This window comes from Netta rufina (assembly GCF_964035555.1).
Source record: "Netta rufina genome assembly, chromosome: 29".
Classification (NCBI taxonomy): domain Eukaryota; kingdom Metazoa; phylum Chordata; class Aves; order Anseriformes; family Anatidae; genus Netta; species Netta rufina.
In genome coordinates, this window is record NC_140153.1 from 1,903,227 (window position 1) to 1,974,856 (window position 71,630).

A 71,630-nucleotide genomic window follows, 5' to 3' on the forward strand; every position below is an offset into this window, starting at 1 on the left:
GGACTGGATAGGGTGGAGGTAATGAGTCAGGACAGGGTCTTTGAGACTGGAGGTTCCTGAGAGCTCCACCCCACTGATGACCTCTTTACCAAGTTTTTCACAATACTTTTTGCATGAGCCATGCAAACAACATAAGCTTAATATCTCTGTACTGCCTCCTTTCTTATCTAGGGTGTGACACCGAGACACAGTTCACAAGCTCATCTTCCGAGATACAGTAATTGATCCATATCGGATCAATAAAGTAGGGCACAAGGTAACATCTGCAAGACAAGTAAATTTGCAAGAGTTCCCGTCTTATAAAAGGAAAACTTCAAATTGCTCCAATTTCTGCCCTTTTAGGATTCCCTTGGCATGCAGAAAATCAGAGGAGTGATGAATAAATGTAAAGAGATGAATTTTTAAGCTCTTCTTGATTAGAAGGATGCAGCTAGGCATGCCTGCAGTGAGCAGGTCTGGTCTTCTAGGCAAGGAACTACCTTACATTTGGGGGGGGCTCGTTTCAGGAAATGCAGATTTACAGAGGGGTAGGGGGCATGCATGGGCTGCTCATCTCCTAGGTGGACATCCATGCAAGCAGACCACAGTGAGGATGAAATTCCAGAGGCAGCATCAGACAGACGGACAGACGCTGTCTTCCCAGAGCCTGGCAGCTTCCCAGGGAGACAGGGCAGGGTAAGCTAGGAGACTGGCAGGGATCCAGGCTGCTTCGCATGTTTTCACCTTGCCGTAAAGTTTCCTGCAATTCCGTTTGCCTTTGAAGTCTCTGGAAAAACAACTGTGTTTGGATGGGACTGCACAGGCTGCTTGCAGAGCAAGGTGCACACCCCGATGTTCACAGAATCTGCCCACGGCTCACTGGCCCAGCAATGGGGAAATAGCATTTAGCCAGCTTTCACATTTCACTGGGGTTAAACAACTTTATGTTGGGTTAGAAATGAGTTTGTCTGAGAATTTTCTCTCCCTTGGGTTAAAATGGGCTGGTAGCTTGTGAGGGCTGGTACCATGTTCCTGGGACCCAATGGGCAATGCGTGTGCTTAAATTGTGTAGAAATCATCAGTGGAAAATAAGCATTGAACTGGGGGGAGCTGATTATTTTTTCCTGGACCTAATAAATAAATAAAAATTTCAGTATCACCCCCTTCATTTTACTGCTTTCAGCTGGCAGGTTAAGCTATGAACGCTGAAAACCACAAGCAACAGGATGAGGGTTGAGTGAAAATGTTTTGTGCACAGAGCTGGGGACTGCAGAGGGAGTTGATTATTTTCTCACTTCATGGGTGAGCAGGACTGGCAGACTTGGTTTTGATGTTTGCCATCTAAATTTCACCAGTAGGTGTGTGAAAATCAGGACACGAAGAGAGAGAAAATGAGAAAATGACAATAATAATGCAGAATAACTTTAATGTGAAGGGAAAGGACAGGACAAGGCTTCTGGAATAAGTAACAGATGGAGTAACACAGTTTGAGATGCAGATTCTGTCACTCTCATGCTGCACTCAGGCTTCTCCTAGATGCCAGTGACACATATCACCAAATTTTTGTTGTTGTTGTTAAATAAAAGTAAAATATAAATACAGGAGTTGTTCCCCACTAGACTCTTTCCTGCAGTGAAGTTGAAAGGCAGAAATAAATGGCATATGTTTATATTATATATGTGTGTATATATTTATCAAAGGAAAAAGTGAAGTGACTAATTCTCTTAAGTGCAAAGACCAGTCTAACTAGCTTTAGCAGGGGAAGAGTTTATAATGTCTTAACTGACTACATTTGTGTTGATCTTGAAACAACTGCTGCCTGTATTTTTCTGGCAAAGCAATGCAAAAAGAGCAAAATGTTTCTGAGAATGAAATAATGTATGTTTCATGTTAATGCAAATTAGCATTGGGGCCATTTTTTGGCCAAATTGCCTGTTGGCCTGAGAATGTACTTGAGGAAAAAAACATGAACTTAGTGTACAGCATAATTTAAGGAAAACATAGGTAAATCTGCTTGAGAGAGGCAGTAGGAATCCACAAGACCCTTGGAAATGCTTGTTGGGGTTGGTGCTGCTGTGCTATGCTTCTGAGGTCTCTTTTTCTTCATTTGCTGCATTTGTAGTTTCTGTTTCTGGTTTCTCCTTCTCTGGAATGTGTTCTTCCCTCTCTCTATCAGGTGGTCGGTATCGTCTGTAGCTGGGCCTATTGCAAGGATGAATCCAGTGGGAAGAAAACACATAGGAGCACCTTGAGGCACACTGAGGCAGGTAGCTGGGGATGAACCTCCCTGCAGATGGCTCGGAGTGCAGGATTTCTGCCCCCAGAGACGTCAGTGAGGCTGGTGCACATCCCTGTGAGATGGCAGAACTTCCCACCACTGTCTCCTGTGGGCAGGTGCTGAGGATCGGCCCCGGGAATGTCACGACGACGGGAGGGGGGAATATAATGACTCTGGAGGCAGCGCAGGATACAACACAAGGGTCATTGCAGGTGGTAGCAAGTGGCTGTGGGCACTGCACGTCGCATGGATAGGAGCAGCATCCTGTGTGCCACCCCCCACCGAAGGACATCTGGGAGAAATGGTGGCAAACCTGCAGCACACAGTGAGACCACAGCAGTGTTTTGGGAAATGTTGGCACCCCACGCCCTGCTCCTCCCCACACACACACAAACAATGCAAGCAGGTAAGGGCCTAGCACAGGTATTTTAGTTATAGGGGTTGTGTAGGAAATGTAGATGCTGTCACAGAGGAGATATGAGATTCCAATTTCAGGAGATGATACTCCCATGTCAGTCCAGGCTCCCCGTCCTATTTCCTGACCCCTTGCTTTGCTAATCATATCCCCATCACCCTGACTCCTTCTCATCTTGCCAAAAGGACACCTAAGCCTGGATCCAACCATTCTCCACCCCAGTTAGTTCCCTCCAGCCCTTGCCCACAGGCCATTCCCACAGGCTCAGCACCTCTTTTCTCTCTTCCAGGCACACATGCTGACTGGGCAGCTAAGAAGGACAAGTGGAGAGGCACTGCAGCCATGGCTGGGGGCTTCAGCACAACCACTGCTGGTGCCATGAAGCCACTGGTCTTATGGGAATGGGTATTTGATATCCCTGTGATGGAGAATGGATAAATGTCCTTGTCTGGGATAATTTTGGTGTCTGTGATAGAGCACGCCCAGCCCTCGTTTGGATAATCACTTGTAATAGGATTCCTGCACCTCTGCTGAGATTGCGCCGGGTGCTGTTATCAGCACAAAGCTACGGAGAGGCTCTGTTCTGAGAGGCTCACACACACTGAGGAGCCTGCACAGGACAGGGCTGGGAGGAAAGGCCATCACCCTAGTCCTGTGAGCTGGGATTGCTGTGCAGGAGGTGGAAGGACTGAGCTTCGGTGCCCCAAGCTCTTAGGAATATCTCACCTCCAGGTACTTCCAGGCGGTTTGCAGAGAGCATTGGCGGTACAGCCAAGAACTTCTTGGAGATTGTTGGTGCCTACTTTATTGCCTAGACCCTGAATCCATCTTTTAAGCCATTCACAGGAAACTATATAAACACATTGTGGGATTCATCTGTCAAAGTTAAAAACTGCATGATATAGAGAATTATCTATAAAGTAGTCACTTCATTTCTGTCCTGGAGAGAAACAGGCACTTCCAGAGTGTGATCAAGCTCATTCAGAGGTAGGTGTTTAAATAGATCATGTGAAATGTCTGTTTCTGTCACTGATTAGGATGAAAAGTTTGGGGAATCCCCTTGCTTTTCTTGTCTAGTGCTTCTTGTCTTTCAATGCTCAGCGTCAGATACTCTCATCAGAAAAATCCTAAAATCATTCAGCAGGAAAACAATTGTCCTTGCAGAGATCCTTCTCCTTCCTAGCACTACTATGAAGGTGTCTTAGCCCAAAGAGAGAAGCTCTGGTTATGAACAGAGTTGCGAGGATAACTGATAGAGAAAACCAGTAGGCATCAATTTTTAGTGAAATGAATTCTTGGTTCTATCCATGTTTTGGGTGCAAACGTAGTTGTTATTCAACACTGGCTGGAATAGTTCAGATCTTTTACATTTTTTAATGAAAAAGGAGGAAAATTTTCCTAGCCAAAACCAGGACAATATTACCAAAATTCTAACTGAGTTTAGGTTAAAATGCCATTCATATTGGATAACGTATAGATATATACAGTTATCTGATAATAAGAAAATTACATTTCATTTTTAATAAGGATTACAATCCCCATATATGCATTTTTACAGCTGAACACAGTCCAAGAATACAACTAAATAATTTCTAGCAGACTCTTCTATAAAGAATCCCACTTGTAATTTTAGAAATTGCAGAGTGCTTTGCTATTAAATCCCAGCTCACATTAAAGCAACATCTTGCTCGATATAATTAGATTGAGGTGAATGGGACTTACCAGTTGTCCAGGAGGTAGTCAAGAGAAATGGCCAGAGGAGCCCTGAATCCTGTGAGTTTTATATAGTTTCTCCAACTTCCAGGAAGATGAGACAACCTTTGTGCATGAGGTCCTAATTACTTCCCAAGCAATTTTTCCCGCATGTGTAACACTTATAATTACTATAATTATTTTAAGATTGTTTACCAACATTATTCAATTCTTGACAGTACATACTGTTACATGCTGTGGGGTTCCCTTGTATTATATCTTTATGGTCTAAATTCGTTGCTGATGTGATTCTACCACTTCCGTCTACCACTGTGTTAGTGTGGGAATGCATCTCGCTCCAGTTTGTCCAGCTTCGACTTAAGCAGTGACCATGCAAGCAGTGGTTTGCAGATGGTAACTGATGTATTGCAAAGACGCAATATGATATGAAGATATGCCCAGATGCTTCTAGGTATGGGATTTGTAATTCAGTCCCCCTAAATCCACCCTAGCATTTAGATGGAGGTACCATGGTGTTCACCCTGTAAGTGCCTCAGTGGAGTGGAGAACAGAATTTTGCACACTACACATCCCCCCTTTTTGTCAGCAATGAAACAAATCTGGTTATTTGGTTCCTGTCATTTGTCAAAGAGTTGTCACAGCTTTGTAGACAGAGGATGACATTCTGCTTGGGGATCCCCTCTCCTGCTTTAGGTACTGACCAGTTGGTTAGCATCTGGCACCAGTCACCAAGTGAGATCAGAATGTTAAAAATCATAATCTCCTAATTATGTCCGCTTACAAAAGAGATGACTGAGGGGAGATAAGGTAAGAATTTCTGCAGATAAAAGGTAGATACCAAAGTGAAAGGATTTAGCTGTGGCTTACACATGCTGAGGACGAGAATAATAGTCATGAGCTAAAAGTGCTTCAAAGGAGACTTAAACACGGGGAAATAATTTTATCATGTGGTTACTGACATGCAGGAATGGGTAAGAGAGGTTGTGGAATCTCTATCATTGGAGACTTTTAGCAGTGGATGAGACAAACATTTGTCAGGAATGGTTCAGATGAACAGCCAGGACTTAGGGCAGGGAGATGCAACAGTTGGCATCCATGGATTTTGGCCATCAATTTACACAAAGGTTCTCAAACCTTTGCAGATAAACTTGGTGTCTACACGAAGGACCATCTCATGCCTTGCTCATTTAAGATGTCTTGAAAGAGGTTGCTTAAAATGGCCTCAGGCTGGGTACCAAAAAACACTGAAAGTCACTTCTAAAAACTTTGATCTACCTATTTGGTGTATAAATTGTCAGGTTTGTCTCCATTTTTCTTCCTCTGCTGAGGCTGAATCCGTTGGAGAGCAGGAGACAACACAGAGATGCTCACTCTGGCAGATCAGTGCATCGACAGGCATCGCTATGTCCATAAAGATTTAAGAGATGACTGAAAGTCAAGAGAGATTCGTTCTGGAGGCTTAATGTGTTCAGAAATTTACCTAAAGAGGGAACATCTGTCTGTAATGGGGTCAAGGAAAACCTCTACATCAACAGGCTGAAATACGTAATAGGCCCTCAGAAACTTTCTGGAATAGGAGAGCCATGTTCCTGTTTGGTATTTCTGAATTTTGTGGAGCCTCACTAATTTCCCAGGAATTCAGTTGGATTCTCAGATTTAAGAGTCATGTGTTCAACTTGCACAGGCTTAGCAGAAGCTGCCTTCCTAACCTATGTTGAAATTATTGCTTTTGAATGCAAACAGAAATGCAACATTTAATGAAAATGCAAAATGCTATGAGTTATCAAGGCTTGAAACAACATCCTGTTTGTGAGAACAACTTAGGCACTTCAATCAAAAAATGCATATTCGAAAGGTGCTATTACTCAGCCCTGAGGTGTTTCTCAGCTAACATACTATTAATATTATAATGATAAAACTCTTTGCATGTATAAACTGATAATGAATATTTTTGAAATGTTCTGACATTCCTTGCTGTGTGGAAACTTCACATCACCAATCTTCATTGTCAGGATTATTTTCCCCATTCTTTCATAAGAGACAATGAAAAGTACACACAAAGTTATCTGAAAAAACAGACCCAGAATTTGTAGTTCGTGATGGAGAATTGCCCTGCTAAGCTCTGTTATTAGAGACTGATGATGTTTTATGTAAAAAAAAAAAAAATGTGCTTCACATTCTTTGCCAATTTCAGCTTCTTATGGATTTCTTGGTGACATCTGAATCAATTTCTGATCATACCCTTCTTTAAAAAGGAGAAAGTATCCAGAAAAATGGAAATTCTTGTTTCTAGGCTACTTTACCTGCAGAGCACCTACTTGCCCAAACTGGAAACTCATTTACACCTCCCAGTCTTCCTTGCAGGGAGAAAGGAGAGCAGGGTTGCTGTGTAATTTCTAGAAGTTATAATGCTGCCTGCACAAAAACACCTTGGGGATGGGGTTAGCAACACAGTTTTAAATGTCTCACACCTCTTACTAATGCAGCACTGTGGAGCTTGCCCCGATGGGATGTCCCCGATGGGATGTAGAACTGTTGCATGGGGAAAACTGTGCCAAGAAAACACGAAGACAGACAAAGGTCCTTTGTAGCCCACCCTGTTGCAATGCACATCAGAGAAGAGCCTGTCCTCACTCTAAACACTCATTCAGTGGGTAGAAGCAGTAATAAGCTGTTCCTTCATTGCTTTCTTCTCCAGGGCAAATCTGCCCAGCTCTCCCAGCCTTTTCTCTTACAACCAGTGTCCCAGCAGCCCAGGCAGCTGCCACCAGGCTTGCTCGCAGCTGTCCATGGCTGAGCACCAACGCCAGACACGGAGGTCTGGATGCTGCCTCCTGAGTGCCAGCTGCAGGGGAATAATCACTTTCCTCCTGCTGCTGCCTGTGCTCTGGCTCGCACAGCCTGCGGTTAGCTTTCACCGCCGCAAGGATGCAGCACTGCCTCACGTCATCTTTGGGATTACCAGATCCATGTCAGATTTGGGGCTGCCTGCTCATTACTTTGCAGAGCTCCTGACCTCTCTGTAAGCAGATCCAGCCCACTAATGATAATGGAGCATGGATCTGCTGCCAGGGCGGCTTGGGGAAAAGAGGGGACAGTGCTGCCTTACCAGCTTGGGGCACAGCAGTGGCAGTCTGAATGTGAGCAAAGTGGGCAAAGGCATGTGAGGGTCTTTGGACTCTTCAGATGGTAGCTCTGAGACAAAGTTGCATTACTGACCATGGCCAACAAAACATAAAAAAAAAAAAAAAAAATCTTTGTGAAGAGAGCTGGTAAAAGCCTTGCATCATTCAGTGGCTACCTGGCGATCTCAGCTGTTTATTTATCACATCAACCCCATTCTTTGTCAAGAGCAAAACTACAGAAACAGAACCTCGGATTCTTAGAAGGGAACCATTTCTGCTGCTCAATGCCATCTTTCTCATGCTAACCGAAGGGGAAGCTAGATCCTTTGGGAAAAAGAGCAGCTGACACCAGCAGAGCCCTTTTAACCATGCAAGTGACATAAATGCAGGTGGGAGAGCTGCCCCACGGCCTGGGCTGTGCCACCCTCATGTGCAGTTGTGAAGCTCCATCTCCCTCTAACAGTTGCAGACCTTGGGGCCCCTGCATCATGCCAGGGTGGAAAGGAGCCAGGTTTTACACAGAACTGGGATAAGAAAGGGGCTGATCCCAGGTGAGGTTATCAGGAGGGAGCTATTTGCTCAGCCTCCTCTTTTCATTTAATTCCCCAGGGTTAAAGGTAAAATGAATTCTCTCTCCCCACAGGACTCCTCCTAATCCTGGAGGACTGCTGGTAGCATCGGTCTCTATTTTTACAGCCAAATCTATTACTTCGTTAGAAAAAAAGGGTCTAAGAAAATCCTGCTCTCTCTGTTTGGGGTGCTGCAGAGGAAGCTGGGGAGCTAGGAGGGAGTTTTCCTGCTGGGAATTGCCCAGGGAGCCAGCTCAGCAGTGCAGGGCAACAAAGCAACGCCAGGAGGAGCCACCAGGTCTCGCACTGCACCTTTGTGTGCTGACAGAAAGCTGCCACTGACCGGCGCTGCACCTCCTGTGAGGGACACGTGGTGTAGGGCAGGTGTGCAGAGAAATGTGCTCTGGGAGTTTATTTATACATATTAGGAAATGAAAATATCGACCAAACAAGATAAATATTTGCTGTTCTCTAGGAAAACGTTCTCATCTAGGAACAACTGGAGCTGGAAGTTGCTTTCCCTCTGCTTGCACTTTTATAACCACAGATTGATGCTGGTCATCCTTGATGTGAGCTGGGACAGCTCGGGGTCCCACCATCACAAGGGACTTTATGCATTGTCCTCCCTCCTCCTGCTATCCCAGGGGCTATCCCACATAACCCATTTCATAATCTGCCCAGCAGTGTTTTGTCTAGGGATGAACTTGCTGTCAGAGCAGAAGAGAACTGCTAATGAGTCTCATTGCATTAATCAAGCCTTCTTCTAAATGCCAGCCCTTGCTGCTCTTTTTATGTGTCTCTGGCTAAGCTTTCGACACCAAGATCTGCTCCCACAGCTGGTAAATCTTTCAAGTCCTAAAAGTGAGATTACGGGCATTATTTTACACAAAGGAGTGGCACAACAGCAGGGAATAATTTGACTGCTAGTATTAGAAATAATTTTTAAAAGATGGAAAATGAATCAGACACCAGACAGCAGGAATCCAGCTGCAACCTGAGATTTAATACAACGGGCACAACCGGTGAGTATAATTGATCCAGTAACAGTAAAAACCTCTTGGGGGTGCAAACATTACCACAGAGATATATCAGCTTAAAGTTCAAAGTCTGAGCACCTGCTCAGATTTACTTAACTTCTCACTAACATCTTTTCTGTTGCAGGAGTAACTAAAGTGTGTAACTAGAGTTATTTAATAACTAAAGAATAACCATGAAAGGAAGGCAATGCACCCTACAAGTTTAGCATTGATTAAAATAAGGGGAACATGCGGGCAAAGCATCTCCAGGAGTTAGGAATGGGGGAAAATAAACCTCAGGCCCCAGCTATATAGCTTGCAGTTTTCATGGATACATTTTCAGCTCCTTCACCAGAGCCACTTTGAAGCACAGCGGCTCTTCTTGGTGTGGCTCGAACGCTTAACCCCCCCTGAGTGGTGCCGTGGCGAGTGCTGGTTGGCACACGAGTGGAGGCACTTGGACTTGCTGATGTGCTGCATGGACGAGCTCTTGTGCTTGACCCCCTCCTGCAGCAGCGAGCACTTGGTCACACGTTGCTGCGACGAGCTCTCCTTTATTCCGGTGCCGGGGGGGCACTTAGGCACCTGTGGCTGCTGCAAGCTCTTGGTTCCATTCTGCTGCGAGGTGTAGGTGGTGATGCACTCCTGCGTCGGGTACCCCTTCATGCACTTCTGGTGAGGGAATGTGCTCACATACTCCTGCTGGAAGCACTGGGTCACGTACTGCTGTGGGGGACACTCAGTGACCCCCCGCAGAGGAGGGGAATAGCCACCGGTCATCCCCTGCAGGGACCGGAGCTCCGTGCCATACCGCTGAGATGAGCATCTGGATATCTTCTGCGATGCACGCTCATCCTTGCAGGAGGACGAGTATTTGATCCCACATGGTGGGAACCTCAGCTTGCCTGGCTCTGGGCACCTGGGTGCACAGGGTGGGAGGCTCTTGGCCACGCGCTTCTTCTCATAGTGGCCATTCTCACAGGTCTGGAAACTCTGCGTCGTGCTCAGCTTCACACTGGGCTTTCTGCAGGGTAGCAGGCGAGTGGTCTCACAGGGCTCAGGGCACAGCAGGACGCATGGCTGGACATAGGGCTGGCAAGACAGCAGCTGGCTCTGGGTCACGGTTGGCTGTGAGCAGACATAAGTGAAAGGTTGCACATAGCTTTGCCATCTGGGCATCGGGCTCTTGATCACGCTCAGTGGGTGGCACGTGGTGCTGCACGCATCAGGCTGGGGCATGCACTGCTGGAGGCTTTCAGTGATGTAGCTCGATCCCGGCAGGTATAGGTGTTTATACCGCTCCCCATAATAGTGCATGGTCTTGCGAGGTGCTTATGCCTGAAAGAAGCAGGAAAAAGAGGGACAGTTCACACAGGCACTGTCTGGTTCTTTGTGATGCAGGGCTCTGAGTTTCCCACAGGTGTCCCCATGCAGTGAGAGGCTTGGGGTGACTTGGGACAAGGTTGGGATTACTGAGGAGAGGAGAGGAGAGGAGAGGAGAGGAGAGGAGAGGAGAGGAGAGGAGAGGAGAGGAGAGGAGAGGAGAGGAGAGGAGAGGAGAGGAGAGGAGAGGAGAGGAGAGGAGAGGAGAGGAGAGGAGAGGAGAGGAGAGGAGAGGAGAGGAGAGGAGAGGAGAGGAGAGGAGAGGAGAGGAGAGGAGAGGAGAGGAGAGGAGAGACAGTTTTCCACTTCTGCCCCCATACTCTTCTCATATGAGACCAGAAACAACCTGGGATCACAGTCAAGCAAACCGGAGAGTTTTCATGCTGCCCTTCAAAGGTCAGCTAAGTATTCCTCAGAGCACCTCACCAAGGAGAACTGACGTTATGACCCTCCGTTTGGCTGGAAGCCTCCTCCATCCCCACCAGGACGTCCTTTCAAGTTTACATTCTGCAACTCCCAAGCACTGGAGATGAAAGGCAAGCCAAAATTAAAGGTGTGTCCACGCTGTAATACTCAGGCGTGGCTGCAGTTCACGGGGGCAAACCCAAGCTGAGGTTAAATGAGCTAGCTGACGGTAAGAACAGGTTCGTGGCAGCACGTACGACCTGCCTGTCTGCTGAAGCATGGTCCTACAGGGGTCCGCTGGGTGGGCAACATGCGGTTACGGGACTCTGAGCTCCCTACTGTAGCATCAGCATCACTGCCTCTGCAGTCCCCGCTTTATACTGTCCCGTGGGCAAGCTTTAAGAAAAGAAAGAAGAGAAACACAGCAGAGTTTTTTCTTAGTGTTTGCTGAAACCCCAGCAGAAAGGAAGGAGAAGGCATTAAGGCAAAATCTCAAGCAAGTTTCATTCCAGTCCTGCACTGCATTCATCCCAAGCCATAATGTCTTGTTTTTGCTAAGGTAGCTCGAAACACATCAAAATGCCTGCCACAGCAGCTCGGATGATGAAACCTCATCCCAGCAGCTCCTCATGAGCAGCATGAAGGAGAGGCCAGCTGAGATCATGTTCCAGGGACAGGATGGGGCAGCACTGTCGGCACATCCACACTTCCCTCCTGAACCTGCTGTGGATGTTGTGCTTTGCCCTGGTCCTGAGAGGCATGAGGGAAATCACCCTCTTCATGTTCTCCATCAGAAATCACTGCCTTCAGTTTTTTGGCTGAACCACTGGACATACAGAAGGTGCTCTGATTGATATTTTTTTTTTCTGACATTGTTTGGGAATTAAATGATTGTAAAGAAACTGCATTTTCTGAACGCCCCTAGTTCTGTCTATAATTACAGTAATATGCTTTATCTTCCAAAAAGCCTATCGCTGGGTGTCTATTAACAATAACAATGCTGTGTGTTACTATCATTATCACTACAATTATAATAATCACTGACTAATAAAAACAACCATTTGAAAAACAACAATAGCAATGCTACTACTACACATACAATGCTAAAGTATCTGGTGATGCTCATCAAGATAAAAATCTTCTAAAATAGGGGGATCATTTGCTTCCAGGGAGTTGTTTGCATCTCTGACTTATTTTATCCATTAACCTACATAGAAAGTTAAACATGTTCAGGTTTAGCTGGAGAGTCTCTCTGCTAGCTTTTACATTGGCACTGAAGTTGATTGGCTTCTTCCTATTTCTTGAGAAGCTGCTTTATTCAAATACCATAAAATGGCAGAAAAAATCTGCCAATTTCTTTAGAGGAGTCACTTTTCTGTGTACAGGCTCGAATCTGACTCCTGGCAGCGTCGAGCCCATTATGTAGTCAATGTCTTCCTTCAGACTAGATCTAACAGAAAGCGTAGAAAAGCCCAAAATCCCACTCCCAGCTTCATGGTCCATCTGGAAGTGCTTTCCTGATATTCTTCCATTCAGCACGGAGGAGCTGCTCCAGCTGTCAGAGCCGCGCATGCCAGGGCTGAGGGCAGCATCCCCCAGAGACTGCATCTCCACAAGTAGACGAGCAGGACCTCTGCCTGCTCCAGCCACCCAGGTACAAAACAGCATTTCAGGAGCTCCATTAAAAGCCAGACTTACCCACTTCATCAGTGAGAACAACCGGAGAGAAGTGCCTAGGAGAGCCCCGCGATGGCAGAGCTTTTATACAGTGAATAAGTGCCCTAGGGGAGTGAGGCGGTTTGGCTGGGCGATGCTCTAATTGCCTGCCAGTCCCGGCTGAGCCACGTGCAGCTTCGCGCCGGCGGGGATGGCCGTCCTCACTCTGCGGGGCTGCCGTCGCCGGCCAGCACCTCCAGGATGTCTGGTGTAGCCCCAAGCTCCACACAGGAACCTCCTGCTCCTCTCCGTAAGCAAAGCCTTGCTGGCCAAGCACATCCCCTGCAAGGGCTGCTTGTGGCTCTCACACTGAGCATCCCATGCACAGTGCCACAGCATCTCTGCTTCCCCCTTGCAGATTCAGGGCAGCAATAATGCTCCTTTCTGCACCAAAAAAGATGCCGGCTGAGACAAAGGACTGGGTTTGGGCCGCCCAAGGGACTCCTCATTTCCATGGGAGCTGTACGCATAGGCCCTTCGGTGCCTTTGAAAACACCGTCCAGGAAGGACTCTTGGCGACTTCTTGCAGACCATAATTACTGTGGCACGCAGACTTCCTTCACTTACACAGGGAACCGAGGGAAGAGGTGGGTGACTGGGACTGAGAAAGCCTTGGGCTAAGGGCAAGTCGGCTGCTAAAATGACCTGCCATGAAGCGAACAACCTGCCCAAAGAGGTGACGCTTTTCCGGCACAACAAAGGGGAGAAGCGCTTGAGCACAGGGACAGCCCAGGGAAAGGTGGCTGAATCACAGCGAGCTCCGGCCCTGAAAACACAGCTCCCATTTCCTGCTCTGCTGCATAGTCTTTTTGTTCCCTGCTGATGCCAGGTGTAAACCTGAGGGGAGATGAACAGTGACATGAGTATATGTGCCGATAGGGAAGGGGGTTTTGTGTAGTTATATCTGCATAAGTAAAGGCCCTGGTGTTTTTTCCCCTTTAATGCAAATTTGATATCTATCAGTTGGGTTACAGCATGCTGGGAATTTAGGTGAGGTCCTACATGTTGAAACAAAAAGGGGTGAAATAAATACTCTGAGTGGAGTAAGTGGAAAATTTCTCACTGATAAGAAGCAGAATACTGATCTCCAGCTTATGACCCATGGACTTAATTTTCTATTTCTGTTTTTTCCAGAAAATAAAATCCCAGCAGGCTATTTTGTTTTTTTCCTTTTTGATCTTCTACCAAAAATTCACCCCAATATCACAGACAAAAATGTAAACAGAGTGCAGGTTTTCCCAGTTGATGCCAATATTTTGAAAGTAACAATAGCTAAAGGGAAGAGTGCTTTCTCTAGGCTTATCTTATTTTCCACATCTGAAGACAAAAGTACTAAATCCTACCTGTGTTTCTCTTAGCTGTGTTTCATTCCCCTAAACTACAACACCCTTTTTAATGTTAAATGGCCTGACCCAAGATTTTAGGAATCAAGTTGGCGTCAGAGAAGAGGTAAGCAGATTACCACCATTTTTACAAGCTCCATAAATCCAGTTCATGGGCAAGACCCAGATCGGGTAGCCTTCAAGTAATCTTAATATTCATTTTAGTGTTTCCAGTGCAGGTAACAAAATACTAACCCAATGATAACATCATGCCCTGTCATACAAATGTTCTTAATTAACATCTGCAAAGTCCCCTGAAATCCTTTCATCTTGGAGAGACGCACAGTGCTGCATGGGACATTGTTGCAGGGGCTATTATTATTCCCAATTAAACACAGGGGAAACTGAAGCACATTGCACCACAGTCACTTGGTGTGAGTCAGAGCCAGGGCCAGCACCAGGCTCAGTCCCAGCTGCCTCCAAAAGGAACCCCATGCTCCTTTTGGCCACCCAGCCCCTGTGAGATGAGGCCCTACACCACCCAGGAGGATTTTGGTAACACTGTTCTTGGCTCAGCCTGCTGTGGGAAAGCCGCAATGGTGTGAAACCTCCTCGGAAGCCCACAGCGATGCTCTCTTCTTATAAAGGGGACACAAAAGTTTGGGTTGCGAGAGCCTCCCTGGTTCTTAAATGAGGAAGGAGGGCCACAGTTGCTGTAACTCTTACCTGCTGTTCTCCAGAGCAACGTCCATGGGCTCGCCAAGGAGATGTGAGAAGGGGCTGCCCCCGTTGCACCCACTCCCATCTCAGGCATCTCCTTGGCTTTCGTGGGCAGCCTGCAGTGGCACCCCAAGGTCACTGAGCAAGGGTGGAGCAGGGCAGGATGCGGGACAGTGTCCCGGCCCCAGTCACACCCTCCTCATCCTCTTGCACCACTTGTTTTTGCCCTCCAAATAGGTATGATCTACTTAGCGTGAGCAGGCTCCTATTCATTTTCCTAATGATAGGGCATATTGCAAGATTTTTGTATTTTTTCAGACAGGAGTTCACTGTATTCTTAACGAACCACCAGAGGGCAAAAAGACAAGGTATTTAATGTGAGGTCAGAGAACTATATTTATTTAAGTATATATATGTATAGCATAAGTATACATATATATATATGGTTTGTTTTCAATACAGTGTAGAGTACACATCTTCAGGCAGCATAAAGAATATAGTTAATCACTTCAACATCTCAACATTTATAAAAGAGTAGCGCTACAACTTTCAGTGTCATTTCAAATACTTTCTTTTGTTTCAGGCTGTATTTTCCATATTAATCAAAGCAACCAAGTGAATAAAAACTTTCATGGATAAAATTTCAGCAGGACCAACTTCACCAAGCCAGAAACCCTGCCTGGTTTAGGGACTCCACTGAAGTCAGCGCAGAGTCAGCAGGGATTTCTGGCCACCTTCCGAAACGAAGGCTGTTGGAACAAGACTCGTATACTGTTTGCTTAGCAAATTTACATTTGGCTTCCAAATCTGTGAGTGAAAACAGCTCTTTTGGAGAAATTGCAGCCATAGGGATTACAGGTCAACCCAGGCATTGTCTCAAGACCAGGACTAAACCTGGTGGCAGCCCTCCACCGGCTGCACCGCCAGTCCTCTTGATGCTGTTGTCAGCTGGACTCCTTAGACATTTCTATTTCTTTTTTTTTTCTTATGAATCTTCTATTCATTTCAATTAGGTGAGAATTTAATAACATCCCACTAAACTATTTCTTGCCGCAGACTAAGGAATAAGCCACAGACACCTGGAGCGCAACCATAGAAATAATATCATACCCTGGCCCAAAATAGAGCTGAGTTACAGGGGAAGTACTGGAAAACAGAGATAAAGCAGAATTAAGCAATAGCAAGTAGTCGGCAGGTGACACAAGGAGATAAATAACCCTGCCCCAAAGCCATACCTCGCTGTTTTTCCAAGGACCTTCCTTTCCCCCGCTCCTTTTTACCAGGGCCATTTTGATGCAGAGCAGTACTTTTTAGAGTGACTTGAAATTTTTACTCCACCTGACTGACACTGCTGCTGTGGGACACAATCGGTCGCACACTGCTGCGGGACACATTTGGTGGCGCACTGCTGTGGGACACACTTGGTCGCACACTTCTGCTGTGGGACACACTTGGTGGCACACTGCTGTGGGACACACTTGGTCGCACACTTCTGCTGTGGAACACACTTGGTGGCACACTGCTGTGGGACACACTTGGTCGCACACTGCTGCTGTGGAACACACTTCGTCGTACACTGCTGTGGGACACATTTGGTGGCACACTGCTGTGGGACACACTTGGTCACACACTGCTGTGGGACACACTTGGTCACACACTGCTGCTGTGGAACACAGATGGTTGCACACTTGGTCTCACATGGCTGTGGCACACATGTGGTCACGCACCTGGTGTCACACTGCTGCGGGACACACTTGGTGGCACACTGCTGTGGGGCACAAGTGGTCACATAGCGCTGTGAGACACACTTGGTCGCACGCTGCTGTGGCACGCACGTGGTCACACACCTGGTGGCGCACTGCTGATATGGGGAGTAGGTGGTCACACACTGCTGAGGGACGCACTTGGTCGTACACTGCTGCTGGGGGATGCCCTTGGTCAGGAATGGCTGCTGTGGCACACACGTGGTCACACACCTGGTGGCACACTTCTGCTGTGGGATGCACTTGGTCGCACACTGCTGCTGGGTGGCATAGGTGGTCACACACTTGGTTGCAGACTGTTGAGGCATGCACTTGGTTGCACATTGCTGCTGTGGCACACACTTGGTCATGCAAGGCTCCTGTGACGCGCACGGGGTGATACACTGCTGCTGCGGCACACAGGTTGTCACACACCTAGGTGCACATGGCTGTGGTGGGATGAGCTGGGTCACACGCTGTTGCTGTGGCACGCACTTGGTTGCATACTGTTGCCGTGGCACACACTGGGTCACACACTGCTGCTGGGAGAAGCTGGAGGACAGAAACCGCTGCCGGGGGACGCAGGGGGTCACATACTGCGGGATACACTGCGCCGACTGCCAGCTGGTCACCAACGGGTGCCTGGCAGGGTACATGGGGGGGCACTTAACAGGGATGGGTTCCTGGCAGAGAGGAGGGAAGCACTGCTGTTGGTAGCACAACATCTTGGTGAGGCTTTGGCAGGGCTGGAACGAGAGGTGGGAAAGCAGAGCCCTTAGACAGGCACCCGGCAGGGTGCTGGAGCTGTGTCCTGCCTGCACCGCTGTCTCAAGACCACGCCAGCAGCAGCCGAGCACTTAACCTGTAATTTTTAACTCAGAAACATGTCAATAAGTCAAGGAGTAGGGACATTCAGAGACACACGCAGCATGAAATATCTCCCTGGACTTCACTCCCCCCTCTCCCCTCCCCATCACCTGGACCTTCAAGGGGAAGAACTGATCTTTGGGGTCAGCAGATGAATTCCTCATCTCAGAGCTGCTTTCTAACAACAAAATCCAGTTTTTCTCCTCTGCTTTTCATTGGGGGCCACATTTGACCTCTTGCTGATGTGTAGAGAAAAATCCCCAATGCTGAAAACTGCTCTGAACCTCTGGCCACTTCTGTGGTAGCAAGGGAGGTAAACATCACCCAAGGCTCTGCTGCATGCTGATCCCATAACACCGCAGGCATGCAGAGGTTCACAGCCCAGTCCCAGCATCACCAAGTCTGTGTTCATTAGGGAACCAAAGCCAATTAAAGGTCAGAGATACGACAATGGAACACAAACCTGCTCACAGCTCTTCTGGCACTGTGTTCCCTGATACACACAAAGCAGCTCTGAGTGTTATCAGGCACCTCCAAAAGCAAACGACAATAGCAACACCACAATTACTGCTCACAGCTGTTCTTTAGACTGTTCACAAGTGGCCCTTGGAGTCAGATACCTCACTGGAGACACTGTAAGAGCACATTCCCACACCAACATAGCAATTCAAACTCACTAATTTTAAAAACCTTTCCCACAAAGCATTTCCATATGTAAAAAGACAGAAAGAAATCTGCATTTCAACAGCTACAAAGGCTCAGCACAAACCAGACTTACCCAGCTCCTTGGTGAGAACAGCGTTGTGATGTGACCAGTGAGCCCTAACAGAAGGAGACCTTTTATATAGCTACTAACCGTGCCTTGAAGGTATGAGGAACTCACGACATAGCCTATTAGCTCCTATGCACAAGCTGTCCTGTGTGCAACACTTGCAGTGACTAGCATCAGTGTACTCATCCTCAGGGATGAGTAGTTGAATGTCAGCTCCCCATAGTAAGAGTAATTACCTGTTGTATAATCCTCCCTGGCATGGTAAGACTGAATGGTATTTGGAGAGGCAGAGGCATACCCAGCCTCGGGGGTTTTGCGAGACCAGAGCACACACGACAGTGTGCAATAGTGGTTTTCCAGGGGACTCTCTGAAGCCAGGCTTCCCTGTTCCTGGACTCCTTCTGGTGGTCCCCAGAGACAGGCCATCCCATTGCTTGGCCTCTTTCTGCACACACATGGGGATGGCTTAGTGCTGTGGGAGCTGCGCTGGGTGCTCCATGTCCATCTCTAACCTTAATCACTCTTTAGAGCAGCCCTTCTCATCCACCTTGCAATGCCCAGCAGCTGGAGTTGGCTATATGTGCAGTGGGACACAGGACACTGTCTCCTCTGGGGAAAACCAGGAGCTCCTCAGAAGGTTCACATCACCCTTGGGTGGGTATCATCCACAGCCACCCTCATCTTTAGCTCACATAGGTCTGGAGAGCATATGGCTGCCAGCACCCTGATAATCCCATGACCCCAGCGCAATTACCTGTCATCAGAGTGATGGGAATACACTATCCAGTGACAGATGAGCAGGAAAGATGAGCTACAGTCACGTTTGATTGCAGCCACTGCGTAATGAGCTCAGCTGTCAAAGCTGTCACCAGCAGCACGACAAGCCACAATCAGCACCAGCAGATGAACTGCCTCCAGTCCTGTGGGTACCTTCTCAGTGAGTCCACTTCTTATCGCACACCATGCCCAGAATAAAGAAACCAGTTAGAAACCTGGGAGATTAATTTGTTGAAGTCACTGAAGATCTAGTCAATGCTTTCATGTGTACTTTAGCCCATGAATCTTCCCCTAAAATGACCATTTCTTCCCGCTGGCTCCAAGGAGAGCTCAGGGGGACCAGCTCAGAGGAGTGCACTGGGTGAGATGAAACCCACCCCAGGGGGAGCAGCTCCTGCATATGTTTATTAAAGCTGTGGTTTCTTATGAACTAGAGAAATGGCACTCCCCAGGTGGTTTCTGAGGCCAAGAGAAAGGTCTGTATATAAATAATTTTGTAGTACAAGTGAACAATAAAGCCTAGCAACTCTTTTGTACAACTATGAAAGTGGTTCTCAAGGTTTATTCATGGGTGAAAATTTAGGGTTCATTAGGCAAGAATCACAGAGAATTAAATGCTCCCTTTACCATAGGCATGTCCAGCAAGAACTAAGCCCTATCCTTGCTGGTCAGCACTGAGGGCGTTCATCATTGGCTGAACCACAAGAAATGCAGCTTTGTTGTGGCCTCCCTCCCACAGAAATTGGTTCTTTGATCCAAAGTCATAACTCTTCATTGCTTTTTAGCTCCAAACATTGCAGGTCTGATCCTCCCTGTTAACCAAGGTGAGCAATTCACATTTATATTGTTTTTATTCTAGTCTGGATGCAGGCACTGCCCCAGCCCTCAAACAAATCCTTATTTCATTGGATACTTGACTGAAACCCATGAGTACCCACCTAGTTTATTGACAGACCAGGAGAAATTTAATTACTTGATCACAGAAATGACTTGTCTTTTATGTTTAAACCCAGTGATATCTATATCATTATGTATCTAAAGCCACTTATTTAGCATACAGAAAGAAAGAAAGAGAGAGAGAGAGAGAGAGAGAAGGAGAGAAAGAGAGAAAGAGAAAAGAAGGAAAGAAGGAAAGAAAGAAGGAAAGAAAGAAGGAAAGAAAGAAGGAAAGAAGGAAAGAAGGAAAGAAGGAAAGAAGGAAAGAAAGAAGGAAAGAAGGAAAGAAAGAAGGAAAGAAGGAAAGAAAGAAGGAAGGAAAGAAGGAAGGAAAGAAAGAAGGAAAGAAGGAAGGAAGGAAGGAAGGAAGGAAGGAAGGAAGGAAGGAAGGAAGGAAGGAAGGAAGGAAGGAAGGAAGGAAGGAAGGAAGGAAGGAAAGAAAGAAAGAAAGAAAGAAAGAAAGAAAGAAAGAAAGAAAGAAAGAAAGAAAGAAAGAAAGAAAGAAAGAAAGAAAGAAAGAAAGAAAGAAAGAATTACAGTCTATTTTAATTTTGGCAACAGTGCAATTTTGGAGACTTTCACTATGCAGCAGTTTAATGAGTGTTTCACTTTCACATAGCAATGCCTGTCAAAAATGTGTGCTTCTGTTGTCATCACCTGTGCATATCCTGGTAGTATCCACCTTCTTCCCACATGGCAGCCCTGCCCTGCAATGGTTGGCAGCTAAGAAAATCTCCTGTGCTTTTTTAACATGCCTGACTCATCTTGCTACCCGGACAACAGCACAAGATGAAGGTGGAAACGAAGTTAAAATAGGGCCATGGCACTGAGAAGTATGAAGAGGGAAGCTGAAAAACATCCTGGAAAAGATGCCAGGTGAGACACTTGGGAATCCACCGCCTTCCCTTTAATAAGACAGGAATGCAAAGGAACACCGTCACACAGCAGCAATTCTGGAGCATGAGCTAATGCACCAGGAATGCAAAGCTCCTCGCCTGCTCCAATTATAGAAATCTGGCAGAAGAGCAAGCCAATAAAAAAAAAAAAAAAAGATAGAAGAAACAAGGTAAATTGGCTAGGTGTGATCTCAGATACTGGGCTGAAACTTCAAGTGGCATAAAATCAGTTTTGTTCCATTAACTGTAACAAGAAAATGCTGATTATTCAGACAAATAGCTGTAAAGCAGGAGGAAGCTACAGTGGGGAGCTGTTAAAGATTAAAACTAGCACATAGTGAAGGACACTGCGCATGTGAGGCCTCTACAGCAGAGGCAAGGAAGAGAGTCCTTCCTTGAAGAAATCAGTCTGCCTTGGAGAAGTAAAGACAAGCTCAGCTTAACATCTTGTGACCATGAGAACAATCTTCAAGTACCAAACACTGGTTAGGGATGTACATGGGGCTGGAATAGCCATGTCCTCCAGCCTCACCTAGGCGTGGCTTTGTCCTCCAGCCTCACCTAGGCATGGCCTTGTTCTCCAGCCTCAACAAGACCATGTCCTCAGAGCTGTACAAGCCACTAGAGTGCAGCATATGCACATGCAACCATCTCCTGCTACAGCCTTGCAGAACTGGCCAACAGAAGCTGAGAAATCACCTTCAAATGCCCTCTCTCTCCAGGAAAAGTTTGAACTGGCAGCCTGTGAACTCAGCCCAGACCACTGCCTTTGCATCTTAATACTCAAATGCTCCTTATTGTATCAAAGCAGCAGCATGAAGTTAAACCTAAGTCACCAACGCATCCAGCAGCCCAGCTGCAGCCTCCTGTCCCCATCCCAGCTTACATGCACATGTGTTTCTCGACATTGCACTGAAATGGTAGCTGGGCTGCATTCCCTGGGCTTCACAGGAGAGGGAATCTGTTCATTCGATGCTGTAAGGCAGTGAGGTGTGTACAGGGAGGGGAAGGTGGAGAACAGGGAAGCACAAGAGAATAAGAAGAGATTGCACATCTGTATTGTATCAGACTTGTAATTAGAAAGCAGTATACAGGCTGCAGATAATAAAACTTAACATATTGTTAGCCCAGCAAGCAGTAAATTTTCAGTATTGTTACTTCAATGATTTAACAGCACTGAAGGCAAAATACAAACTCCATCATGCAATAGAATTAAATGCTCCTCTCTTAGACTCCTTGCTATATTTTAAAAGCTTTTTATTGCTTAATGACCTCTTGCTGTTCTGCAATTAGTAGCCCCAGCACACCTCTTTGTTCTGGTTGCTACCAGGCTCAGTGGAGGTTAGCCTCTGCAGAAAATCTGACTACATGATTGCAATAGCCCTGGTGAGTTTTAAAATACATGAGCCAAGCTGTGGGGTGTCAACACTGATGCAACTTTCTTGCCCCTTGGCACCCACATCCATTAGCTGCACCAGCTGGGTTTCCAACACCAGAGAAACCTGGGTGCTGAGGTATGTGCCAAATACTTGATTGCACCCAAAACTTGACTGCCCTGCATGGGGCAACAACATGCAGCCACCAAATACCCAGCTGCAGAGGATGAAGCTTTGAAATATGTCTAGTGGAGGATCTATCACACCAGACATGAGAACATGATGTTACCACAGCAGGCCCTGTATTTCGTTCCTCTACCATCACCTTCCATGTGCAGGAGCCACTTTTCCTTGGGACGCCACTGACTCACCTTCTTTTTTCACAGAATCGCAGAATCACATAGTCACAGAATTGTAGGGGTTGGAAGGGACCTCGAAAGATCATCGGGTCCAACCCCCCTGCCAAAGCAGGTTTTGCTTTTGTTCCAGGGGTGGCACAGAAATGGAAGCTTGTGGTGCCTTAGATAGTAGTGGGCTTTGCCTGGGTTCTGATTTTGATGAAGAAAACTGCATCTCTGTCTTCTCCTGAGGTTTCTTTTCTCCTTGGCTGTTGCTGGGTCTGGCTCTGCCACTGGCTCCAGTGTGGCTTTTGCTTACTGTAGGTGGCAGAGGGGCTGCTTGCTTTCACTGCTGCTGGTTAGCTGGGAAGACATTCTTCTCAAAAGCCAGGAACTGGAAAAAAAAAAAAAAAAGTATTTATGTATTTGAAGAAGAAAAAAAATAAACTTTTGTTGTTGTTTTGGGTTTGTTTCTTTGTTTGTTTGTTTGGTAAAATAAATCAAGAGAAGTAAAAGAAGCAAGCAGCAGCAACAGCAACACTTTCTCTTAGAAGCCCTGGTAACTGCACCCTAATCTGCATACAGGTGTTAGAAAGAAGCAAACTGAGATCTCAGGTTTGTTACAAGTTTAATGAGTAACTCAGAGCAATGGAAAGGAGAAGACCCGAGATAATTCTCTCTCTTGAACCTGAAGACCAATAATTACCCCTCCCGTGCTATCTTCTCGCTGTATATTCATTTAGTCTGGGTTCCTTTCACCACCCAGACCTTGTCAGATATTCCCTTTCCAGACCTCAACCACATTAATACTGGTTTGCAGCCCAAAAGCCTCTGAGGACAACACTGTTCGATCAAAATCTGTTTTGTCAGACAGAGCATTCGTGCAAGGCTGCGCGGATCCTTGAAATCTTCCCTGCTGCTCTGGGATTTAGCCCTTCCTTTCCCTCCCCAGGGAGTTTGTCCTGTCAGCCAGAACATATTATTACATCAGATGGTCTCAACATATTAAGCTTTTAAAATTTCCCTTTTCCATAGTAATTCAACTAACAGCATAGTTTTAGGATTATAATGTAAGGCATATTTGTATAATCTCTCAGTCCTCTGGGCCTGATTCTTTTCCTATAATCCCCTTGTGCAATGGTGTGATGCCATCAAAGTCACAGGAATGGCATAGGTATAACCAAGATTATCTCCATTAATCTGTGACATTACATGGATGCAGAAACAGTTGGAAAAGAAATAGTTTAATTTCTAGAGCCTGCAGCTCCTGAAATTCAATCTCAATTAATTCAATTTGCAAATGGAAGAGTCTGAAATTGCCATCGCTGAACTATAACCTCACAGTAAGTCATATTATAGCAAGCCTAATTACCAATTTTTAATGGATTCATCAGAAGCAAACTTACCCAACCCACCAGTGAAGCAACAAATCAGTGCAAAGACAGTGGAAGAGCCTTGGGAACTCAGAAAGTTCCTTATAAACCCCAGGAGTTCAGCCTCCCAGAGAGAGGCCTGTGCTGTACATGATATATGCATTTTTGTGACTCTTGAACTGCCCAGTTCACAGCACAGATGGTTCTTCTTGGTGTTTAGGGGAGAAAACTCCCTGTTCTTAGGCATTTTGTATTTTAGCTGCAGAAGGCTGTTGTGTTGGCCACACCTGAAGCCTTGTTCTTGTTCTGGCATTTTCCAAACACTGTGATCTAAATCCCCATATTTTCAGTCCTTCCAGAGATAATCATAAAAATAATGCAGGCAGCAAATGCAGGGCCTGAACCTTGAGGACAATCAAGGTCCTTTCTGACTTTTTGGGGGAAGGATAAAGCAACCTTAATCCAAACACAAGCAGTTCCCCGAGAACCTCCCTGCTCCACCAGGCACCTGCCAGAAAACCATGAGGCTGATACTCCAGAAAGCCGACACTTCATCCCCTTCCAGGAACATGGGAAACCCGAAATGGGATGCTGCACCCCAGCTGCTCCCTGTTCTCCAGCAACAGTGCTGCAAAGCTGAGCACAAATCTAGGGTGACCCCCAGTCTGCCCTGCTGTAAATTGTGTGTTCTGGTGCATGGGCCAGAAAAGGCTGACAACAGGCTTAACTCCAACAAGTTCATTCCTGAGCTCCAGAGCATGAATGAAGCAATTGAGAATTAGGATCTTTGATGTGATGACTGACTGGAGAGTATTTCTGTTGTGCCCAATGGGTTTTCAATGAGGCAATCTATTGAGCAGCACAGTAATCCTGCACAAGCGGCTATGAATACATTTAGGCTGGGAATTAGAAGACTTCCAAGAAGCAGTGCAGGGAGGCTCTGGAACTGGCTGGTAACTCAGAGAATTGGAGGCAAAATATGTAAAAAGCTTGAAGATGGAGGCTGGTGAATTTACAAAAGAGGTTTTATTGTTCTGAATGTAAAGTCACAGACAACTGATTTAGCCGTGTGTGTTTCCTGAGAGCTATTAAAATAATCCTAGGAAGCTAGGGTGCTCTATTATGGCAAAAATGGAAAATAATTGTTCATGAACAGGCAAGGGCAACAAAAAAAAAAAAAAAGGCGTGCAAACTGACACATCTGACCATCCCTGTGGAAGACCAGTTTCTCTTCTCCTGTAATATGACTTGATGCTCAGAGTCCTGGGCACTAGGAGAAAAGGTCAAGACTACAGAAGTATCAGCTACTGGACTTGCAGGCAGACATACCGATACTAGGAAATTCAGTAACTGGTAATTAAGTCTTTTGTCTCGTGAGATGAGCTAATCAAGGTGTCCACCCTAAAGTGATGACAGACACAATAATAAAGAACAAGATGGGGTGTTAACGAAACAGTGTCTAATTAAGCCACTGGGCGAGCTATGTCTTAGGAGATCCAGTTCAGCAACTTCTGAATCACACCAAGACATGAAATCCAGGAGTGCAATAATTTCCACAAATCATTTTCTCTGTGCATAAAGGTTCAAAGTACTGGATGGACAAAAAACAAAGAGCACCCTTTCAGACGTGAGGTGAGGATTACATTTCACATCCTGAGTTGCAGTTCTCTGCAGTGCTCTTTGCATCTAAAAACACTCATCCCTTCCTTCAGACTGAAGTACTATAGCTGCAGGGACCTCAGAGATACTGAGACACTCACAGTAAATTAGCTACAAATCTCCATTTGGAATTGCTAACATAACTGCTGCATACCTCCCCAGGCATCTTAGACTCTTGGGGACCTAATTAATTAATTACCTGATCAGCATTTGGAAAGCCACTGGGGGGTTGAGGGCAACTCAGCACCTGCACAAGCTGTGTGGAACCTGGAGTGGCATTTTCTCTCTAGGAAGAAAGACGGGCTCAGGCCAGCATTTTTATCATCTGTGGTGTTGCATTGCCTGGAATTAGTGGTACGGCTTCAGCAACAGCTGGGAGCAGAGCCAGGCTCCGCCAGGTGAGAGCTGAGTTGCTGCTTAGCTCCACGTTCACTGCCAAGCCGCCTTCCTTCATGCACGTTTCTCCCGTAGTTCCCCAGAGGTTTGAGTAAGGCAGGTTTCACTGCATATGGCATTTGCCTCTAAAAATAGTCTTTGTGCAACTCACATGGAAGGGGAAAGCAATTACACCGCTACTATGGGAAAAACATTCACTCCCTTTCCACAGGCTGACTTCAGAGCCTCTTCGATGATAATTACCATCATTTTTCTGCTGAGGTTGCTGACATGGATGTGAAGTGACCTCCCCAAGCCTCTGCAGACCTGGATCCAAACCAGGGCTTAAGGTCAGGATGGCCCCACCTTCTGGTCTCCAGACATGGTTCAGGTCGTCTCCCCTCCAGCTATGGAAAGTGATTTTCCTTGCTCACTTGATGTTGCAAGTCGAGGCTGGAAATTTGACAACCAAACTGGCTACATATTCCAGAAACCCGACTGCTTGCTTTAATAAAAGCAATGTCACAACACAGGGCTGTGGTTTGTTGCACCTGTAGCAGTCTTTGCCTCAGCAATGGTCCACAGGTGCTACGTGCCCAGTTTCTCTCTCACTGATGGGCAGAGCAGAGGTTAGTGGAGCTCTGGCCTGGAGGTGCACATTCACTTTTCTCAGCTGCAACATTTGATCTAATGACTTGCACCCTGTCTCCTTCTGAACCCAGCTGCTCTGTCCTCTGCAGGCCAACAGGTGCATTACAAAATATGTTTTTTATGAGTCTGAGCTTATTCCCCCTTGCTATATTCCCCCTGACTTTAGCCCTGCTCCATAAGGTTGAGGTCCTAAAGCAAACCTCAGCAGAAAGGCTATGTTGATAACCGCAACGCCTGATGCTACCTAGAAAGCAGACGGGCAGGTTTTCCAAAGCTGGAAAGTGTCCTAGTTCCTGCCTTCACCAGACCTACAACCACAATTTGTGCCAGCCGAGCAGCAGCTGCAGCAGTGAGGTGAAGCCTTAGCTGATGGTAGGCACCAGCTTGGGATGTTCCCCTTGCTAGCAAAGGCAACCAAAACGAAGCAGGTTCCAGGGCCAGCCTGACACCAGCAAGGCAGGGCCCCACCTGCAGTGAGGTAAGAAGGGAAGTTGCATGGGTGAAGTCACGCCATGGGAGAAGAAGATGTGGTCTCAAATCCAGGTGTTCTGTCCTTCAGTTACTAAACAACTATCAGCAGAGGAAGTTACGCCACAACTAGAAGCAGTTTTTTATATTTGCACCCCAGGAACCCCAACCAGCATCGGGTACCAGCTCAGTCTGTTGCAACGATTGCATCTGTAGTGTGTGCGCTGATAAAAGCTCTGGTAAAATCGAGGAGACCGGACAAAGATAGTCCCAAGGCAACCAAATATGATGAAATTCACCTCTGTGTGGGACGCTTCATCTCTGCTGATGAAAATAATCCTAGCATCAGCAGTGAGGTCTGTGACTTATATCCCAACAGCTTCTTGAGATGTTGAAGATAACAACCAGTGAACTTTTCACTCAAAAGACTTTTTACATGGAATTATGTTAAGAGAATACAGTGCATACACTACCAGCTCCCTTAATTTCACAGGTATATTGAAACATCTTTTCAAGTGCTGTCCTAGCACCAAAAGCAGCCCAATGTCCTAGTTCCATTGGGGTGTGATAAATCTTGTATGCCGTTAGAAGTCCCTTTACTTTTTCACATGAAGTATGGAGATAAACTCAACTCCCTATTCTGTCATGTTTGGATAGGTGGGAGCTAAATCTTCTGCACCATAGACAATAATATGCATTCAAAATGATCTGTTCTGAAATGAAAGAAGAATGAGATCTGTAAAGATCTTAATGGGAAAAAAAGCAAACCCATCTGTCATTCTCTGATAGAGTCACAAAAAAAAATCACTTTAGAGAATTCATTGACGAAAAGGAGGTGAGAGAAGTCGAGATTAGTCCCCCAGTCTTAAACCACAAAGACATCCAAAGAGGTGGGGGCAAGACCATTAGCTGGCATGAAATGAGTCAGCTGCATGGGCTGAAGTGGAACCACACTGGCTGACACCATATCAAGACCCCTGGTCTTGGTGGGCTCTGCAATGGCTGTATTAACTGGAAGCTATGACCTTTATTCACAGAGAAAGTTCTTTTGTAAATCGGATTAGTCAGAATAGGGATTAAAATGCATTCTGCACCAAAGCTGTCTCTTCACACTGCCTACGTGTAAAACAAGTCTGTGGAGGAAATGCACAACAGCAGTTGTGAAAGAATGAGCTCATTACCTAGGAGGACTCATTCCCAGAAGGCAGGGCTTTGAAACCGTATAAAAGTTCTCAAATCTCCATGCTCCACCATCCACTTGACTTCACGCTTCTCCCTGCTGACTGGTTGGGTAAGTCACAGAATACTGATCCTTTTTGTGATGCCTATAATTTTATTGCTGGTTGTAATTTTACTGAGGTTTAATGTAGGCAGTCTTTAAAGAAGTGTTTTATTTGATACCTTTGAATATGCAAAGGATTCCTACAAGGGGGAGAAATTGTTGGCATTGGGGTAGTACAAGCAGGCTGGGGATGACTCTGCAAGGCTAGTTCAGATTGTGTGTAAATCTGAGGATAGTCAAGTATTAAATTAGATCCTTTCTAAAGAAGAGATTAGATAAAATTATATTGGTTTAAGTATAACTGATCCTGCCTTCAGGGAAGGATAAAGTCTAAATGGTCTCCTAAAGTTCAATCTAAACCCATTTTCTATGATTCTTCTATTTATAACATGAAAGTTTTAAAAACTTTAATTTAATCGAAGAATTGTATTTGGGAAAGATAGTTTTGTGATTATGAGGGACTGTACGGAGCAGAAAGGTGAAAACATTCCTCTTGAGCTTTGTCATTCCTTCTAACCAATATATTAATTGGGCTTAAGATGCTATCATAGCCTTATAAAGGAAATAGCTAGAGACACCAGATACTGATCTAGATGATCTAGGAGGATGGGAAAGAGGGGAATGAATTTGCTTTAAAGATGTGCTAAGAGGGGCAGGTGCAATGGGGAAGGGAAAACAGACTTGCACACACTCACTTGACCTGTGTTGGCTCCAGTCCTTTGTTGATAGGACTTAGAAATACCCTTTCCAACTCATGCTTCCATGGTTCTAACCTTTTATTTGTGTCCTTAGATTGACTAAAGAAAAAGATCAGCATACGAATTGCCAGAGACACAGCACCAGGCCAGCCAGACTTGGTCCTACCTTAAGCAGCACACCAAAGAGAGGGAGTTTCATAAATTGTTAGGAAAAATCATTTGGCCTGTTGCACATTAATGACCTTGGGAGAAGAAATCCCTCCTGATTATTCTGATTCATGCAAGCTACATACATCATTAATGGCCATGATAATCCAGAAATGTAGGACAGCATCACCACTGCTAATTTTTTCCATGACAGTTGGCAGGACCATGACACAGGTAGCCTCAAGTCCATTGCATCATTAGTGAAGTGAGTGATACCATAAAAAGAGGTGGAGTTGGCCTATTACATCGTTACTGTAAAGGCCCTCAATACTACAGAAATACATTCGCTTACTGAGGAGGTTCACCCTGGGGCCTTAGCACCTCAATTTTTGAATTCCAAGAAAAATCTGGAAACCATTTCAAAATGGGCAAAATCAAATTAAGTATTTCATTTTTTTCAGTGTGGAATATTCTGTTGGCCCCAGATTTATATTCTTCTACTTTTTGAAATACCACATGCTTTTAAATGCTTGTCTTCAGCATTGTTTTTATTATTATTATTATTATTATTATTATTATTATTATTATTATTATTATTATTAATTATTATTATTTTAACTTTCTGAAACCGCTATCAAACCAGGAGATCTGTTATTTGCCAGCTCCTCTCATCAGTCCCCCAGGAAAGCAATGAAAGGGAGTTAACACATTGGGAAGGGCTAAGCAACAGGCGGAAGAGCTCTGAAATGTAAATCAGCTCCAAGTTCAAAGGAGTGACTCCATCTCTGTTAGACCTGACAGGGCTGTCCCACATTACAGAACAGAAAGGAGGAACAAGATAAGGTAGAGTCAGAGCAGGAGCTGAAAGACAGGATGAAAAAGAAACAGCAAATCATAATTCCTTCTGAGCCAGCCTGCATTGGGTAACTGAGGGCAAGCTAAGGGAACTTTACTCTTGCAGATGATTAATGTTTCTTATAATTGTTTCATCCCTATCCCATTGCAGTTCATTTAGCAGACACAGTAACAGTCTGACATTTCTTTCAGATAATCTTGTTTCCTGCAAAGATGTCTTCGAATCAGATGCAGTGCAAGCAGGAAATCACCCTCCCACCTGGCCTGAGCAAAACAATTCCAAAGCAAAGCCAAGAGCCAGTTCCATGCCCTGAGCAGGTCCCATGTCCACAGCAACAACCTGAAGTCCAAGTCCAAGACCCAACCCCAGTAGTTGTGGTACAGTGCCCAGAGAAAACAGAGCCGTCGCAAACACCCTTGGTGGAACCAGGCAAGGGAGAAGAACCAGTGGTCGTAATACCTGAGTATCCACCCCAGGAACAGCAGCAGCAGCAGCAAACCAAGCTACCACCAACTTTCCCTCCTGTATCACACCCTGAACCTATTTCATGCTCCCAGGAGAAATCAGAATGCAAAGAGATGCCAGAGCCCACCCTTGTTATCTGTCCTGAACCTGCACCATGTCCCCAGGAGAAACAGGAATGCAAAGAGATCCCCGTGCCAGTCCCTGTTCCAAGCCCTGACCCTGCACCATGTCCCCAGGAGAAGCAGGAGTGCAAGGAGATCCCTGTACCAATCCCCGTCCAATGCCCTGAACCTGCACCATGTCCCCAAGAGAAGCAGGAATGCAAGGAGATCCCTGTGCCTGTCCCTGACCCTGCACCATGTCCCCAGGAGAAGCAGGAGTGCAAGGAGATCCCAAAGCCTGTCCCTGTTCAAAGCTCTGACCCTGAACCATGTCCTCAGGTGAAGCAGGAGTGCAAAGAGATCCCAGTGCCCACCCCATGTCCCCAGGAGGAGCAGGAATACAAGGAGATCCAGGTGCCTGTCCCTGTTCAGTGCTCTGACCCTGAACCGTGTGCCCAGGAGAAGCAAGAGTGCAAGGAGATCCCGGTGCCGGCCCCTGAGCCGGAGCAGTCCTCCCTTCCTGAGAAGCACCCTCCCATCGAGCAGCAGCAGGTGAAGCAGCCCAACCAGTGGCCGCTGATGCAGAAGTAACTTGCAGCTGACAAGGGAAGCCCTGAAGAGAGAAACAGGATGTAAGACCTCCTCTCCCCGTGTCTCACAAAGGTCATTTTCCAACACCCTTTTCACCGCAGAATTTCTGTTAAGAAGCACGGCTCCCAACTCCCCCCACTAATGCTAGCGTTATCCCGTACTAACAGCCATACGCTAACCGACACGTCAGGACTGTCAATAGATAGGAAGGCTTCAAGTGGTGGTGTAGGCATGTGCACTCGACTTTCCAGCAACCTGAATCTCTGCCCTCTCCCAACCATTCATGGCTTTCAAACACCTGGAGAGAAATCGAAGAGCATGATGGCAGGCTGGAGCCATGGTTCATTAAGCTAAGTGTTTGAACTCAACCCAATGAGCCAGCTCATCCTGCAGACCTGCACACTGCCTCCTGGTTTTCATGTATCCCCCTCCCCCCCCCCCCCCCAACTCCCTGCATGCAAATGCCATCTCCCACCTTGCATTTAGGGCTTTTGCCTATTAATAATAGGATTTGAGTTTTCTGCAGAACCTGCCGCTAAGGGGTTCTGGTTGATGGCAAGAAGGTTTTCTGAATCATGAATCCACAGTGCTAAATATTTTATGCAATAAAAAAAAAAAAAAATAATAAATCCATTCAGCTAGAGGAAAGGAAAGATTTTTACAAAGGAGCCATCACCTCTTAATTATCTGCTTAGCTGAGCTGGTAGTCATCAGCGCTTTCCTGAGAGAGCTCACCTCTGATTTTCTAGGATGTGTAAAGAGCAGCTTGAGCTGAGAGTATTTATGGAAAAGATATAGATAATTAAATGCAACCCAGACATGTTTTGAAATAGTTTAACCTCATGCATGGCTTCCAGCTGTTAGACAGGATAAAGGAGGCGGCATACACGGTGCTGTCAGAATTACACCCTGGAACATATTTCACCACACAGTGCTGTTGCGTATGTGTTTGGTGCTTAACTCTAATTATTTTAGGCTGATATTGTATCCAGGTTTATTTCACTGTGAAAATCAACAATAAAAATTACTTTGAATACTGAATTGTGGAGACTTTCAATATCTTCTGCTTATGAAGAGGACAAGGAGTCTCAGATTGTAAATCGCTTACTTTTTAGGCTGAAAACCAGGCACGTTGGAACTCAGAAACTTGGGTGCTTGCAGAGGACCCTGGATCTTCTGTTCTTCTCCTCCAGGCACCTGCAAGAGCCCCCGGGCTGTACCAGCATGGGGATGGCTGATTGCACAGAAACACTAATTAATAGCACTGACAAAGCTCTCTGCAAGACACCCCATCCCAAAGCAGGACACAGAGCATCAGCTTATGCCCAGCTATCCCAGTGCTCAGTCTGCCCAACTTAAACACATTCACAGCCACTCCGTGACCTCCAGCAGGCAGAAGGCATGGGTGTACCTATCAGGAGGGTTGCAAGCACAGGCAGACAAGCTTTTCCCACACTTCAGATGAGCCAGGAGCAATGTGATCTCTCTAGTTTGGCCCTGTACTTTCTAGATGGGTTAGATACAGCCAACCTCATCATCTGATCACAGAATCACTCTGAGACACACAGCTTCTGGTTTGCAGAGCGGATTTGTGTCTGTCTGCAAGACACCACTATCACAGCATTCAACAGCTTCTGCCTTTATGATAATTTTCCTCCTCTGCCTTGCCATACAGCTGGCTGGAAATCAATTAGCTGAGCCAGTATTTCCTGCTGAGAAATGGCAACATTCAAAATCCCATTTCTGATTCTTTTAGAACTAAAAATATTCTTTCTAAGCAAGCGAAAGCTTCCTTTCAGTGTTAAGAACTTCCAAAGGTTGTTTTTCTCTCAGCAGTTATAGTATATCTGGGACTCAAATTCACAATTAATTGTTTTGATAGATTCACAGGAACGTACTTCAGAATGTTATACCTTGCAGAACACCAAGTTTCCTTAGTTTGCTCCAGTTCAGGGTGAAAAACACTTGCAAGATTTTATAATCCCTACATAAATATTCAATGCCTGAGAATGTAATTTCCTCCGTGGGAAATCTGGAAGGCAAATGTACATGGGCCCAAGTGTATGTAAGCCCTATATGTATGTGCATGCTTAAAGGTGATTCTTTGACTACTAAAAGAAATCAAAAGAGAATGAATGACACAAGTAAAGCACAAAAATATCAGGCAGGAAATAATGAGGTCAATTACAATTTTATTGCAGCATGTCCCGAATTAAAGATCAGAAGGAAATGCCCCCGTGACATTTTTATAGTAGAAGATGAATAAATCCAAGATAATGAATTGCATCTCTTTGTAACACGATTTCTGCCTACAAACAAAGAAGGTGTGTTGCAAATTCCCAGCTATTCTGGCAGAGCTAGCAGGCAGAGGGAGAGCTTGGAAAAATGCATTTGCCTCTTCCACAGCACTTCGTAACCACTGCTGTTAGTGCTACTTCTGCTTTGGGCATTGCTGCTGCTGCTGCTGCTGTGGGATGCTCTTCACAGGACACTTGGCTTGTCCTTTTGGAGGCTGGCATTGCTCCACACACTTTGGAGGACACTTTTCCTGGCATTTTGGAGGCATTTGCTGCTGCTGCTTCTGCTGGTGGGAAGACATTTTGGCTAAACCTGGAAGAAAACAAGGTGCCATTCCAGTTAAATCGAGCCCAACACGATTCTTCTTTCTTGATATTAAGGTTTCAGTCAGTTCTTTCGCTTTGGTATCAGGCTAACAATGAAAAGCCTTTAAAATCTAATTCTACCAGTAAAAAACACAATAGATAAATAAATAAACAAACAAATAAAAAAGTAACAACAGAAACAAACAAACAAACAAAAACTTGGAAATCACTTAGGATGCTGCTATTCACAGCAATTTTTTTTGGTGACTCCAGTTTGTTTTAGCTTCCCCACACTTCTTGTGTGATTTCTACGGTGCTCAGCCACTCTGCCGAGGCCTTGAGGCATAACTGTATATATGCATAAAAAAGGATAAGAGGCAAGCACTGCCCTAACAAAGTTTTGATCCCAACAGGCAAACAGTTACAGAATAAGAGGGAGAGAAATAATGAGAGGCTTTTTCCTTCTTTCCTTCTGCCCATTGTTTTCCGAATATTTCAAGTGACAGATTAAGAAGCAATGCAAATTGTAAGGAAAGCATGCTTAGATCATAAAGAACCTCAGAGCAATATTTAAAACTGCTGCAAGAGGAGAAAAAATACAGTGATATTTCAGTGTTGCAAATGTTCTTTGAAAGAGACAATAGCTTGATAGCAATCCTTTCTGGCTACAGCCATGTCTCTGCTAATACCATTGAGAGCCTTAGAGCAGGAGCCATGTCTCTGGCTGTAGGCACAGGTGAACGGTTCTCCTGCTGTGTGCTGCTACCATCTTGTACAAAAAAAAAGTGAAACTCAGAGCCCTGGAAATGCAGGAGGCTGTGGTGATCAGCACATGGCTACTCTACATATGCACAATGAGTTGGTGGATGCTATCCTTTGGTGTCTGATACAAAATACCTGATGGTTATCCAAAAGGATTCTTATCATCTGGAAAAAATGATGAGGGATAACACAGGCTTGCTGATTCAAAGAGTCAGCCAGCCACTGTGGAGCCTCAGACCATCTCAAAATAACATAATATGGTTTTCACCTTCATGGAGGCGAAATTGAAAGGGAGATGGGTGGGAGTTGCTACTAGAGAAACAAAGCGAAGAAAAATCATCCAGTTTCCCAATAACAGAGCACCAGAACCCCCAGTCTGTAGAGCAAACTGTGCTTGAAGGGACTCACCTAGTGTCTTCTGCTGTTGGAGGAAGGGAAGAAAGAGCCACCTGGTTTAAGGAGCCTCCCAACCAGGAGGCTTTTATACGCTTTCAGAAGTCAGCCCTGGGAGTTGATGACAACAGATTAATGTGATGACCAGAATCTTTCACAACCAGAACCTGCTCCACTAACACCTCCGTACTCCTGGACTTCAGTCAAGGTCTGTCAAAGATGCCTCCTCTTTTGGGTGCGGGGGATTTGTTGTTTTTAATGCAAGGCACACCCAGTCTGGTAATAACTGGCTAATTTATTATTAATTCATCTTGTCCCGACCCTGGGCAAAGATCCCACAGCAGAACTCAGTTTTCTGGGCCAGCTCAGATCCACTCTGGAGTTAGTAAGACATTTGCATACAGGTTAGGTGTCCCCCAGTAATTTTGTCTGTGATCACCGGGATAGATCTCTGGCTGGATGAGATATGTTGGAGCAAGGCACAGGAGACTTGTCCTTCCCAGCTCCCAGGAAGGGCAGCAGGCCTGCATTTGGAACACTCCGTGTTTTCAGCTCTTGCTTCTGTCCTTCTCCATTTTCCTTCCCCAAAAGAGGACTGAAACGTTCCATACTACTGAGAAATTGGAAAAGTTTCTCCGTATGTTTTCTTAGGATTTCCCTTAGTTTTTCACTGATGGAACTAAATTTTATTTACAAACACTGGGTTTGGCTTGCTGGGGTTGTGGCAGGATTTCTTTTTCTGGGGATGGATCTATGTTAGAGAAAAATGAGAGTCCTCTTGATTTTTATTTTTTTTTTCCCCCAGGAAGGAATAGAGAAATTGTTTCAACTGAAACATTGCCCTTAGCTCTAGTGGAAAAGGTAGTTCAACCTTCCTTGAGTATCCCTCAATGCTATGCCCTGTGGGGTCATATTCAGCCCCATGAATTACAGCCCAGTGTCCATTATAGTGGTGTGATATGCAAAGAGATGACGGACATGGCTTCCACTGGATGTAGGCGAGCAGCAGGTGCTAATGGAATATCCCACACCTTAATGTTGCCCATTCATTGCTGATTTACCAGGGGTCTTAATGATCGCGTGGTTAACATGGACCAAACATCATTAATTTTTGTAAATATATAGGAGAACCTTAGCAATGCTCAACATTAACCACAGGTGCATAGAAGAGCAATGTGTCAGGGCTTTTGCGACACATGTTCCTACAGGAACAGGAAACATGATGAGCACAGCCTAACAGGTCTCTTTGTCCACTTCCTCTAGGGTTTTTGGAGCAGCGTGCTCACATCTATCATTACTGCACCTGGTCCAGAGCTTGCAGCGGAGAGAGAAGAAAAGAGAGGAAATTTTAAATGACTAACATGTCTTATAGATCTGGATGAAGAAGACTGGACATCAATTATGGGTGACTAACCTGTGGGACAGATCTCCTTAGTAGCTGCATATGACTTCCTGACTAAGACATTTTCCATGCCTTAACCTGGGCACTTATGTGAAGTATGTGGCAGCAGCAAGCAGTCATTTGTGAGGTTGTGGATGGCAAAGTTCTGTGTTGAATCCCTAAAGGTTTGGGTTCAACAGTAGAGTTGGAGGTACATGTTCTTAGTCTCCCCTTCCCCTTTCTTGCTGTTAAATATCTGGTCCACCACTTTGAACTGAAGGCGTGTTGCAGTGTAGAATTTCTTTGCCTTAGTGAGATACAGTATTTTGTCTATCATTATTCCTTTTTGATGATATCACCTTTTGACGTTGACAGAAATAAGACAAAAAATAATCTACTGTCAAACCTGCACACAAGGTTTCATTAGATGCTGATTTGGTAACAGTGTTTACACACACCTAAATATAACTCTTTTCTTTTCTAGATTAGTCCTCCTCCACCCTTGACATAATGACACAGTAGGTGGGTAATAATTCTCTTCATCCCAGACATGGAAATTGTATGGCCATCATGGAGACAGAGGTAAGCAAGTCACATGCACGGTATGTAAGACAATGGGAGCGTTGTCTCTGAAACTCGACGTCTAAATGGGTACAACACCCATCCAAACAATGGGCCTCCTTAAGTTTCAGAATTGTGTCTCTAGATAAAGATGCATCTGTAAGTGAATTCAAATATTATTGTCCCCTGCCAGGTGTTAATGAACCTGAAATGCCAACTACTTTATCAGCTGGGGAGGTAACTTCCCCTCGTTGCAGATGGGGAATGGATAGATAACAATGGCAAGACTTGCCCAAAGCCACACAAAGTATCTACAGCAAACTTTGGACCAAAACTGCAAACTTGCAGGGCTAGGACCTGTTCCTGAACCACAAAAACATTCATCTCCTGGAGCCGAATCCCCTACTTTCTATCTTTAGTCAGCGAGGATCATGGGAAAGGTTCCCTGAAAATACCATTTTCATCTCCATCAGATTGATTTAAATAAATAATTAAAAACTCACCATTATGTTTCAATGATTTCTCTCTTGGGCTTGAGGTTTTCTTCCACTTAAATTTATGTTTTAGCAGTTCCTAAGATTTGGTCCCAAAATACAGAGACATAAAGATCAAAAAAAAAAAAAAAAAATTGTATCATTACTCTGAGGTAGAACAGAACTGTGATACCTGTCAGGAAAGTGTTCATCAGCTGATGTTTTGTTTATGGTATTAATATTGTCCAATGTTGTAATGCATGCTCTCTCTGTTCACAGCACTGCATTTTAGACACAAATCCTCTACAGCTGTACCAGCTTTTTAAAAGGAAAACTAAAGGAAGATGTTCTTGGGTCCGAAGACACAGGAATTGGGGGACAAAAGAAAGACAGAAGACACATTATGCCATCGATGATCAATTTTTATTGCTGCACATAGACATTGAAAGGCAAGAAGACATGCATTAAAAGACAAGATGAGAATTATAGAATGGAAGGGGAGACATCTTCCAACACCAACTTCTCATAGCACAGCCTCTGCAGAATATCTTCCCAAGATGCCCCGTGGTATAATAATGGTCAACTGCAGTTACCAAGAAAAAGGTGCTGAGTCAGAAGTAGCAGAAGTAGCATAGGAAGAAAAGGTCCAGGCTGGAAAAATTCAGAGAAATATTTTCCAAGTCAAAGAAAACATGGGATAACCATGTTGGGAGAGGTCTTGGTACGTCGCAGGTGGGTCTGTAATCTGTGTTTCATTCCATGGATGCTCATGAGCCCGTGGATATTGCAATGCACCAAAGTGTTGGGGGTGCTCGCAAGGCCCATTCAATTAAGGCAATTAGCACGGGTGAGAGCAGACAGTGCTGCATGGCTCCAGGCACACGGTCTCGCACGTATCACACTTCTTAGCGCACACCTCCACGCACGCCGGCGGGCAGGGCTCCACACACTTGGTGCAGCACTGGCTGATGCAGGGCTCCACGCACTGGGTGGTGCAGTGGGTCGGGCACTGGGTGGCACAGGGCTTTATGCAGGCATCGATGCATGTGGGGGGACAGACCTCGATGCACTGCGTGCTGCAGGGCTCCACGCACTGGGTGGTACACTGGGTGCTGCAGGGCTCCACGCACTGGGTGGTACACTGGGTGCTGCAGGGCTCCACGCACTGGGTGGTGCAGCATGTGGTACACTCGGAGGCACAGGGAGCCTGGCAGACATCCACACACTTAGGGGCACAGACCTCCACGCACTGCGTGGAGCATGGCTTCACACAGATGTTGCTGCAGGGCTCCGCGCACACCGTCTCGCAGGGCTCCACACACTGGTTGCATTTCTTCACGCAGAAGGGAGGGAACGTGCAGGGCTGCTTGCACTGCTCGTAGTAAGACATTCTTCTGGGGTGCTGGCAAAGCTGGAGGCAAAGACAAGAGACAGACAAGATCAGGACATTTGTCTTTTCTCTGTAAGCCACAATTCCCAACCTAAGCCCTTAAAACATACATAGCAGTTAGCTGGTGGATTCAGAAGGGGCCTATTAGGAAAAGTTGCATGTGTGAATGATTTCTGCATTCAAATACATACAACTAGCACTACCAGATTATTCCTTTCTTGGGAACCTGCAAGCATCAGTGTTAGACAAACTACAACCATAAACCCTTAACAGTTGCACACAGTTTAACTTTGAAGAAGCCATAATGTTAAAATAGTCTATTTCCTTATTTCTTTATTTAAGTTGTCAGATGTTCCAGAGCCCATCCTCTGTCCATCAATTTTTCAGTTCCTCAAACACACAACAGAACACATCCCCATTTGTGTAGACATTGAGCTGCTAATCCCAGAGGATAAATCCCAAAGACCACAAGTTCAGACGCTCTCCCTGCCGTATATCGTGGTTCATCATTGGAGTTGCATCAAAATTAATGGGCTTATCCCTTCATAAGGGAAGGGTTGGGCCAGAGGCTGCAGCTCCTATTTCTGATTCAATTCCTCATCCTGATTTCTCACAGATGCCTCCTGCAGTGCAGCCCTCAGGTGTCCTGCAGCTTCCTTCTTACTGACAGTGCTTCTTCCCATCCATCTCTTTTGAAGTCCCAGGTCTTACTCTGCAGCATCCAGTAATTTATATAATTTCCTGACTTAATGAGGTTTACATAAATTAATGAAGAGTGAATATGAAGGAGGATAAGAGACAGATAGTTTCCCAAGAGGTGACAGGACGTTTGCAAGCTACTTACAGAGGAACAAACTCTAAAAGAGTCCAACATTTCTTCCCCCCATCCCAAGACAAAATCCTGGAACAGGAACACTTGAAGCAAAGCTCTCCTGTGATAGCTAGTATATTCTTTTGACCAGAACAACCGAGTAACACAGTTATCATATTATTCCCTGATAAATCCAAGAAAGACTTACCAGTTCACCAACACAAGTGAGTGAGGGAGAAGTCAAATGAACTGATGTGGGCATCAAAATGCAAACCTTTTTATATGGCTTGCGTGGCGTCATCTCCGGAAACGAAGAAGCCCAGGGGTATGGACACCTGACCACTAACAACTTGAATAAGCTCCACCTATACATGCTTTACATATTTGTTTACAACATAATTTTTGATGGAAACCTTCTTCCAGGCAAGGCATGTGATTCTGAGCAAATTCTGTTTCCACCTAATACCCAAGTCTTGCAGTTCCCAATGGGAATGACACAGTAATCAAAAAATAATAATCAGATAGGTACAGCATTAATTGCTTTTCCAAAAAGATTTAGTATGCTTGGATATTTTAAACTCCTTATTTCCATAAATGTCTGAATGATACCTTAGTTGTATTTTCAATGAAGCAAGAACAGATGGCTATTATTAGTGAAGACAGGCAATTGATTTGATTCACTCTGAGAAATATTTTCTCCTAATTCTCATGCTAAGAGGGAGCTAATCCTACAGTGTGCCATCAATACTTCCACAGTATATTGAGGTTTCTGTTTCTCCAGGACCTTTTTAAACATTAAATACACCCAGCCCCTTCCTCTCCATACTGCTGCCCTATTAACAGCATTCGTGCTTGGCAATGCCAATGGGGACACAACTCCAGTCACCCTGAGGACCTCTTCAAGCCATTCGGGGCAAAACAGAGGGGCACACATTTTAAAGGCCTATTTTTCCATTGCTAGAGCAGTGTACATTTACTTCAGTTTAAGTGGAATTTAGGCCCAGAACTCCATGTTAGCTATTGAAGCATTTTCCTAGTTGTGATATGTCACTCAGCTTCACAGCACAGAAAATCTTTATTTCTCCAAGATATTCCAATCACAGAGGTGGAATGTGATCACTGGGCTACATTTGGGTGGCCAAATTCCCCAACTAGATCACTTACAAAAATGCTGAATGAGCAGAAAAAAACAGCAACAATCCATTCAGCATGAGCAGTGCATCCTGTTTATACTGGACATCAGGAGTTCTGCTGGAGAATGACAGGCATCGGCGCCGATTCCTTTCTAGTGTTTACATGGGAGAACTGGAGTTCCTGACCTAAACTCATGTGAGCAGATTTGCATTGCTCTTGGCATCTTCCTGGGAGCACCTCATGGTTTGTTCATTCTTTCCGCTCCTCCCTTCATTTGCAGCATAGACGTAGTGCATCATGTGCCTTTTTTCCCCCCCAGACTTGCACCAGCAGCTTTTGTAGATGACAGGAATAGGGACTTGTACAGTGGGTTTTGCTCATGTTGCATATCTGCCTCAGGGTGAGGAGGAAGAGCCATGACTGCAACAGATAGGCCCCAAAGATAATAAAACATACTGAGAGCAACCAGATGAGATTTATGTGTCTAGTATTTTGATGGATAAACATCTCCCCATCTCCTCCACCTAGCGCTAACCTTGCTGTGCAATACCAGCAATCGCCCTCCAGCTCCTCTAGGTCCCCTCACAGCAGCTACCACCATTGCTTATTCTGCTGGGGGGGCGTTTCTTGGCCTGGTTTGTACCGTTCACACTTTCCTGGGGCTCCAGGCTCATTTCTGAAACCAATGGTGATGACTGGTTCTACGTCTCCCTTTCTATAGTGTGTTATTGTGAACCCTATTGTTATATTTGATTAGCAAGAAATTGTAAAAACTTCCAGGAGAAATAGATATTTTAGGAGATATAAATTGATCTGCATTTGTAATATGTGGGAACACCAGAGGGATGGATTATTATTTTTAATTGACACTTATTTGTGGATCTCTATTATATTTATGAGCAATTTAGCTATTTGACTAGTCACATTAGGTTCAGTGAGTCAGGACTCCACAGTGACATCCGTTCACGGCCATCATCCTTTGGCAAAAGAACTGGAAAGAAATGATATTCCAAAGCTGCAGCTTCTGGGATCTACTTAATTAAATGGCAGACATTAAGCTCACTCGCAGAAGCAGAGGCTGGTGCAATGAGTAGCTATTTGATGAAAAGAGGACTGCAGAGAGCAACCTGAACAAGAGGCTCCTGGATCCCAGAAGGAGTCAGAGTGACACTTCTTCTACCCAGAGGTTTGGCTGGTGTTGCAGAAGAAGAGCCCCTTGGGCAAAGTACTCTGGTGTTCAGAAAAATGTTTATGAAGAAATCAGGAAAAAAAAAAAAAAAAAAAAAGGCACAGTCAATACACTTGGTTCCCAATAATCCTCGTATTTCACCATCAAGAGCTAACAAAGATGGTGGCACAACCAGACTGGAGCTCTCTTCCTATACCTATAAAAATTTTGCCTGCAGATGTGAAACACACCATGGTCACAGAGACATGATTATTAACATAAATACACAACTTCAGTATCTGTAGATGTCATAATTTTTGATGGAAACCTCCTAAACTGAAATTCTTCCCTGTGCAACTATTTCAGTATGCACTGCTTTGGGCTGTTAGCTGGATTTCTCCTAATATAGAATAACTATTTCAAAAACTCCTAAAGATGTCAGAAGTATGACACCTGTGGATTTCTTTGAATCCTTTGGTTTACCCAAAAACCTCCTAAGTAAGATTTGTTCCTCTGTTGCATCCAGCACCAGTTGGCATTGGGGATGTCATATGAGACCCTGTACTGGAAGAAGCTTTGTGTATGCGCAACATCCCGTATAGTACACTACCCACATTTGAGTGAACAAAGCATTTTCATGGAAACCAAAGATTCTTCCCCTATTCTCAACATGGCAATGCCTTCCCAGGACATTCCTGCACTTTGCTGCAATTAAATCTTAAAGTCCTTGGCGTCATTACACCTGACTTTCCCCTCTCATCATTCCCTACCACAACTGGGAACATTCACGGCACTGAGGGCAGCTTCCAGGGCGGGCCGGTCCCAGGTTGCCCGACCTTGCTCCAGCTTTGGAAATCCTCGCATAGCTGAGATGCCAGGAGTCTGAGTGCAGAATGCAATTAGCCTCACATGAAAACAAGTGGCTTGTCTAGTCCATGCCCTCCGGACTATTTGATCAAGTAATTAGATCATTACTTCTGGGGCTGAGAGGAACCCAAACACAGCACTATCCACCTCTTTTCCTGTTTACTCAGGAAGGTGAGTGCTCCATGAAGAATGACAAGTGAACATCTGAATGCAATTAAATCTGAAAAAGAGGAACTAGCTGCGGTTGAAAAAAAAATAACTCATCCATTTTATCTTTTGCCTTCTGACTATTGCAGGTATTTGCTCTGATTTCCCAACACTTTGGAATGGGAATCTGGATTTCTTTAGGACTTGTATTTTACTGAACAAAGCAGTGTCCTGATCTCTGAGGAATACATGATAGAGCTCAAAGCATGTTGCCTGAGAGCAAAAACTGCAGGTCTGCTGTACTTGATCATGCTGAACTTCACTTTTCTCCCAAACATTTATGAGAGTTTCATAGATGTAGTGTAAATTTTCAGTGGTTCAGGAAAAGGGGTCTCTGTTCCTCTTCCTATGGCATAAACCTGTGATGCCCACCTAGCAATGACGTGTCTGCTCTCTGCTGCAAAGGCCCCATCCTTTTAAAACACTGAGTTTCCAAGTTCATATGTAGTATTAAAGATAATGCAAGATTCAGGCCATCAGAAGGATGCCTTAGAGAAAGATTTTAAGGAATAATCTTTTCTGAATGTTATTTTTTTCCATCTACAGTTTCTTATTTCCCAGAAGAGTGTTCCATTGGATTTGGGAGCAGGGGCAAAAGTAATCATTGCTTGCACAGAACATTTAAGTGAGTTTTAGAGAAGCCTTGGAGTCAAACCAGACCTCCACAGAGGGGTGATTAGGAAGCCTCAATTGCTTTGGTGTTTCTGTTGGGTAGCATTTGTGCTGAGGCAATGCCTTAGCCCTTGGCAAGGACCCTGCACCCACAAGTGCTGCACAACCAGCAGGGAGAGCTGGGCTCCGCCACGACCCACCGGGAGGGGAGGATGGAAACAGGAGAGCCACGAGGGTGGGGTGATTTGCGCGAGGCCGGATCTCCCCAGCCGCGTGCAATGCCACGTCTGCCAGGTATGAGTTATCACATCCCACTATTGGTCCAACTCCTCTACTAGAAAAAGAGAGACGGTGATAATTGCAGGTTAGTCACCAGCCTCGTGCCTCTGGGGCATCTTTAAAAACAAGGCAGTGGGTGCTTGCAGACGGAGATGTGCCCACGTTGCTGCTTCAGCAGCTGGGCCGGCTGCCCCACGCCTGCCTCCCCAACTCTCCTCCCTTCAGCAGCTGCTGCTGGCTCTGAGCCCACCCTGCACCATCTCCACTCAGGGAACCCACAGAGCACAACCGTGGCATGCAGAACAACACAACTTTGAGTCCTTGGGGATGTTGCTCATTCCTGGAGGAGAGCTCTGCCAGCAAATACTGTGCTAAGGAGGAAGCACTCAGATCCTTGTCAATAAATGTTCATGGAGGGCTACTAAAATTGTCCAAGATACCCTGCTAATACTGCTATCCTTTCTGCAGAATTCAGTGGTGAGAAAATCCATGTTGCTCTCCCCAGCTGATGAGACTTGCCCAATTGCCACCAGAGACAAGGAAGTGCAAGTTGATTGCAAAAGGCTGAGATAGGACCTCCTGCGCACAGGTGGCAATGTCACAAGGCACAAGCAGTCTCCCAACCCTGCTTGTCTTCCCTTCATTAGTGGCTCGTTTACCCATTGCTAGTAAGGGAATGTTTTCTTTCTGCCTGTGGGACGCAAACACAGCAGGCCCTAAGCTCCTCCAGCTTCAGGAGCACTTCAGCTGCATTTTCAATGTCTTTCAGAACCATGGCAGAGCTGTGTTTCTTCGACACATACAACAAACACCCCCTTTCCCAGGCATCATATGGGGAACCCTTGTTATTGCCTTAGACCTTGCCATGTGTTCTAACATTAGCTGTCACTCTGCAGAGATCAGACATTTAGGAAGAAATTAAAAGGAGGAAGTGTGAGTCTGGGGGTGTGCAAAATGGAAGGAAAACTTGCAGACAGCTGTTGCCAAGATTAAATGTTTTTATTGCTTCATACAAGAAAAGGAGAAGATGGTGAGGAAGAACAAACAGGGAAATTCCTCCATCCACATCAGTGCAGAAAAGAATTACAGAATCCCTCTCCCAGGCAATAATCCTGGGGGCACAAAATCAAGTGGTTCTGTGTTACAAGGAAAGGCATTGTGCTTTAGATAAATACATTAGAAACGATGCAGAATGCAAGGAAAACCATGTGTGGGTCTACCCTTCCTAGGGGAGGAAGGGCAGAAGGGAAGCCGAAAGGTGAGGAAGACGTCGACGGGTTCAGGGGTCTGCAAACCATTTTCATTCCATAGCTGTTGGGGAAACCACAGAGCAGAGGAACCTCAGAGGGGTCACCTGGTGGCTCCCACTGCAGGAGCCCCCTGCACACAGCTGCTCAGGGAGCCCTCACTTACGCAAACAGATATCGGCACAGCTGATGGAGTACTGCTGGCCGCAGACACTGGCACACAGGGGGATGGGCTGCTTAAAGCAGGGTGCGCAGCAGGGATCCACACACGTGGTGGTGCATCTGGTCACATCCCCACAGCAGGGATCTACACATCTGGTGGTGCACTTGGTAACTTCCTCGCAGCAGGGATCCACACATGTGGTGGTGCACTTGGTCACTTCCTTGCAGCACGGATCCACACACGTGGTGGTACACTTGGTCACTTCCTCACAGCAGGGATCTACACATCTGGTAGTGCATCTGGTCACACCTCCAAAGCAGGGATCCACACACGTGGTGGTGCACTTGGTCACTTCCTTGCAGCACGGATCCACACACGTGGTGGTGCACTTGGTCACCTCCTCACAGCAGGGATCTACACATCTGGTGGTGCATCTGGTCACACCTCCACAGCAGGGATCCACACACCTGGTGGTGCACTTGGTATACCTGCCATAACATGGGTCCACGCATGTGGTGGTACACTTGGTCACAGGTCTGCAGCAGGGATCCACACACCTGGTGGTACACTTGGTCACTTCCTCACAGCAGGGATCTACACATCTGGTGGTACACTTTGTCACTTCCTTGCAGCAGGGATCCACACATCTGGTGGTGCACTTGGTTACTTCCTCACAGCACGGATCCACACATCTAGTGGTACACTTGGTCACCTCCTTGCAGCATGGGTCCACACATCTGGTGGTGCATCTGGTCACACCTCCACAGCAGGGATCCACACACCTGGTGGTGCACTTGGTATACCTGCCATAACATGGGTCCACACATGTGGTGGTACACTTGGTCACAGGTCTGCAGCAGGGATCCACACACCTGGTGGTACACTTGGTCACTTCCTCACAGCAGGGATCTACACATCTGGTGGTACACTTTGTCACTTCCTTGCAGCAGGGATCCACACATCTGGTGGTGCACTTGGTTACTTCCTCACAGCACGGATCCACACATCTAGTGGTACACTTGGTCACTTCCTTGCAGCATGGGTCCACACATCTGGTGGTGCATCTGGTCACACCTCCACAGCAGGGATCCACACACCTGGTGGTGCACTTGGTATACCTGCCATAACATGGGTCCACGCATGTGGTGGTACACTTGGTCACAGGTCTGCAGCAGGGATCTACACACCTGGTGGTACACTTGGTCACTTCCTCACAGCAGGGATCCACACACCTGGTGGTACACTTCGTCACTTCCTTGCAGCAGGGATCCACACATCTGGTGGTGCACTTGGTCACTTCCTCGCAGCATGGATCCACACATCTAGTGGTACACTTGGTCACTTCCTTGCAGCAGGGATCCACACATCTGGTGGTGCACTTGGTTACTTCCTCACAGCACGGATCCACACATCTAGTGGTACATTTGGTCACTTCCTTGCAGCATGGATCCACACATCTGGTGGTGCACTTGGTTACTTCCTCACAGCAGGGATCTACACATCTAGTGGTACATTTGGTCACTTCCTTGCAGCACGGATCCACACATCTGGTGGTGCACTTGGTTACTTCCTCACAGCAGGGATCTACACACGTGGTGGTGCACTTGGTCACTTCCTTGCAGCACGGATCCACACATGTGGTGGTGCACTTCGTTACCTCCTCACAGCAGGGATCTACACATCTGGTGGTGCACTTGGTCACATCCTGACAGCATGGATCTACACATGTGGTGGTGCACTTGGTCACATCCTGACAGCAGGGATCCACACATGTGGTGGTGCACTTGGTCACGTCCTGACAGCAGGGATCCACACACCTGGTAGTGCACCTGTTCTGGTCCTGGCAGCAGGGATCCACACACGTTGGGATTCCGAACCAGCACGGATCCAGGGCAATCTGTCTCCTGCCAAGATTAGACAGGTTTATGTACGTGGTGGTGCCCCGAGGAACCCTGGCATAGTAGCAGGGATCCGTGCAGGGGGGCAAGCGCTCGATGTTACAGACGGTACTGGCAGGACCAACGCTTCTATTCACGGGCAAGTTCCTCAAGAAGACGATGTGAGGAGGGAGGCAGGGCTGTCTGCGCTGGCAGTCATTTTGGCAAAGCATCTTTGAGGGAGGGAGAATGTCTGAAAGAGGGAGAGGAATACACTGTGTGGAAAACAGAGGCATTCAGCTTTCCCAAGGCTATTTCACAGACTGAGTTAATCCGCACTTTTTCCGGTGGAACTCTGAGCCACATACTGGGGAAACAAACTGAAACCCAAGCAGGGCACTAACTCCACATGAAAGCATTTCAGGTTGTAGCCACCAGCTGTACGTATGCTGCAAACAACTTCTCAAAACAGGAGCAAGAAGCGGTGTCACTCAGTCTTTGGTAGATTACATGACGGGGTCTGATGGTGCGACAGCCTCCACCTTCCCAGGGCTCCCCTCAGTTTGGGATTACCTCTCTGCCACTACCTCTTGGTATCCGCCCAAGAGGGATACTTCCAGCCTCTGAAGGCTCCCTGTCCACACACAGGCTGGAAGCCGAACGGCGAGGCCCCATGCTGGGAGCCTCCCCCCGGGACAGGGCCTGGCCTTCATGGGCCGCGGCTTCTCCGGCTCTCCCACAGAGCTCCTCGCAGATCTCCCCACCCAGACACCCTTCCAGGCGCCGCTTACCCCTGCAGCCTGCCAGGCTCCACTTCTTATCTTCCCTCCCACTTTTTTGCCTTTGAAGTCCTTGCCTTGCCTTTTGATCTCTCTCAAACCCAACAATTTCCTGGTTAAAACCGGGCAACAGTGTCACTGGGGAAGGAGAGAGGCTGGGCCACTCTCACCTACCCTGAGACGCACCTCGATGGAAAGCACACAGCAATTGCAAAACATAAAGCAAATAGAGGTTGGAGGAAGACAGAATGACCAGTCACCCTTAACTTAGCTGCTTGATAAGTACCACATACAAATCTCGCTAAGCAGAAGTACTTGTAAGTCTTCTAGCTTGCTTCTGCAGATAATATTTAAAATTAAATAACCCCAGCCTTTACATTACTTCCCAGTCAGCCAAGAGAGACTTACCCAATTCACCACCGGGAACTAGCATACGAAACCAAAATGGTTTGAGAAACCCCACAATATGAACCCTTTTATACGATTTCAGTGTCCGTGTCCCCGGAAGTGAGACACCTCAGGGGTATGGAAATAAAATTTGTAATAATCCAGACTTGCTCCACCTCCAATCCTTAAATTACCTGCTTACATTATAATTTTTAATGAAACCTCTCCATTGAGGTGGTACATGCAACCTATGACATCTGCCTGCAAGCCTGAATTCCTCATCTACGTATTTCGTATGGGGGGTGGGGAGCAATGAACAGATGATACAGCATGGAAACAATCCCCTTGGGATTAAATTGATCTTTCAATAAAAATTAATTTAGTACATTTTCTTGCACCTTCTGCTGTGACACTCCGACCTGTATGTGGGATAGGACTCGGAACAACTTCTTTCTGCTCTAGTGTGTCAGTTTCCATGCTCTTCCTCGTATACACTATCCGTCCCAACAAAAAATATATTATTTTTTACAAAAATTATGTATTCCAGGTAACCTGGCCAGTATTTCCTTTGTTGCCACATGCAAGCATTCTCTCCCAACCTGTCTCAGGGTGCCTCTGAGAAGAGCCTGTCTTCAACATTAATACCCTATGGATAGCTGCAGGGAGCACAAGGATCTCCCCTAAGCCTCTTCCTCCCCAGGCTGAGCAGGTCCTTTGGCCTGCTCCCCACCCACCACCTGCTCCAGCCCCTGGACACCTTGGGGGTCCCTGCTGGACTTGCTCCAGTTTGTTGAAGGCTTTCTTGCACTGTGGGCCCCAAACTGGAGCACAGACATGTCTCAGGAGGGGAGCACTCAGACCCTGCACCTAAGCGTGAGCTCCAAAAAGAGCAGCAGAGCAATGGGAGGATCCATATTTTCTGGGTGGCTCCATAACATCAGTGCTCCTCAATCAAACTCAGTATTCTAGCAAAAAAAAAAAAAAATATATATATATATATGCATATATATATACACACATATATATGTAGTCCCAAAGCTGGGGAAAAGACAAGGAAACCTTGAAGAAAACAGGGAGGCCTGTAGCTTGTGTAGTGTATAGTCTTTTTGTAGCTTGTGTAGTCTTTTAGCCGAGAAAATAAGGAAAGAATTAAATTAATTATTTAATTAAAAGACCTTTGTGTGGATTCTGATTCTGTGGGCACTGCACACCGGCCATGAACCTACAGACAACATACATACATATATATATATATATATCCAGTATTCCAACATAAATTTGTTATGATTTTGGCAGCAAGGCAGCTAGGGAAGACTTCACTGTGCTAAGACCTTTAATCACTGTGGTAGGGCCCCTGTTTGATTTGTTGTGCTCACAATGTGGGCTAAAATGAGACCAAGATGCACCTTTCACAAGATAGCAAACAGTGTGTAACTGCAGCAGCATGGAACTGCATGGTCCTGCCTGCCACAATTGTGGTCAAGTAACAAAGTTCTCATTTGAAATCCCCTCACTATAAGAGAGAAGGGAGATCCAATGAGTTCTTTGCATCTGAGGCACCAAAGAGGCTGAGACTTCCTTCTCTGCTTGCTTCGAACTAGCCCTAAGTCACTCGGTGACACAAACATCGAACCAGTATTACCTGCGTGCAGAGACGAGCTCATACATCATCCAGAGACAAATGTGCATGCTTGTGTCTGCGCTCTGACCTCCCTCTAAGTGTGTGGTATACATTCTGCTGAGCGTGGTGATGCCCCACATAGTGGCTTTTGGTTATTTGAATAGAAAGAAATAAATTCAGGATGCGTGACCACTTGGGTTGCCAATGTTCTTCCGACCACAGCAATTTGAGTAAATCCTTGGCGTAATTCAGCTGCCTTTGGTAAACCAGCGGGCTGAAGGGGAAAGCGTGGTGGTCAATCCTCTTGTCAGCCCTCTGCTCTTCAGGGGTGCAACCGTGCAGGGATAAAGGCAAAAACCTGGTGAAGGAATATTGTTTTGTTACCTGAGTCAGAGTTCTAGGAGAAAATGCAAAACATCACGAGACCGGCGATGATATAAGAGTTTCCAGAAGCACACCAGGACCCTACAACTAGTAGTGCCACATACAAACAGGACAGGGGCAGTGACAGAAGCAGGTCAGATGTGGCTAAAAGTAAAGGAATCTCCCACATCCCACATCCCACCCAGTCTCTAATGGCCCTCAATGATGTGTTGGGCTGGAGGATGTTTTACCGTCACAGAAAAACTGCCCATGACTGGCTGACTATTTGACAGCAAGCCCTGAATCCATTCATTTCCCAAATTCTTCTCTGACGTCAGCCCTGCTGGAAGGACACGTGAATTTGCAAGCTATCTGGGCTCACTCGAGGTTATGCGGCAGCCACGGAAATAGATGGTTTCCATTAAAAATAATTAGGCAGGGCAGAGGCGGAGCAGGTCCATGTTAGCAAAGGGTTGCTTGTCTGTGTGCCTGAGGCACCTCATCTCCGGAGGCCAGGCTCTTGAATATACAAGGCAGATCCCAGGTTAAAGTTGCTGGGTTTGCTTGCTGGCTTTATTTGCTGATACTGAGCAGGGTAAGTATCTTCAAGATTTACGGATCTAAGCCTACTACTGGCGTGAAACTTCTGCTGAGATAGATTACTGCTACCCACTGTGTAAGGAAAATTGTTTATTAACTCTCACATCTCATTGGTGATAAGAGTTTGAAAGAGTAATAATCTTCTCCCTTCATGCTTGCTTTGCTGTAACTCCCATGGATGCTCTGCAAAATGATTTCTGGCGTCCCAGCACTGGATTTAGAGGACTAACACACCATCCTGCTCGCCAAGGAGACGAAACTGCTGTGCATGTGGCTGTCATCTAAGCGGTGAAGTGACTACAGCATCGGTACGGCAGCGGCCAAGGTAAGAGCACCTGGCCCCACAGTAGGCAGCACGTCCTGGCTTTTTCCTGTTGAGCCTGTTGCTGCCTTTAGCAATGGCAAAGATAGGATGGTGACAGCTGCTCCTCTTGCAGCAGCTGCAAGATGGGTGTTCTGCAAGGGCAAATAAGGCAATTAGAAAATACCTGCAAAAGAGAGGAGAATACCTTGAAGTTTACAGCTCTGCTGAAAATGTTAATGAAATCCATCGCTATCTGTGCAAGGACATACTGCTAGGGTGGAATTGTTTGGCTGAAAGCCAATTTTAAATAGAAAAGTTGAGTTTCGATGTTGATAAAGAAAAACAGCATGACCAAAGTTCTCTTTGTAAGGAATGGTTGTAGAATTTGAAATAACAAACAGCCAGCTTTCTCTCTATTCCTTATGTCATGCCCAATTGTGGCATGAGCAGCAAGTACCTTGCTGAAGAATTCACCAACCAAGAAAGCAAACAGTCTGAAGTTTTGTGTTACTGGACACCAGATTGATCTGTTTTCTTTCAGGCTTGCCCACAGTGGTGAAAGATGTCTCACCCTCCTGCCTGCATGGGGGCAGCTGCGCTCACTGCCGCATGCCCACCGTGCTGTGCCGCAGTGGACCAAGACACCCGCCCCGAACAGGATGTGCATCCCTGTCCGGAGCAGACTTCTGAGGTGGATCCCTGCCAATGCCAGGGTGCAGCCCCATGCCTGGATGTGTGCCTTCAGCTGAGTCCTGCCTGTGCACCTCCAGCTGTTCCTATGCCTGGGGACGCCTGCTGCCCTGAGCTGACACCTGCCTGCAACTCTTGCACATCTCCGTGTGTCACCACCTGCGTGTGTCCAGCGGTTGTCCCCTGTGACCTCCAACAAAGCCAGGGAGGGACCAGCTTCCCAGTGAAGCCCACAACCTTGCCAATAGAACCCTGCAGTCCTGAGATCGTGGGGACATGTGGGAAGACTTTCCCTCACCATCACCCCGTGTCACTGATGGAACCCTGCACCATCGAAGTGCTTGAGACCTGCATGGAGACCTTCCCCAGCAGTTGCACGGCCTTGCCGGTGGAGCCCTGCTGTGCTGAGGCTGTGATCAGCGGTGATCCTTGCCCCGATCAGTGCCTGGTTACACACGTGGATCCCTGTACGCCTCTAACCGTGGTTTGTGCAGAGCCATGTGTGCCCCAGAGCACTGCGGGACCCTGCGCACCCCAGAGCACTGGGGAGCCCGCAGCCACCGACTCCACCAAGTGCACAAGCAAAGCTGCTGGAGCCTGCCCGTCCCCACGAGCACCTTTCCGCCTCAACACCCGCACCGCAGCCATCGTGGAGCGGTGCCTGTCCCGGTGTCAGAACTGGCTGCGAGGCAAGAACTGAGCGGCAGCAGCAGGCACACCAGACAGGAAAGGATCCACTGCATCAATGAGACCTCTGCTGGTGAGTCTCTCAGTTTCTTGTGTATCAACAGGAGAGAAAATTGCTTCACGTTAAATAAAAAATACTTTTCAATCAGCTGATAATTACAGCCCTTATTTTTATTGCCTAATATTAACTGCAATAATAATGGCAAAAGTGCAATGCACATATTAATTGCATTCACAGAGACCCGTTTCATCATCTTCAACCTTTTTACTTCCCACATATAAATAACTACTTTCACAATCTGCCTTAAATTCAGTTAGGATTTTGCCTTTGGGTTTTCTATCTTCTTTTTTAATGGTCTCTTAGATTGAAATTGTTATGAGAATATTGAGAAAAGTAGCTCAAAGGCATGATTTTAACATAGCTCGAGAAAGGTCTTTTAAGGAGATATAAAATGACAGAAGGTATTTCAGGTGAAGAGCAAATGCTGAATAGGAAGAACTTGCAGAAAACGCCAGGCAAAGAATAATGCTGAGAAATGCAAGTTCCGTTGCACAACGTCCAGTTAAGACTGAGTAAAATGCTGCGTAATTAAAAGTTCCCCCACACGTAATATTCCCCAGAAATTGAGCTATATATCTAAATACTAGCAGCAGCCTGATGCAGTAGATGGATAAAGCCTTAAAAAATGAGTAATAGAAAGGCCAGGGGGAGAAGGATCTGCCAGTCATCCTGCAGCTGTCCGCCGTGCAGATGGGGTACCACAGTCTGATGTCTCTTGCAGCCCCCTTCTGCTTGGCGCTGGCACCCTGGGCTCTCCATGCTCCCAGGGGCACTCGCTTGCGGGCTTCTGTTTGCTGGCACGGCTGCTTGCTGCAATCAAGCCCACTCCCGGCTCAGGGCAGCCTGGAAACATGATGGGAACCAGCTCAGGCATCCAAAACAGCTGCTCGATGAAAGCCGGTTTTATTGGATTATGGCTGGGTCTTTAATGTCTTCTGTTAGGAAGGATTTTTCTGTCTCCATATGCACATCAAATAAAACATCCCTACGTGTTAGTGTGCTGCGTGCATTTGCAAAGAGATTAAATGAGTTCCTTATATTGTAGCAATAATTGCAGCTTACTGGATTGAGGGAATAAATTTTCATGAATCTGAAAAGTTTGTCAGCTATTTCCTCACCCACCCCATCTCCCTCCCAGTAAATAAATCAACAGATTTCATTCTCAAGACACCGTGTCAGATTATCGTGCCTGGAACTATATGTATTACCCATTATGTTGTAATACAATTCTTTTACGAGTTAGATTAGATCTGCAGTATCAGACTTTGGAAGCAATTATAAATCAAACATTAGTGAAGATAGCCTATAGTAATGTAAAAATAACTAGGATGAACCAGAGGAATACTGTTTACTGTAGTCCCAAATGTGCACTTGCAAAGTCAGATAAGCTCAGCTCATTGTTACAAGATAGATATTCCTTTGACACGGTATTACTAAGCTGTCCTTTACAAATTGTTGTGCTCTCCAACATGATCTCAATTACCAAAATAACTTCTCATTACACACTCTCATCGTCCTGGTTGGCACTTCTTGTCACAACCCCAGCATTTATGGCTATGCCAACAGAGCCTGCGTTGTGCCGGCGGGTTTGACATGCAAACACCCATCCTCTGACGCTCAGAGCTTGCTGGCATCATTCTGGGTGCTTCTGAGCACAAAACAATGACAACAAAACAAAATCTGGAGGCAGAGCCTTTGCTTTCAGGAAGCTGGAGGTGTTCATCAAGACAAGCAAAGATTTCTTTAGCTCTTCAATGGGTGAGACCACCCAGGGCCACAGGTATCGATGGTTTGTCATGAAAACTAAGCCTGAAAAAAAAAAAATCTCTTTTTTTGCTGTGCATGACAGTTGTAACTTCAGTGAATATTTATTCATTCAAACAATCTGTGGCAGAGGGAGGCTTTGAGCCTGGGCTGCAGTGCTGATGGCAAAGCAAGAAATCAAGAAGAGGACCAGACCCAGCTAGATCCTTTCACTGGTCCATGTTTTCTGGGGATGTGCTGCGTTTGCATCTCAGCACTCATGAACAGCCCTTTCATTGCCTTTCCCAGCTCTCTGTTCCTTTAGCAGTTCTCATGTTCCCTTCGCCATGATCTCCTCCCCTGACTCGTCTGTCATTATTCTGCCTCGTGACAGCTCATCATCATCAGGGTGGAGTGTAATTGGGACAGCTGGAAAAGAGGCATTAGGTGTGATTGTGGCATTCCGAACATATCAGCTAGTCATTTATCACTTCCCTGCAGAGAGGAAGGAAAAGACAAAATGCCAGCCAGCCTGGCTTTGGCCGAACTTTGTTTGCAAACCCCAGGCAAAGGCCTCATTTCTCAGGCACAGCCAGTGCTGCTGAGAGCTGGCATACAGACCTCTCAGCTGCTCTCATTTTCACAGGGTGGGAGCTCAGCACTCTCGGGACATCTCTTAAATCCCATTTCCCAAAGCATCCAACAGACAACAAAGAAACCTGGCACCAAAGCCAGCACCCATAGCTGCCCTAAGAAACCTCTGGCGGATGCACTGCTGTCAGGGAGCACAAGCCACTTGGTGGCAAGCTCCAACATCCTTCTCTTGGCCTTTCAGAGGGCAAATGTTGTTAATTCCCCAAATCAGCTTCAGCCTGTGGGAACAGCAAGTATGAGCTGGGCTGCTACAAGTCTTCCCTGCCCACGATTCTCAAGCCAGAGGCAGGAGCATCACTGTAATGCCAGCTCTGCTGTCCCCAAGGCTGGTACTGCATATCCCATGGAGCCAGGTGAGTCATTCGAGGAAGCCGATCCTTCAGAGCCCGTCAGCTGCTGCACGTCTGCACCTGAGTGGTGCCAGCCTGGAGTCCTCATTCCCCTGGCCTGAGTCACCAGCTCCAGAGGGGCTTCCAGGCACAGGGAGACCAGGAAGCACAGCTACAAGGAGCACCTCTCACCCGCTGCTGAAAGCAGAGAGCTCAGCACCCCGTTGGCATTCTTGGGAACCTCTTCACAGCACACCGAAGCTGCACAAAGTAAAACATTTAACACAGATAGCATTCAGCCACCATCAGATTGGATCTGGATTCACTTTTTTTTTTTTTTTTTTTTTTTTTATATATATATCCCATTTTTCCCCTCTGGTTTTCAGGCTTCAGCTCAGCATCTCGGTGGATTCAGGGCCAGGTGGCTTTTGCCCATAGGCTGTGACTGGCTCCATTGCCATACAGCACAGCTCTGAACTTCAGCAGAAACGTACATCATGGGGAGAAGTTCCTGAGACTGGCTGGGAGCCTGCCAGTACCCAGTTTCTTCCTTTGTGTTTGCCTTCGCAGCATAAACAAACAGAAACACGGCTCTGGAACAAGGCAGCCCACAGGCAGAACTGGTAGAGCCTGGTTTCCACCGTCTCTCCTGTGTCCAACAGCCCAACAAAGGGAGAACTGGCTGGTCCGTTCTACTGTGGCAGCATTAACCAAAGCTATACTGCCTTTTTTCTTTCTTTTTTTTTTTTTTTTTCTGTGAAACTGGTAGAAATTTAGCATTTGTTTGAACCACACCACTGTGTCAAACTTGCTTGCAAATAATAGGTTAGGGTATAAGAACTGGGAGCATAGAAGTTGTCCTTCTTGGGAAAGTCAGGCTAAAGGAAGATCAATCCCAATGTTTAAAAGAAAGCAGCTGATTTCCCTGTCTATACATCTCCTGGGAAAATAAGAGTGGAGTGGGCAGGGCAGTCAGGGATTGCAGTGCTGAAAGTGGCATGGGTAATGTAGCCAGAACAAAGGGCACCAGCCTGGCTTTACCCCCAGTGCCCAGTGCCCCCCTATCCCTCCTGATTTGTGCAGGCAGCTGCCTGCCCCACTCCTGCCACCGCACATGGGTCCCTGCCGGGTGAGTGCTGTCGTGCCCCAAAGCACCCGCTCCGGTGCTTGGCTGCCAGCCCAGCGCAACGCCTTGATCCTCCCTGGCGCACCTCATCCAGCCAGCTCCTCCACCCCACCAGCCTGCCCTTGGTGGGGTTTCCATCAGGTCGAGTTTCCCAACACATCCTCGCTGCCCCCTCCCACCTCCTGCTGCAGACACGCTCCCATCCCTGCAGCACGGCCGCCTCCCAGCCCTTCCCCATCGCTTCCTCCCCACCTGCCCTGGATGCTCCCGCAGTCGCTCCTTGGAGCTGCTGTTTGGGGCAGCAGAAAGCATCTTTCCACCCCAGCTAGAGAAAATCCATTCCCTGAAATCGCACCTTCCGTCTAAAACTAGCTAGCAAAAAGAAGCAAAACTCTCCCACTGAAGTGCCGGGCAGTGAGGAAGGTAACGGGGAAAGGCACTGAAATCGTTCCCACCACCAAGGGGAGCAGCCTGAAGGAGCCCAGCAGTGACTCACTTCCACCACGGTCACAGGAGGTGACTCAGGTCTGACCCTCAGCCTTCGCAGACAGAGCCACAAGGGACCACAAGGGAGCCACTGCCCCATCCCACCTGCCCTGCAGACAGCGTGAGGACAGCTTGGGGACAGGTGGGGACAAGCTGCTGCCGCCTCCATCCCTAGCCCAGCAGAAGCTCCGAGCTCAGCCGTGTGCAACAGGGGAAGAAGAGCACAGAGGAGAGAGTTCCAGCCTTCTGTGCACTGCCACAAAAAGCTGGTTAATGCTTAGAAGAGGATTTTCCAAAAATCCCCAGAGCTGGATGTGTCCAAGCAAGGTCTGGGGGTGGGCAGCAGAGAGGGCTGGGGTCCTGGCTGCCCACCCAAGCACACACAGCTGTGGTCGTGTGTGCACACATTGCTGCACCTGCATCCTTCTGCAGGCAGAGAAAGGCAGGTGCCTGCAGAGGGAGGGGAGATTAGCCCACATTTTCTGCTATGAAGAATTATCTCATCTCACCTCTGCTTCCTTCTTAGCTTTATTCTTGATCTCTAATTACTAAAGGTTTGCTTAACATGAAATAAAGAAATTCATATGTGCTCTCCATATAACACCATGCACAGCAGTGCACCTATCATCATTTACTTAAACAGCTCTGGGTATGGAAGAGGAAAGAAACTCAGGAGTCCCTTTGCCCCTTCAGAAAATAATTTACTTGCAGATGACTTCTATATTTTGCATTAAAACAGCCATCTGGGTAAGCCATGAGCAAATGAAGCACAGAAAAATCCTGCTGTCACAAGAAGGATCAAGGGGAATAAAATAATCGGAAATACCTGTGCCCCTTTGTGAGATCTGGGGTAGAAATGCAAAAGAACGTTTTAATTAACTTCGCCGTAACTACGGTTAACATATGTATTGAAACTGCCTCAAAACAAAGTATCCTCGAAAGCTTTGTTTCAGCCAAGAGATTAATTCCTAATTTTAATTGTGGGATTATTCAAATGCAGAAGGTCTTTTAGATATTAAAGGCACTGCTAGCTGGCTTTCAGTGCATTACCACAGGGAGCCTCGGAATCCAATTATCTCTGAAGAAATGTTAAATATGCTCATTAACATGTAAGAAAGTAGAAATGTGTATTAGAGAAAAGCTGATGTATTACACTCCTTAATGTCACAATGAATTAGCAGTAAAGAAGGCAGCAACAGAAATAACTTACTGAAATGCCTAGGCAGCATAGGAAAATAAAGCTTTTTATTGCAATTAGCTTAATTCCTGATAATGACATAGATGTAGTGATAAAGCTCTCTGCATAATGGGCTCCAGCTCTGGGAAAGTTTGGGAATTGCGCTTTGTGTGTGCAACGAGGCAAGAAAAGGGAACCTCAGCATCAACTGCTCTCAGCAGACAAAAGAAAAAAAGGGGGAAAAAACAGGCAGAAAGGACAATAACTGCAGACAAACCTCTAGCTCCTGTTGCTGCATACAGTGAAGACACTACAGCAGGCTTTTGCTTTTTCTTCTAACGTCCCAAAGTAAACCCCAACTCTTTCAAGCCCCCCAAAATGTGCATTTAAACAATTTATCAGGTTAAACATTCAGTGTAACACTTTCCCTCCTTCCTCAGTGCTAACCTACACCTCTGCTCTTCCCTGCTGAGCAGGAACAACCCCCCTGAGTCATGCAGGAACAAACAATAATTTCCTGCCCCTTTTTGTTGAGAAACCTGACCGCTGTGACGGAACCCGCACCCCCAGGCACCCCCAGTCCCGACACCAGCTCAACACTGGTCCCTGCTGTTACCGCCCGACGCCTGCTCCTTGCAACCCCAGAGCTAACAGCACTAAGAGCTGCTAAATTATTTAAAGCCTCTTGTGCAACCGTACACACTTAGATTTTCCACACCTTTCTTCTTTCCTGGCCACCTGACAAGAATCACGCTCCAAATGGCCACGCCAAGGTCACAGCATCACCCCCAGCCCCCTGTGGCCATGCAGATCCCCAGCCCGGAGAACCCACAGCAGGAAGAAAGGCAAACTGGATGGATGAGGAAAAACGGAGTGTCCAAACTCTTTAAAGCAAGCAACCAGAGGATTTTACTAACAGACCAAGTTTGAACGCACACTGCCTAGCCAGAGGAGCTGGTTTGCCCAGTGCCCCAGCACATTTTCTCCCAGTGAGCTCAGGAGACAGAGCTCCTTTGGCAAACACTCCTCCAAAATCTGTGATTATCACTGCAGCTCAGCTGCCAAGCAAACAGGGCTGCAGCCTCGCTCACTCCCCCGCCACGCCTTGCCCCGTCCCTCCGCGCCTCCCTGGTAAACCAGCCTTGGGAAGCCAGCCCAGATTAACATGCATTTTGGCTGCTTCAAATGCAAGCTCCCAAAATATTTGCTGTTCTCATGAGCACAGGTGGCATCACAGGGGAAGGAACGATCACTCGTGTAAAAGCAAGATCCTGCCCTGACATCAGAGCTGTGGTGCAAATGCCTTCCCAGCACTGGCCTCTCACACACGGGGCACAGCTTTGGAGCCTGCCAGCCTCTTTTGATATTGGGGGAAAAACACGGAAACTGCAGCTCGTGCTTTACCTCAGCCAAATTGCACAAAAAGTTTAGGCTCTGCAGACTGGCAGAGCAATTTTCATGGCAAAGAGCAGCCGAAACACTGCTCCTGTGCTGCAGCAAGAGCAGTTGTGAAGCTCAGCTCCTTTCCAGCCACCAACCTCACCCCAGCCCTGTTTGAACCACCCAGGATTATTAGAAACCAGGTGCAAGCTTGTGCAAAGCCTCCCCACACCTCTCACCGCAGCACCGCTGAGTTCCAGGGGATTTTGTTAACCAGAAGGACCTGCCCTCTGGGTTCCTCCTCATTTAGCTCCAGCTCTCCTGCAAGCAGTGCTTTCCTCCTGTTATGCTGTTCTCACTTCATTCTTTCAACTTCTTCACGTCCCATCTGACCCCCTGACCTTTTCTGCCTTGTAAAGCACGTATGAGGTCCCGCACAACATAAACCTCTTATTGTCTACGGTTGTCTATGAGGGAGAAAACGCCCTGCCCAGGGTCTGGGTGATTTGGCCAGAAATAACTTCTGCAAGAACACCCTGAGCAATTCTGCCTCTCCAAGGCGCCTCCAGTAATTGCCCCCCACCCTCCCTGCAGCTTAATGGGATTAGCAGCCAACATGCCCCGCCAGAGGAGAAGTGGTGTGCTCCCGCGCACATACAACAGACAGGTCAATAGATTAATAGAGAGTAATAAAAGCAGAATTATTGCTTCCAAGATTCAAATTCACTTCCTTCATTCAGGTTCAAGCTGGCTCTGTTCAGAGCTGCAGCTTGAGCATGGGAGAAAAAACAGAAACCATCAGAAGAGGCTCCCAAAGGCCCTGAGCCTGCAGCTGGCAACACCTCAGGAACTGGGGGCAGCCAGTGTCCCTGCACAAGAGATGGAAGTGGGGATGGATCAGAAAATTCCTAGTTTAAGGAAAGGGCACAGCTTCAGACAGAGCTTGCTGGAGTAACAGGAACCAAGGGACAGGACAGACACGAAGCCACCCAGCTCTGCAGCACCCCTATTGCAGTAGGGGGGCTCCTTGGCTCCCCAGTTTATCCCCTCCCAGTGCCCCTGCACACCTGCCAGTATTTCACCCAAATACACTGGTTCCCATTAACCCTCCCTGTGCCAGGCATGAAGCAAGCAGGAGCATTCTCCTGAAAGTCCTTTTCCTTACACAAAATTGGCTGTATTTTATTGTCTGTGTCTGAAGCACCTTGCACATTACAAGCCACGTGCATTTCCAGCACTATTTTTTTTCAGACTCTCTTACTGCCAAGAAAAGGACTTTTAAAAGCAGACAGCTAAAGCGAGGACACTTAAGAGTCTTGCACAAAACTGCCTAGGAAATAACTTTCATATCACACTGCAGCTGTAGCAGCAGGGGGGATATGGCGGTGCAAGGACGTACAAAGGAGGAGCAGAAGCCCCTTCCTTGCACCGTGCCTCAGTTTCCCTGCCCGGTACCGCAGTAACTGCAACCCCCTGGCCACGCCGTGTCACCCCTCTGTCCCCCCCCAAGTGCCACTTGGTGGCACTGTTGGAAAAGGTTTCTTCACTGGGTGCCTGCCTCCCTGTCGGGTTCCAGAAGTGGGAGTTTCTGGCAGGAATCACGTTAATCTTGGCATCACTATATCCTTATTTTTTCTACCTTTGTTTTATTTTCTCTTTATCCACCATGCAAGCGCCTCCAGGCAGCCTCCTCCCCGGTGTCAGTCACTCAGATTACTTGCTCACCAAACACATTCGCCAAAGACAAGAGTCCCGGGCGTTGCTTGGGCATCACCTTAAACTAAATCCTGCAGCACTAAAAATAGCCTTTTCTACTTAATTCCTCTAAAATGCGTCTGCAGGTGGGGCGAGCTTAGGAAGGATCATGTCTTAACTCCAGAGAACAGCATCAGAGCCGAAGTTAATGAGAAAGAGACAAATGAAGACAGGGGGATGACAGTGTAATTGGGCGCGAGATGCGGCACCCTGTTGATGGGGTGTCTCCTCTGCGAGGTGCGGGCCGTGACTTTCGACTGTATATAAGGCTGCTGAGAGCGGGGCCGCTCCAGATCGCGCTCCCGAGGCCGGCGCTTCTGCTCCTGCCCAGGTAAGCCTGGACAGACGCTGCTGGACTTTGCCACCACGCTCAAGCAAGAGCTTCTTCCTGGAGCTGAGCTCTTCGAGAGAAAAAATATGGAAAGGGGTTGGGAGTTACGCTGTTCTCTGGTTCATTAGAGACACCCTGCATTCACGGCTCTGCTCCAGAGAAAGCCAAGTGGGATTTATTTTTTTTCTTCTTTCTCTGCACCCCCAGCAGCTTGGCTCCTGCTGTCCCTCATCTCTGACCACTGCTTGCCCATCCTCGCACCCAACCATCTCCACGGCAAGCTTCATTTTTTTCAGGGATTTGCTTCCCTGCAAGTCCCTTCTTGCTCTCTCCTTTCCCTCCGTTCTTATTCTGTTTCATTTTATCTGTGTCCTTCTGGCTCATCCTCCTCTCTGCCTGTCCAACTGCATTGTTCAGGTGTAATTTACCTGAAAACCAAGCAAACAGACAAAAGCCCCTTTTTGCCTGTGTTTCTCTTGCAGGCTGCCTCAACTTTGTGGGGAGATGGCCCAGCTCCAGGAAAACATCAATGGCATCATCGCTGTTTTCTACAACTATGCCAGAAGGGACGGTGACTGCAGCGCCCTGAGCAAGGGAGAGCTGAGGCAGCTCATCGAGCAGGAGTTTGCAGACGTGATAGTGGTGAGGATCCAGCAAGGCGAGCCATGGGGAGGGGACATGGGGGTTGGTTCTGCCCCAAGACTGCTCAAGTAATCCCACAGAGATGGTGCAAAGGGCTCACGGGCTTTGCTGATGCTGTTTGTCTCCTTGCAGAACCCCCGTGACCCCAACACTGTTGAGAAGGTGCTGCGCTTCTTGGATGAAGACAGCAATGGCAAGGTTGAGTTCAGTGAGTTTCTCAGCCTGATTTTCCGAGTGGCCAAGGCTTGCTACAGGCAGCTCCAGCAGTGTCAGGCACCAGAAGATGGACAGGAGACAACGGTGCAAGAGGAGGCAGGTGGGGTGCCAGAGCCGCGCGTGGCAGGGCCAGCGGCCCCCCAACAACAGGACCCTGAGCAGCGGGTGAGCAATCAGGTGCAGGAGGGTGCAGCAACCAAGCAGGATCAGGACACCCAACATACCCAGAAGGCTGAGACACCAAAGAAGGACCAGAACACCAACCAGGATACCAAGAAGGGTGAGACACCAAAGAAGGAACAGGACACCAACCAGGATACCAAGAAGGGTGAGACACCAAAGAAGGAACAGGACACCAATCAGGATACCAAGAAGGGTGAGACACCAAAGAAAGACCAGAACACCAATCAGGATACCAAGAAGGGTGAGACACCAAAGAAGGAACAGGACACCAACCAGGATACCAAGAAGGGTGAGACACCAAAGAAAGACCAGGATACTCAGGACACCAAGAAGGGTGAGACACCGAAGAAGGAACAGGACACCAATCAGGACACCAAGAAGGGTGAGACACCAAAGAAAGACCAGAACACCAACCAGGATACCAAGAAGGGTGAGACACCGAAGAAGGGCCAGGACACCAACCAGGATACCAAGAAGGGTGAGACGCCAAAGAAGGGCCAGGACACCCATCAGGACAACAAGACTAAGGCACCAGAAAGGGATCCAAAGAGTGGTGAGACCCCAGAGCCAGACAGAAATACTCATAAAGCTGCAAAACAGAACCCAATAAGCCACCAGGCCCAAGAGACAAAGGCATCAAAGCTGGGTCCAAACCCCAATCAGAGCCCAGAGACAAAGCCAGCAGAGCAGAACCTGAGCTGTTCCTCTGAAACACCAGGGAAAGACACAAACAAGACCCAGGTCTGCAAGACCTCTTGGCAGGATCCCAACCCAGGTGAGACCCAGAAACTGCTGCCCCCAGGGTGGGGTGGGAACCCCCAGCCGGATCCCAAGCCCTGGGGAACACACGACAAGCAGGCTCAACCTCCATTCCCCAAACCCAAGGTGCAGGACAACAGTGGGGATGAGGCTCAGCAGCAACAGGGCAGTCACGGCAAAGGACAACACCCTGTGGAGCAGCAGCACTTGCAGCCTCAGTGGCCACCACAGCAGTGAAGGCTGAAACCCTGTGCGACCAAGGCTGTCGCCCCCTGCAAGGTGGGACATTTTGTCCGATGCCACCCTGATTTTATATTCCTATTTGTTATGTCTTGTCCCACTCTTTATTAACCCTGGGCTACACACCCCTGGTTTGTATAGAATTATTTGTGGCTTGAGACCTTCTCTCTTATCCTGTATTAGACTGCCTCTGCCTGTGTAAGCAAAGCAATAAAACTGAAGGCAAAACAGCACATGTGTCCCGATGTTTTGCTGCAAGCGTGCCCTTGGCCCAGCTCTGAGCAGGCTGACATGGTGCAGAGGACCTGGGCGCCTGTCCCTTGCATGCCACACATCCACATTGCCCCAGGGTGGCTGCAGGGAGGCAGCGTGCCTCGGGGACAAGCAGCCTGAAGGAGCTACTGTTCACCTTTGCAATTTAGCTGAGGTGAACTGATCACTTCCCACGGGCAGGGATGTGACATCCTCGCGAGAGATGTCTTCAGAGAGGGTAGGTGTCTGGATTGATACAATGGCATGACCAGCCTCTGGGCAGATCCCTTGCAGCATCCATCTGCTCTGGGTGTTGTTCGTGTCTGCTGTGAAAAGAATAAACAGCTGCTTAACACTCCATGGGAGGGATTTGTCCTATTTAACCTCATTTATTAATAATCTTAGAAGCAAGGGGAATGTGGAGTATGGGATGAAGATTAAAAAAAAAAAAAAAAAAAAAAAAAAAAACAACGCACTTATTATCTAAAGAAGGTTACAAAAGAAGGAGTTGAGAAATACTAAACAACAGAAAAATATTATTCAGGTACATGCAGTCCCAGCAACACCTGGGAGGCCAGAGACAAAAAGCTGACACGCAAACCAAGCACACGTGGAGTGGAGCCAACCTCAAACTCAGGTGGCTTGGGGTACCGGGTCCTGGGCACTCATCCAGACGTGCATGTAGGAATGTGGATAACTCTGCGGGCACAAGCAGTCCGGTGAAGTCAGTGGGGATTATTAGGGGGTTCGGACGTGCTGGACCACCAGGCAGGTCTAGGACTCCGCATCCCGCAGGGAGGGTGATGCTCAGCCTGTTTTTCCCCATACTATCTTTCACTTGTGACCTATCAGCCAAATCAGCAGACGATAAATGCACCCGCACCTCCTGCTCTGTGGCCGGTGACAAGCAGCACACAGAGACCTCACGAGGAAATAAAACGTCACTCCTCTGGGACACCCCAGAGTTTCACAATTTGCTGCACGCTGAATCAGAACTGAAAAACCAGCGTTTCAAAATGATCCCTAGAACACACGTTGCAAAAATGATTTGGCCTAAAAGTGCTGATGTCAAAGTTAAATGTATTAGACACAAAATACACCAGTCTGCTCTACCGCTGATAAAACACCTTAGCAAAAACAGGTTCTGACCTACCTTAATGACAGCTGTGGACATTGTCAAAACGAAATGAGACAGTCAAGACTTAAATTTCATCATCTATCCATCAAAACTCCCAATCCGTCTGATTCATTCCTTGAAACATTTTATTTTCCAGAAAACAAGAAAAAAAACAAAAATATTTTCCTTCCAAAATAGATCTCAGCTGGAGGATTCTCAAATAGCTCTTTGCTATTTCTTAGCTCTGGGTGAAGGTCTAAAACCTCCAGACCCAGCCAGCCCCCTGTCCATCTGCCCATCCATCAGCTGCTGCTTTTTGCAGTTTCAATAAAAAACTGACCTCCCAATTCAGCAGGCACTGAGCCCTGTTAGTGACAGGCTAATTATATACTCTATTGTGAATATCACTACTTTTGCCATCAGGAGTGTTGTATTTGAAGTTGGGGTGGACTTTTTTTTTTTTTTTTTTTTTTTTTTTTGGTTCATTTTAAGGAGGACATTACAGCCCAATGAAAATTATCCCACTGACACAAATACCTGTTTAAGATACCTGCAAGGCTGGGAGGTGTCAGAAGAGAAAAGGTCTTTTATATGTCTCGTGGGGAGTCCGGTTCCACCTTGATTAAATGCAACAGAGGTTTGGCCACCCTATAGAAATGTCGACAGGGATGGGTGCAGAACTGGGTAGGAAAAAAGAGCCCACCCTGTTGGGTAACAGTTTTGAAAGACCAACTCGAGTCCCTGCTTTTGAGAGTGTCCTTGGGCAAAGCCAAGCCCTTAGAAACCTGGGGTGCTGGTGCTGCCCTGATGTACCTCTCCCAAAATCTGCCCAATGCCTCCTGACGTCCCCAGCGCCCGCAGGGGATTGCAAACTGTTATAGGACACCGTGCGTACAAGCTCCAGCCACACAGTAATGCTCTAATTTTAATAATAACTCCAATCTACCATAAAATTACAGTTTCCCAAGGGTATCATTATCCCACAGGTGGGGTATAATTTACACAAGTATAATTTAATCTTGAAAAAAAGCTCAAAAATGAAGTATGGTTAGCAACAATCCTCTGTGCGCACTTATATGAGTATCCCCAAGCTGTTACCAGCACTAATTAATTAGGCTCCTACACCCAGTATGATCTTACCTTACAGATGGGCCAGATCAGCAACTCACCCAAGGCTGCGTGACAGGTTCATGCTCCGGAGGCTCTCCGCAATGTCTCCAGCACGCTTGTCAAGGCAGCAGCCCAGCTCCAAAACCAAACGCAGGGGCCCAGGTGGCACGGCTGATGTCTCCCCTATTTGCTCCCTGCACAGGGAGAGTTCAGAATGAATAAAAGAATCTGTTGGTCTCGAATTAATTTACACGTAAAAGATTAAAAAAAAAAAAAAAAAAAAAAAAAAACAAGCAAGGATTGTAGAGATAATTACAGGAAAAGCTGCCTAGAGCAACCAGATGAAGCTTCGACATGAATTGACCTCCCAGCGAAAAGGTTTCTGCTTTCATTTTTAATTAAAGATCAAGCAAAGTGAAAATAAGTCATTCACAGAAGACAGTTAATATAAAAAATGTTTTATCACATTTTTTTTCAATGAAAAGTCACTGCTTATTTAATAGGCATTTTCTTGTAAATATATATATATTTTGCAAACTTTACCATTTACAAATGTTTCGATTTGTTGGATTTTTTTGTTTGTTTGTTTCACCAAAAACCTGGATAATACAATAAAAAGGCTCCTTAATAAGAAGTTACCAAAAAAAAAAGGGATACTTTTCAGTACGTGCTACAAGGACACCACAAAAGCCTAGATCTCCTGGAGGGTTTGGGGATCTCTCTGCTGTGCACCTGCATTTCAACACGTTCCGAATGGTTAGGTCTTCATCTGTCCTTTCTCTATAAGCAAAGCACATGAAAAAAGGAAGCACAAATCACCTCTGGTGGTGCAGCACCAAGCTGGAGGGCCATGAAGATCCCCTCTGTCCCCAGGGTGCTTACAACAACTCTGCAAATGTCAGCACTTCTATCGATGTCCTCCAACTCCAGTACTGTTTTTATGGGTGTGTGTAATACATATATAAATGCATACCTATAAAAATGGGAATTTGTTAAAAATACACCCTTCCATTAATACATATATATATATGCTTCACAGCTATTCTAGATTAAAAAAAATCTGAAATACAATTACCTGTAAAATAACTTTACAGTCCGGATTAGGTGGAACCAGCTGATGCCTGAATTGCCACATGGCAACTACTATTTCTGGGTTAAAATGATAGGTAAGGGGATGATAAGTTAAATAACCCGTTTGAGGACATGAAGGTGCAGCTGGGCTTGGCCAAAGATGAATCAGGGCAACGTCCACAAGGGGTGGCTCCTTTCTGTTCCTCCGTCGGGGACCCTATAAAAGCACCCGGGTCCTCCGATCACTCCGCACGGCTTCACAGGAATCCCACTTGATCCCGTTGGTGATTTGGGTAAGTCATTCCTTCTGAAATGCATACTTTGCTGGGTGAAAATTAGTTATTTCTATAGGATTCATCTTGGGTGACAATGGCATTCCTGCTTCAATATTTTCCGGGAGCCTTTTGGGTTTATCTGCAATTAAGTGTTATTTTGTGCGATTTGGCCAGCTGCATGCTCTCCTTTGTTGATGTGGCAAGGTGGCTTTCCTCCAAACAGAAAAGAGAGTGGGAGCCAAATTTGGTGCCTTGCTTTGGTCTGCACTTATCTCCCAGTTGGGATGGACAGATTGCCCAAATTTTCAGTTTTCTACGGAAATGCCAAGAAACAGTGTTCCATACACATAGGTGCGTGCACTCACTCCTACTTTGAGCTCATTATGGCGGCAGCAAGGCAGGCAGGGCACAGCTTCCCCAGCTGTGAGCTGAGATCCCAGCACTGATGTACCCGATAACAGGCTCAGGGATCCTGTGAGAAGGACAGAGGTGGCTTTTGAGGTTTCCAGTCACAAAACTCGATCAGGAGCAGTGCTTTCGGCCCAGCAAATCACAGTAAAATGAAATAAGTTTCTCTGACCTAGGTGATCTGACAGGTCCCTCTTGGCCAAAATCTAGTTGTCAAGGATTCAGTGGTGTAACGAAAGATTCATCAATTGATTTGCATTACTACTGGTCACAGGAGGACTGGCAAAAGGGCTTGTTTTACCTCTCTGTAGCACTCTAACTGCCTCTGCCCTAGCATGGTCCTGTCTCGGGCCATGCCAGCACTGTGTTAGACATCCTCGGACATGCTCCAGAGTAGCTGCTGTGTCTTTGTGCCAAGCAGAGATAGAAGCATGGAGCCTGGCGACTGAATGCCTGGGTAGAGCCCACGGAGACTGGTTCTTGGGGTGTCTCTTGAGTCACCATCCCCAGTCCCCTCCCTGCGACCCACAAACACGGGCATCTTGCCATCCCATATCAAACATCATTCAAATACGTCAGCAGACAAGTTGGAGGACACTCCCCATCCCACCAAAACCCCTAAGCATTTGAATATCTTCCCAGCGCTCTGGTGAAGCCAAGCTCACCGTGGCAGAGGAGTGGACACAGAGCTCATGGCACCCAGCATCTCATTAGCTGGCCCCAGCGATTCTTCCCCCGGTTCCCACTCTCAGAGGCAAGCTAAGCTCCCATCCTTAGGTCCGCTACTTTTCTTGCAGGCTTCGTGAATCTGCAGGAAGATGTCTCGCTTCTTAGACAGCGTTTCCATCATCATTAGCACTTTTTGCAAACATGCAAAGGAAGATGGAGACCAGTCCAAACTGAGTCGAAGGAGGATGAAAGAGTTCATCCAGAAGGAGTTTGCAGATGCCATAGCGGTGAGTGCTATGGGGAGGGCTCAAGGCTGAGACTGGATGTCAGGATCACAAAATGTCCTGGAGAGGGGGTAAATCATATGATCAGATCAAATAGGGATGGAGAGGCTTTTACCAAGGGTGAGCAGCAAATGTGTGCTTTTGCACTGTCCACGACAGTTCTTTTTTATCAATTTTGTAAAGAGTAAATGGGAAAAAAATTGAGAATGGACTGTGGGCTGGTGTGGTTACCTTCAAGTGGTGGAAGGAAATGTATCCAGTGGAGGAGTACAGCATCTCCCAAAAAGAGAGCTGGTTAGCTGTGGCCATCAGGAAAAAGGAGAAAAAAGACACAGAGGAGATGCGGAGCTATAAAAGAGAACCTGAGAGATGCAAAGAGAAAAGATGGCCATTATCCCCAGGTTTTCATTTCTCTGACAAGGAGCAGGAAGGCTAAAATCCCTTTTTTGTTTCCCTGTATGTGCTTTCCCTGCAGAACCCACATGACCCTCAGACGATTGACAAGATTCTGCAGTTTCTGGAGTGGGATGGGGATGGCGAAATAGATTTTAATGAGTTCCTGCTTTTGGTATTCAGAGTGGCTAAGGCCTGCTACTGGTACCTGCAGAAGGGACCATGCCTTCTGCAAAAAACAAAGCTGGTAACCAGTGGTAAGACACTGCAAGAGCCTGAAATTAAGAATAGAGGGAGCCATCGGCAGCTGCAGGAAGAGGAACCACAAACCCGTGAGACCAATCGCCATCCCCCCTGCAAACCTGAGCCACAGCAAGAAACCAGGATCCAGGAGCTTGAAACGCTAGAAGAGATGGAGAGTCATCACCAGCAACGCACGACACAGAGCAAAGATGATGCAAAACGAAGCACAAGGACAAGAGAGCTGATCCCTCAGGTACATGAAAAGAGAAGCCAAGAGCCAAGCGACCAATGTAATAGACAGAGAAGACGTCAGCCACCTGAGCAGGACAGGCTAGAAGATTTACAACACCGCAAGTGCGGCAGCTCGAAGGCACGTCAACCATGGGTGGATGAGAGACAAAACCGAGAGGGGCCACAGACAGAAGAACTGGCAGACGTGAAGAGTCACAGACATCCCTGTGAACCAAAACCACTGCCAGACCAGTGTAGTGGCCACCAGCCACGTGAGCCAGCAATACCAGCATATGATCAAAGAAACCATGAGCCACAAAACCAACAAGCAGTGGCAAATGGAGGAAGAAGAAGCTGGCCACATGAACCAAAAGAAGCAGATAGGAGAAGTTGCAGCTGGCCACGTAAGCACGAATTACTCACAGAGGAGAGAAGCCGCTACCACCTACGTGAGCTGGAACAAAAAGAACTTGAACAAAGCAGCCGCCAGCCATGTGAGCCTGAATGCCTGGATTCAGAAAGACCACATCAGTCATATATCGAGGAACCGCTAGAACTGGACAAAAGATACTTTGAGAAATGTGAGCAAAAAGAAACTGACTATGAAGAACAAAAGGAACCAGAAGATGAGACTGAATACAGAGAAACTCAGAGACGCAGCTATCAAGACCAAAGGTCGGAAAAACAACATGATGCAGAAAGAAAGGATCAGCAACAGAGACACCAACGAGAAGACTATGAAACAGAACTAACTCTGCAACGAGAATATGAACAAGATGGAAGGAGACGCCGTGAAGCCGTGAGGTACGAAAGGACGCGCGAGACCACCGAGGTCTCCGCAGAAGCGGACGTGAAGGTCCACCGCGTGTCCCGGGAACTGCAGCCTCGTGACGAGGGAGAAAGGAGGGAGCGCTCCCGGGAGTGCGAGGAACCAGAGGACGAGACGAGGGCTTGCCGCGCACGAGACAGGGAAGAGCCCGTGCTGCGCGAGAGGAGGCTCGATCGCCAACGGGACCTGGAGGTGGAGGTCCACGAGCGCCGAAGCCGCCTCACTCGAGAGAGGGAAGAGCGAGGCGCCCCCACAGAAGAACGGGAGCCCCGCGATGGTCGTGAGTGTCGCACCCGGGAGCCCGAAGACGATGCCAGGAGACGCCGTGAAGCCGTGAGGTACGAAAGGACGCGCGAGACCACCGAGGTCTCCGCAGAAGCGGACGTGAAGGTCCACCGCGTGTCCCGGGAACTGCAGCCTCGTGACGAGGGAGAAAGGAGGGAGCGCTCCCGGGAGTGCGAGGAACCAGAGGACGAGACGAGGGCTTGCCGCGCACGAGACAGGGAAGAGCCCGTGCTGCGCGAGAGGAGGCTCGATCGCCAACGGGACCTGGAGGTGGAGGTCCACGAGCGCCGAAGCCGCCTCACTCGAGAGAGGGAAGAGCGAGGCGCCCCCACAGAAGAACGGGAGCCCCGCGATGGTCGTGAGTGTCGCACCCGGGAGCCCGAAGACGATGCCAGGAGACGCCGTGAAGCCGTGAGGTACGAAAGGACGCGCGAGACCACCGAGGTCTCCGCAGAAGCGGACGTGAAGGTCCACCGCGTGTCCCGGGAACTGCAGCCTCGTGACGAGGGAGAAAAGAGGGAGCGCTCCCGGGAGTGCGAGGAGCCAGAGGACGAGACGAGGGCTTGCCGCGCACGAGACAGGGAAGAGCCCGTGCTGCGCGAGAGGAGGCTCGATCGCCAACGGGACCTGGAGGTGGAGGTCCACGAGCGCCGAAGCCGCCTCACTCGAGAGAGGGAAGAGCGAGGCGCCCCCACAGAAGAACGGGAGCCCCGCGATGGTCGTGAGTGTCGCACCCGGGAGCCCGAAGACGATGCCAGGAGACGCCGTGAAGCCGTGAGGTACGAAAGGACGCGCGAGACCACCGAGGTCTCCGCAGAAGCGGACGTGAAGGTCCACCGCGTGTCCCGGGAACTGCAGCCTCGTGACGAGGGAGAAAGGAGGGAGCGCTCCCGGGAGTGCGAGGAACCAGAGGACGAGACGAGGGCTTGCCGCGCACGAGACAGGGAAGAGCCCGTGCTGCGCGAGAGGAGGCTCGATCGCCAACGGGACCTGGAGGTGGAGGTCCACGAG

General features: G+C 47.1%; 5 protein-coding genes across 5 annotated transcripts; 1 reads left to right on the plus strand and 4 right to left on the minus strand.

The window, feature by feature from the left end:
* Positions 1–9,443: 9,443 nt before the first annotated feature.
* On the minus strand, positions 9,444–10,412 carry LOC311219713 (uncharacterized protein; the record flags this gene model as incomplete). Its single annotated transcript, XM_084302986.1, has 1 exon — positions 9,444–10,412. One exon carries the CDS (start codon positions 10,410–10,412, stop codon positions 9,444–9,446), a length of 969 nt encoding a protein of 322 aa, XP_084159112.1.
* Positions 10,413–15,917: 5,505 nt separating this feature from the next.
* Positions 15,918–17,108, minus strand: LOC311219948 (uncharacterized protein; the record flags this gene model as incomplete). Its single annotated transcript, XM_084303304.1, has 1 exon — positions 15,918–17,108. The coding sequence occupies one exon, from the start codon at positions 17,106–17,108 to the stop codon at positions 15,918–15,920; it is 1,191 nt and encodes a 396-aa protein (XP_084159430.1).
* A 12,958-nt stretch (positions 17,109–30,066) lies between these two features.
* Positions 30,067–31,011, plus strand: LOC311219716 (uncharacterized protein; the record flags this gene model as incomplete). The annotated part of the gene is made up of 1 exon (XM_084302989.1): positions 30,067–31,011. The coding sequence occupies one exon, from the start codon at positions 30,067–30,069 to the stop codon at positions 31,009–31,011; it is 945 nt and encodes a 314-aa protein (XP_084159115.1).
* A 7,011-nt stretch (positions 31,012–38,022) lies between these two features.
* LOC311219721 (uncharacterized protein) lies at positions 38,023–38,574 on the minus strand (the record flags this gene model as incomplete). The annotated part of the gene is made up of 1 exon (XM_084302997.1): positions 38,023–38,574. The coding sequence occupies one exon, from the start codon at positions 38,572–38,574 to the stop codon at positions 38,023–38,025; it is 552 nt and encodes a 183-aa protein (XP_084159123.1).
* A 6,483-nt stretch (positions 38,575–45,057) lies between these two features.
* LOC311219949 (uncharacterized protein) lies at positions 45,058–47,172 on the minus strand (the record flags this gene model as incomplete). Its single annotated transcript, XM_084303305.1, has 1 exon — positions 45,058–47,172. One exon carries the CDS (start codon positions 47,170–47,172, stop codon positions 45,058–45,060), a length of 2,115 nt encoding a protein of 704 aa, XP_084159431.1.
* Between the last annotated feature and the right edge of the window lie 24,458 nt (positions 47,173–71,630).